This window comes from Tachypleus tridentatus, chromosome 12 (assembly GCF_004210375.1).
Source record: "Tachypleus tridentatus isolate NWPU-2018 chromosome 12, ASM421037v1, whole genome shotgun sequence".
Lineage (NCBI taxonomy): Eukaryota > Metazoa > Arthropoda > Merostomata > Xiphosura > Limulidae > Tachypleus > Tachypleus tridentatus.
Window position 1 is genome coordinate 34,355,034 of NC_134836.1, and position 70,102 is coordinate 34,425,135.

The 70,102-nt window shown below is 33.3% G+C and overlaps 1 protein-coding gene and 3 long non-coding RNA genes across 9 annotated transcripts; 2 read left to right on the plus strand and 2 right to left on the minus strand.

Moving 5' to 3' along the window:
* Positions 1–3,377: 3,377 nt before the first annotated feature.
* Positions 3,378–16,671, plus strand: LOC143235572 (uncharacterized). Of its 3 annotated transcripts, none has more exons than XM_076473821.1 (5): positions 3,378–3,550; positions 7,808–7,866; positions 7,983–8,060; positions 9,033–9,289; positions 16,020–16,671. In XM_076473821.1, the coding sequence occupies exons 1-5, from the start codon at positions 3,389–3,391 to the stop codon at positions 16,061–16,063; spliced, it is 600 nt and encodes a 199-aa protein (XP_076329936.1). In that variant the 5' UTR covers positions 3,378–3,388; the 3' UTR covers positions 16,064–16,671. The 3 variants fall into 3 exon arrangements, with proteins under 3 accessions (XP_076329936.1, XP_076329938.1, XP_076329937.1); XM_076473823.1 differs by lacking the exon at positions 3,378–3,550 and adding an exon at positions 4,538–5,639; XM_076473822.1 differs by lacking the exon at positions 3,378–3,550 and adding an exon at positions 6,736–6,878.
* A 10,225-nt stretch (positions 16,672–26,896) lies between these two features.
* Positions 26,897–53,956, minus strand: LOC143235576 (uncharacterized). 3 transcript variants are annotated; one of them, XR_013019307.1, is made up of 4 exons: positions 53,801–53,956; positions 53,017–53,124; positions 27,113–27,205; positions 26,897–27,003 (listed from the first exon to the last, which is right to left on the minus strand). It is a non-coding gene; the product is annotated as an uncharacterized LOC143235576 (long non-coding RNA). The 3 variants fall into 3 exon arrangements; XR_013019305.1 differs by lacking the exons at positions 26,897–27,003; positions 27,113–27,205 and adding exons at positions 52,118–52,308; positions 52,420–52,530 and having other exon boundaries at positions 53,801–53,955; XR_013019306.1 differs by lacking the exons at positions 26,897–27,003; positions 27,113–27,205; positions 53,801–53,956 and adding exons at positions 52,118–52,308; positions 52,420–52,530; positions 53,615–53,645.
* On the plus strand, positions 29,221–59,524 carry LOC143235579 (uncharacterized). The gene is made up of 2 exons (XR_013019311.1): positions 29,221–29,778; positions 59,373–59,524. It is a non-coding gene; the product is annotated as an uncharacterized LOC143235579 (long non-coding RNA).
* On the minus strand, positions 35,541–37,351 carry LOC143235575 (uncharacterized). Of its 2 annotated transcripts, none has more exons than XR_013019304.1 (4): positions 37,204–37,351; positions 36,414–36,521; positions 35,834–35,941; positions 35,541–35,742 (listed from the first exon to the last, which is right to left on the minus strand). It is a non-coding gene; the product is annotated as an uncharacterized LOC143235575 (long non-coding RNA). The 2 variants fall into 2 exon arrangements; XR_013019303.1 differs by having other exon boundaries at positions 37,178–37,226.
* Positions 59,525–70,102: the final 10,578 nt, after the last annotated feature.

Consider the following 70,102-nt stretch of genomic DNA (forward strand, 5'->3'; position numbering starts at 1 on the left):
TAGAATGAATATAGTTTACTGGATCTGTATTTGATTGAACTGTTGTTTTGGTTGTGCTTTTGAGAACAATAGAGGTATTTGATAAAATTCCTGATTTAATAGATTTTGAAACTTTTTTGATCACTTTTGTTTTAATATTATTAGTAATTTGAGATTTTGTTTATGTATATTTCTATTAGTATTTCATACTTGCTTTCTTAGTTTTATGTGTGTGTACAAAGTGCATTTACAGTTTATTAATATTAACATTTTGTTCTTTTAATAGAATACAGTGGAATCATAGTCTCTTAAAAGTGGTTGAAAATAATGAAATTCTTGTTTGCATGACATGAGGCTGGTGTGAGTTACGTTTTTAGAAATTTGAACGTTAAAGTAAATTATTACTTCTAGAGCTCTTCTATTGAACGGACCCATGTAAGAACCTCAAAGTGTTAGATAAGGCTCTTTATAAACCAATGCAGCAGGAACAGATTCTCTTCCATCAGATCTATTATATTTACTTTTTGCTAACTTGGAGGAGATGCTGAGATCCATAGTCGGTTGAACGATAAATGAAGCCGGCGAGAGGAAACAGCCAGAGGTTCTGATGTTGGAGATATCATGCTGGAAATGGTAGCTTTACTGATGTAATCAAGTTGCTCTGATATCTTTTATTTATTTATTTATTTGAAGATGTCTGTTTCTAGCACAGAACATATTTATTGATTGGTTTCCAGATGATGTCAAGTTAATGTGATGTTGAACCTTCAGGTGATTGAGATTTTGTGTAGTTGTAGCACAAAACTTCCAACTTTTCTGATGCTTACAGAATTTCCAGAATACACAAGTTTCTGTCAGATAACATTTAATACAGTATGGCATTTAGAATTCACATCCACTGCCAGTGTTTGGGCATTTTTTAATTTTCAGTAGTAAATAAAATCCACAAATTGTCGTGGATCTTTAATATACAACTTTGGGTTAGATCACTTTAGATATTTCATTGTTTATTAAGATCTAGCAAAATACTCGTAATATTGGAGAAAAGATAATTTGTAAAGGGTCTGATCTTGTCCTCACATTTGTATTGATGATAGGTCTATTCCATTTAAATTTCTGCTGTTTAATTTGCCCTATTTTAAATCTGATTTTAGACCAAATTTTTTGTGTCTTTCTAAAACATGAAAATTTTTTTTTTTTTTCTAACTGGGGTATTTTAAAGTTTTTTATATAACAAAGCTCAACAAATGTATTTACTGATTTTTATCAAGATTGTGCCTAGCAAATCTAATGCTTCCAAAGACTAATAAAACACTAAAACTGTTTTACTAGTTTATTTTAACTCTGTTTAGCTTACAGGTTTTAGACATATACAGTTCATTCTTAAAATAACTTCAGTGGAAGTAAGAATATTTATGAGTGTTATTTTTTTTCAGAAATGTGTTATTTTTTCTAGTTTGATGGATTCAGGTGGTGAATAAAGAGTGCAGCAGCAAAGTTTTGTTGTAACCAGTCGATTGCTCTGGAAGCACTTAAGAAAAGCAGAAGAAGAAACAAAAGCTGGTACAGTTCTTATCTGTAAGACTGGTGTTTTATATGTTCATATTGTTCTCAACAAAAAAATTTATATAGTTTTATTTGTTTATCCTTAAACCTCATATTACTTGAACATAATCCAAACCTCTCAAAATTTTGTGTTATCTTACTGTATTAAATGTTATAATTATGGTTCAAGGTTAAGAAACATCACAATATATCTTCCAAATTGTTAAGTCAAATCAAAACTTTTGTAAATTGTAGTTTTGTGCAATTTGATGCAGAAAATGTAAGTAGAATTCTATATATGCACTCGTGGATTTGGACTTGAAAAATTTGTGATTATGCGCTATAGTAATCTGTAAATTACGTACATGACATATTTTAATACACGCATAATAAAGTCTGCAGTATTAATACAAGTAAGATTCTTGTTTGTAAATCACGTTGGAACAGTAACACTTTACTCTGTGACCTTGAAAAGTATCATGTTACTGGAGCATGTTTCAGAAAGTCAGATTTATTATTGAGCAGTACAGTTTTGTATTATGGTAATATTATTATTGTATATTTGATTTACTGTAGGATGCTGAAGCAAATCAACTCTGTAGAAGGTTACAGTTAAAAGACATTATTGCTACAGGTCAGAGACTAACGGCGTACCCTCTTCTTTAGAATATTGCAAAATATACACCACGTAAGTATGAAATATTCCATCAACTGTGCTTTGTGTGTGTGTGTGTGTGTAATTTTGCATTGAAGTACCTTAATAGTTGTCAGTTCATGTACTTTTACATCTGCCTCTTTAAACCCTGTAATATAATCTGTAGTGTATTTAAATTGTTATAATTCTCTGTGACATAATAATGTATGTAGCATTGTTTGTTTATGTACCTTAATGAGCTAATAAATACTGATTTTGAAGTTTGTACTATAATTTACATGCGCTTGAAAACAAGATTTTTTGATCTAGTGTTTCCGCACTGTTTCGACAACAAACCTTTTTAGAGCACCAAGCCAGGAACAAATAATGATTTTATTAACCCTAACTCACCATTTAGTTTAATAGTTTCAAAAAGTTTTAAACATGATGCCGTGTTACAAGTTAATTTAAACAAAACTGTGGAAAGTGATTCACTCTTATTGTCCAAACTTGTTGTGTTATATTTGAAAAATGGGTGTTGTTTTTAGTGTTCAGTTGTCAAGTTGTGCTTTAGTTAGAAAATTACTCGAACAACAAAATTTGTTTTAATGACTGAAACTCGTATTCTTTTTACACTAGTTTTATAAACCATCAGTTGTGACATCCTTAAAGCTTATATAGGTAAATGATTTTGCTTCTGCGCACTAAATCTTCTAAGTGAAAAATTGTCTAAATCCTGTGCCATGTTTAATGATGTATAAATCCTGTTTCATTGCTTTCAAACATCTTTAAATGAAATATGTACAAATTATGGAGTGTATATTTGAATTTTTTAATATTCTGTTTGTTCAAGACAGGATAGAAGTACATAAGAAACAAGTGTAATGTGATTTAATATCATATTAATATTAGAAAGACTGCTATGCAGATGCAAATGGTCATGATGATAAATATCTCTGCAATGAGGGTTTGTAAATTTTATTTAGTATTCATATAAGTGCTTGATATATATTCCATCAGAAGAGACAATATGGCAAAACACAATTTAAAAATATCCTAGTAGTGTGTTAGTCTAAATGTTAAAACTTCAGTTAGAAATACTTGAGAATAAGAAGTGTTTACAACTACTAAATTTCTTATTTTTTTAACACACACACATCGTATGTATGTATGCATGCTCCATGAATTTCTTTTACTGAATATTATTACACAGAGAATTCTGAAGAACATATGAGGTTACTGCAGGCAGTACACTGTAGCAAACAAATCCTGGCACATGTTAATCAAGCTGTGAAAGAATCAGAGAATGAACACAGACTTGGTGAACATCAAAAGAAAACGAACAGAAGTGCCTTTGAAAAAGTTAAAGCATGTATTGTTCAAGCTTATCACGTAAGTATTTGCATGATCAAAGTATGTAGTTGTATACCTTCAAGGTAGGTAAGTCATTATGCTGTTTTTTCTATGGAAGAAGGAATACCTCAACATTACAAAATGTAGTACTTTTAAACTTGATAATAGAATGTAGACCAGGGGTTCCCAACCGGTGGGCCGTGACCCCAAGGGGGTCGCGAAGCCTTGGCAGGGGAGTCGCGAAGCCTTGTTAGAAGTAGCTTGGGATAACATTAATTTTATTTCATCAATTACATTTTCATGCTCTTACATTTTTTTTTGTTTGATTGCAAAGCAAAACGTGTGCTACGTTAGTTCAATGTCATTAGGTGATATTATGGGTTGATGTATGCGTGCCTGTGTGAATGTGTCTGCAACTGTATGTACTTGTGTACTAGTGAGTAGCGAGTATGTGAGTGCACGCGCATGTATGTATGCTTGTGTGTTTGTTTAGCTGTATTACAACGCTAAAATCAGGGGTTGATTCCCCTCGGTGGGCTGAGCAGATAGCCCGATGTGGTTTTCTATAAGAAAAACACAAAACACACTATTTAGCTATGATTAAGTGTGTGTGTGCTCGCTGTCGACACGTGAGTCACATGTCCGTTGCTGATTGGTGGGTGACGATCGCATGCGACTGGTCACGCCCCTTCCCTCCCAATACTTACCCCATCATTACTCTACCTGCACCCCACAAGTAGTCAGTGTAAGATCTACAGTTGCCAAAGCGTTCATTATTCAACATTTTTATTTTATTTTAACAAGGAGATAAGTAAGCAGTAGAGGTGAGTTGTCCATGACTAAACGGCGCAGATACTCAGAATGCTACCTCAACATTGGCTTCACCACTGTGCTCGCCAACGACAGCATCGAGAAACCACAGTGTGTTTTGAAATATTCAGAACACGCAAAGAAAGGGTTTGGATTTCTTCAAACGGCATGAACGGTGTCTTAAAGCCAAAGAATCGATAGAAGTGGGTCGTTTCAGCAGCAGAGTGCAGCCGTAGTGGAAGCTTCATATGAGATTGCATTCGAAATTGCTAAACAAAGAAAGCCTCACACGATTGGAGAAACACTTCTTAAACCCTGCATGATGAAAGCAGTAAATCTTATTCTTGGAGAAGCCAGTGCAAAGAAGATGCAGCAAGTATCCCTGTCAAATAATACTATACAGAGGCTCATTTCTAAAATGTCTATGGATGCGAAGGAACAGGTTTTTTACTGAAATCAAGGGTTCCCCTTTGTTCTCCTTTCAGCTCGACGAGTCAACAGATGTAAGTTCATGTTCTCAGTTGCTTGTCTTCGTGAGATACATTAATTCAGGTGACATCAAAGACGAATTCTTATTCTGCAGTGCACTTGAAACCACAACAAAAGTTGGTGACGTCATGGAAAAAGTTTCAACTTTTTTTCAAGACGAAGATCTTTAATGGGGAAACGTATGTGGGGTTTGTACGGATGGGGCACCGGCTATGCTGGGATCGAAATCAGGATTCCAGTCGAGAGTGAAGAAGCTAGCACCTCAAGCAAAGGGCATCCACTGCATGATTCACCGATATGCTCTCGCCAGTAAGACTCTCCCTGCCTCTCTGAAGGAAGTGCTTGAATCTGTAATCAAAATTGTAAATTATGTGAAGACTCAAGCACTCAACACTCGCCTATTCAAAGAACTATGCAAAGACATGAATGCTGACCACGAAGTCCTTCTCTTCTACACAGCAGTACGTTGGTTGTCGAAAGGAAGCGTTATTAATCATGTCTTTGAAATGAAAGATGAAATAAAGCTATTTCTGGAGACTCAAGAAAGGAAAGATCTTGTTGCTCACTTCGAAGACGAAGCATGGAATAAAAGGGTTGCGTACCTAGCCGACATTTTTGACCAGCTGAACAAGCTCAATTTGAAGCTTCAAGGAAGTGAAAAACATGTTCTCCTTTTTCAAGATAGTATTCGGGCCTTTGTTTCTAAACTGCAGAACTGGCGTCAGAAAACCAATCTTGGAAACATCGCTATGTTTGAAAAACTTTGTGGATGTATTGGGCCAGTATGTGATAGATGATGTTTAGCTGTCCAAAATGTAAAGTGATGCATGTGGGTTTTCACAGTTCAAATTATTGTTACAATTTATATGGGAATAAGTTCAATACTGTGGTTGAAGAAAAAGATCTTGGTGTTGTGATATAAAAAATTGCTTAGGGCATCTAAACAAAGTATTGTAGTTATAAATGGGGCTACTGTAATTTTGAGTAGCATTTATAAACATATTGAATACAAGATAAGGGGTATTATTGTTTCACTGTATAGATCTCTTGTAAGGCCTCATTTAGAGTATTGTATATAGTTTTGAGCTCTATTCCTTAAGAAGGACATTTAATTGTTGGAGAAAGTCCTGAGAAGAGCCACTAGGATGATACCTGATATGGTGGGATGGTCATTAGAAAAGAGACTAAAATTTCTAAACTTGTTTTCTGTGGGAAAGAGAAGGATCAGGTGGGATTTGATTGAGGCGTTTAATGGTATTTGTAATATAGATCGATCAAACGTTTTGTGTTGAGCAAAGAAAACAATGGAACAAGAAGTCATGAGCTTAAATTTTGGCAGTGTAGGAGTTGTCTGCAGGTTAGACAGTATTATTTTCTAAAAAGTCTTTGGGATTTGGAATGAGCTGCCTTCAATGACAGTGGAGGCATAAAATTTAACTGAGTTCAAGAAAAGATTGAATTAATACATGAAAAGGGTGGTTTTAATTTGGAGCCAGAAGGGACATCCTTGATAGATAATAAACTCCTTTTTGGCCCTTTAGAATTTTGAATTTATGACTAGTTTAATAATATCTAATTGCTGTTAGCAGAAATGAACATTTCATAAATTTATTTGCAGGAGGTATCAATACCCTGAATGGAAGTTATGTAAATTTGTGATTAATGAAAGGTTAGCTTAGGACGTGAAAATTTATTTTCTGTATGTATAATTTAAAAAACAACATATTGTCCATAAAAAACAGCAAAACACAAAAAACATGAAACTGTAAATTTGAATGTATCTCCTCATGGACTTAACCACTTTGCTCCTATTGGTGGATCTTCAAATTTGGCATAAAGTTTAAAAAAAAAACGCATGTAAAATGGGAATTTTGTATTTGTCCATGGACCCAATGAACCTCCATATCAGTTTTGGTGAAGATCCATCCACACCCTGTGAAGTATTCACATAGACATATAACAGACAGTACTGTCATATTTATACTGATCTGCATGTGAAATATTTGAATGTATCTGCACCCTGAGAATGGAGAACAATAAAGCTGGCAATGGAAATGGAGGCAAATTGGTAAAATTGTGATTCCTATTGCAAATCTACATGCACACAGGGTAAAAACTTCACGAAGTTAGGACTTGCACATCATGTATTAAAAAAAAAGTTATTACAGTATTGTTTAACTAATAGTTCCATTGTAGTATGATTTGTAAGGTTTGTTACTAATATCTGTTTATATATTTGTTTTGTAGATTAATTTTTTGTGATGCTAGAATCATTATAATGCTGTTTCCCCTAGCTAAATGGAATTAGTGTGATAAAAAATATTTCAGCTTGGACATATGCTAAGTCTTTTAGTTATCTTAAACTTAGACTTACATGACTGTACAGTAAAAGTAACTAAATTTATCATGATGTAAATGTTAAGATTTTTATTTTCTACATCAGCTCTACAAGTGTTAGACTGAAATAGGTGTGCAGTGGTAGAAATAAACTTAAAGATAATTACATGAAAGTGTTATTTTTCTCTTGATTTTTGTTTTTATTCATATAGGCTAACATCTTTTAGGTATTACCATGTATAAATTATTAACATAATTTTTATTGTATTTTCAGCTGCAGTATGATGTTTATAATTCTATTTATCTTTATCTTGCGTAAAAGACAGATATATTTTCTAAGCATTTAACCCAACTGCTCTTAATTATTCACATAACATGAAAATTAAATAGGGTAATATTTTAGGTATACCTTGATTTAAAAAAAAAATTTCAGGTTTTGTCACTTAAGAGTAATAAATGAAAAACCTGCTGGTGTAAAAATGCATATATATTGTTATCAATCAGATTTTGTACTTTTAATTTCAAGTTTCATGCCATAATAATAATGACTTTGGACTTCATTTTTAAGATTAGAACTTTTATCCATTTATGGGCTTATCTGTTTGGTAAGTCTTACAGTATGCTGACCACACTATTATCTTTTTTATTTTTATTTTACAGAGAAAAAGTCGAGTACCTTTAAGGAAACGGAGCGATCCAAATATTCCAAGATCAAAAAGGTTTGAAATTCTTTTATTGTTCATTTGTAGAAGTTGGAACAACATATGAAAAACAAAATTGCAGATATGCAGCTTTTTTGCTATTTTAATTTTTTAAAATTGATTTTGTACCTCAGTGACGCAGAAGTTGACGAGAAGAATGTTTCAGACCTCAACAATTCAGGAAGCTCTTCTAATTCAAGCTTATCTACAAGGTAAATATTGTGATAATCACAAACTCTTTAAATATATTGGTTTTGTTTACTGTGAGATGTTTTCTCAACAATGTGGCTTTTAAAATTATATTATTGGAAATGACAATACATGCCAAAAAAAAAAAAACGACAAAATAGTTCTAATATTGCATTGTGGGCAGCAGTACAAACTTGATTCTTTGGAGGCGACAAAAGTTTATGATGATTGTTTGAATAGCTATGGTTCTTATTTTTAAGCATTTAATTTAACCATAATTTTTAGAATTCATTGAATATAAAAGTGGTGTCAGGTATAGAATGTCATGTAACTGGTGTAGTAATATGTTCGTATAAACTGAATATGCACATAAAGAAATGAGTTAATACTGCATTTTGGTTATTTTCACTAAATACTGGTTATGTTTATATTAAATGTTAATAAATTTACCAATCCTCTTCATGTCATATTGTATGATTAACTGTAATTTTAGTTATATTATCTCAGTGTTTTGCAGCCAGAGATTACCTTGCAGTAGTGTAGGATCTTTGCTTATTATAGAACTTGAATTCTTGAGCATTGTGATTTTAGCATTGTTTTTCAATATCTTAGGTTTGGTCAAATGTTAATTGGTATGAAAATTGCAATTTACAAAAGAACTAAAGAAATAGTTTAAATACAAATCCATATTTTAAAAGTGTGTGATTTTGTATAAAAACAGTGCATTTAAATTAGAGTCATTCCTATTAAGTATAATATAATGGAAACAAAATTTATTATATGAATTGAGATTTTTTTTTTTCCAAAAAATGTTAAATTATATTATTAGCACATTGATGACAAAATTGTAAAAGTTTATAATTGAATTCTATTATAGGAATAATCATAAGGTAATTGTAATGCTGTCTGAGTATCATAGTTAGTATCATGTGTTAATTGTGCTATTTTGATGTTACTCGAATTACACTAAAACTGGAGGTATTCTTTTTTGGAAGTCTTGATAGTCCAAGCAACTCTCTAGAAATGGTACACAAAACTCCAGGAGGTACACCTGCTGGCTCAGTCCCAGGATTCGTTCCTTCCACTGGACCATTGCCTTCTTCAGGGTCTTCTTTGTCTTCTCATGTTCACCAGTTTGATGATTCAGACTTGGAAGCAGAAAACAATCTTCCCAGATGGCAAGAAAATGTGAATATTAATGTTCTACATTTAATGAAGCCCGAAGAAAAGAAACGTCAAGATGTAATAAATGGTAAGATGGATAATTTTAATCACTTATGTTGCAGTATCAGTATGATAAATTAATACTACAAACTGCTTACTGTATTTAAATTTTGCATGATGAATAAATGTAAATTTAACATCAAACATTTGACACTTGAGTTGGTAACAGACATTTAATATTTGAACACTTTGAAATAAACATGTACTTCATCTTTGGCAAGATATGTTAAACAAGATAAAACATGCAAACACTTTGAAATTCAGAAAGTTCCAACATTTCAAAAAAAAAAGTGAAATAGGTAATAAATGTTAGGATGGGTATCGGTTGCAATATAAATATTACAGTAATACAGTTTCTCTATCAGAAGGGGGCTCAAATCCCTGTAACATTAAACATGCTCGCCCTTTCAGCCGTGGGGCATTATAATGTGATGGTTAGTCCCTCTATTTGTTGGCAAAAGAGTGGCCCGAGAGTTGGCAGTTGGTAGTGATGACTAGCTGCCTTCTTTCTAGTCTTACACTGCTAAATCAGGGATGGTTAGCACAGATAGTCCTTGTGTAGCTTTGTACAAAAGTCAAATCAAACCAAGCTCTATCAGATTTATACAAGTTATTTAGAACAGATGTAACTGGTGTTGTGTTACTATTTAGAGTTGGAAATTAATTTACAATAAGTTTTTCTGTAATTAAAAGGTTTATTATTGGATGATGAAGGTGAAATGATTTTGAAATTGTTAATCAGAATGATGTGGTTGCTACTTTCACTGCATGTGCAGTTGTGGTGTCTGGAAGATGTTAAAGTTGTTCTACAGTTTGATACCCCTGTATTTCCATAGGTTTGTAGTTGTAATTGTCATGCTGTTTTGCTAGTGTGAGTGGTATTGTGTATATTTAAACACAGCATAGAAACATAGAGAAGTAGATACTAAGTTAACATACTTGAAGGGTGTTTTGCTGATAATATATATGTATATATATAATATTCCTTATTTTAATTTGTGATTATTGTGTTAAAAAAACAAAAATACACAAAACCACAAAAAAACTTCGTTTCTCTTATAAAATGAATTACCAATTTTAATGTGTATTGGTGTACAGCATAATGGGGCTCATTTTTGTTAGAATAGAATAGTGTTAGAGTTTAGCTGGTGTGTATTAAAATATTCTGTGAGATTGTTATTTTGGTAGTAACAGATGCTATTTGCCTTATTGAGAAGAATGAGTAACATGTTTTGTTTAAAGGAGTGTAGAAAGAAACTGTTGAAATAAGTATGTAAACCTGTATTTGTTTTTTAATAAATGGAAGTTTAAACTGATTATCTAACGTGGTTGATTTGGATATCAAATAAAGGCAGTTTTTATTTTCCTATGTTTTACAATTAAAATTAATGTTATTAAATAACTATATATAAAGTACATTGCTGACATTTTTATTTTGTAGAAGCTGTGGTCACATTAAATAAGTCATAAATTATTTAATGTGGTTAGTTTCTACAGAATAAAAATGTCATCAAAATATCTTCCATATAAAGTCTGTATTTGGTGAGAGAGCTGTCCAGACAAGGACACTCGTAGCAATAGAGATATGTTTGTGAGTAGTAGCCCTAAAATTTATTAATTTTTCCCTGTCTTGTTGATTTTATATATGACTATTGAAGACAAAGTGAATATCGTTAAGGAGGGCAGATGTGTCTTTTTCTGAAAGTGATTGGTAAATAAAGCTGATAAACATTTTCCCGAGAAAAATTAAAAATATAAGGTTACTTGAATTTCCCTAGTGCAGTTTAAAGTTTAAATATTTAATGTCATGTCTAGAAAGTATTTGTTGATCAACATTAGTAATTTTAGAAATTTCCTTTGCAAAGGAGGAAGAAGTTTAAACTGTAATTTTTATGGAAATGACTACATTTAGAATAGGAACAAATAATTTAATCAGCTTAGGAGATCCAGTGCTGGATAATATTGGTTTTAAGGGATATTGTTTTTGTGAACTTCAGGCAAATCATAACATAAAGCATTATTGTCAGGAGTCTAAGAGGTAAATGACTTGTAAGAACACTTTGAAAAATGCAATCATGTTTGAAATTTTCTGCTCCTCTAGTGGCAAACCTTTCACACCAACCTTCTTGCCTCGTAAATAGGTTATGTAACTCTTAATTTTTATTAAATAAATATAGTGGATTGAGTCCTTCTAAACTTGAATTTTCCTAAAAAGCATCTACTTCAAAAAAATAAAAACATTATTTTTTCTGTTAACTCTAATAAACATCTTTTATTAATTTTTGATACTCAGATTTTAAATAGTTGAAATGGAAGGTAATTTTTATCTTTTAAGTATAAAAACTTTCTTAACACAGTTCTTCATTTCAAGGTCTAGAACCTCCACAATCAGTGGCTCTCAAACTTTTTATGCTCATGGCACACTAGAAAAATAATGTTAAATTTGCAACATGCTTTTCTGATCCTGCACTTGAAAAGAGGACATGTGAGTGTCACCATGCATACAGGCATTCCCCATTTACTCTACTGATTCCTTGTGTTAGGATAAGGCTTCGTTTGCCTAAATAATCTTGGTTATTTTAAAATATCATGAAAAAGCATACTTGATGCCATACATTTACAGTTTAGCAGCATATCTAGAATAGTTTTGCAAAACGCTGTCCTAAATTAATATCAAAAGTTTTTAAATAACTGTTTATTTTCATTTTTTTATCATATTACTTACTGTAACTATTATCATTTATGTACAGTACAATTAAATATTTGAAACTAAGAAACAGAAGTATGTACACATTTTTTAACTCTTTATTAAATAATCCTTAAGTTTCTTTTGGTTTTATTTGCAATTTCAGGTATTTACATTTTCACTTAGTTTATTTTTTCTGTCATTAGTTTTACCTTTTTCTTAATGCACACCAACAGGCATTACCGTACATTTTGCAGAAATACGTTTCAGCAAACTGTTTTTTATGCTTAATGTAGTAAGTTAACCATCACAAACTGAGGTGAAATTTTTAGGTTGTATTCAAAATTATCAAACCTATCAAATATGAAATTTAAAAAGAAAAATAGCTAAAACCTAGTTAACTAAATTATTAAAATAAAACTTAAACACAATTTAACTGTATTTTACAAATATGTATGCCTACAAAATACTGTAAGTGCTAGTAAGAACAAAATCTGCAAGCATTGCTTCAGCTGTTTGAAATGCACTGAAATGAATACTGTTCACCAGTTTTAAAAACTATTGGGAAATTGTAGTTTAAATTAACTCTTTCTATAAGTTATAAACATGTCAATAAAATAAACACATATTACTTGAAGTAATATGTCCAAGTGAGAAGACGATAGGCATAGCTATTGTCAAGTGATGAGCAAATTAATATTTTTTTTTCTGATCTTTTCTTGATCTGGTATAATTTGAACTCAGGACAGATAACTAGTGTTTACTGTACTAGTAAATATGTATGAGCTATTATTCAAGTAACAGAGACAAAAGGTCAAAATTGTGCTTGCTCATAATCATATGGCAATGGAACCAAAGTTTAAGTATTTGTATTTGAAGATTTTTTGAAGAAATTGAAACTTGTATAATGTAAAACTTTGAGGTATGATGATAATAAAGTTAAAGTTTGAAACTAACTCTGTACAATCTTGTGAATTATGCAGAAAGGAGTTTTAGGAGTTGTGATTGAAGTGAAAGTAAAGAGTAAACACAGAGATTTAGATTTTGTTTTGACATCGAAAATACATAATTAACGATGACAGCACTTGTACTTTTATTAAATTGGGTGACTTGGTATTCTGAGGCAGTATATTCTTCATGAGTGATGGTAAAATCAGTTGGAAAATACAGCCATAGAAGGATTTTTGAAACTGGTTTAATAGTGATAAGACAATTTGAGGATGGTATAATTGAGATTTTAGGTCTTTAGCTGATGTATTTTTACAAGGTTTCTGAGTATGTTGTTAAAGTTAAAATGGTCTTGTTAGGATCAGTGTTGTTTATATTTGTAGGAAAACTTTTATTTGTTTTAACGTTGTGAGTGTGTTGTAGAAAGGATGTAGCTCTGGTGTTAAAACTGTTAAGTAGGTGGTTGCAGGCAATCCATGATGTTATTTCTTAGCTCATTCTTTACTGATTCACATTGAATTATAGACTGTTTCTTCTGTCTGAATTTGTACCTCATTTCTTCTAAAGGTGACATTAACGTGTGAAATAAACTTTCTCTGAGAGATAAGTTATGGTTTTGAATAGAGAAATTTGCAGATAATTTGATAGATAAAATTTAGATATTGCTGAGAAATAAATGTCCAGTAATGGTATATGGAATCTTGGGTAAATGTTTTAAAAATATTGAAATAGCCAGTGTTACTATTTCATTGCCATTTGTAATGTTATACACTTAGAAATCTCTTTATTCTATATTTTTATCTTGTTTAATATAGCTTGCTCAAAATTGAATATGAACATTCCAAAATATTGAAATATTAATCGCTGTTGTCATCTAAAGTGTTAAATGTTGTTTCCATTGTTTTCATACTTTTATCATTAAACTTTGGTTTCTGTATAGATAATATGTTGTGTGTGTATAAATCAGAACATTTCAACTGACAAGGAATGATTTAAATAATAACAGTTACAATAAAATTAGTTAAAAACTAATTTCATGTAACTGTTAGTCCTCGTCAGTCCAACTAGTTTGCGAAATATGGAATAATTAATAATTGGATTAATTTAGTGCAAGGTATTGAACTGTATGGATGGATAATTTAGTTCTATTTTGCACTCATGATCATTTAACTTTGGATTCATGGGTTTAGATTAAGAGTTCATGTAATGTGTTTTGTAAATTATACAGAAGAATACTTTAGTTTTATTATTTTATCTGTCTTAAAATACAAGGGTTGGTGAAATTTGTAATTACACTTTTTTGTGGGGGTACTTAGCATTTTAATTGGTCCTCTGGGATGACTTGTAGTATCTGCAGTTAAATGTAGGTGACAGATATTAGATCATCTAAGGACTTTATGGATTTAAACACACAGTTCTCTCCCACTTTTATTGTTGTCATTAAATTTCTTGCCTTAGCATTTCACCAGCAGTTTGAAAGTTAGATGCAAAAAGTTTTGGGTGTTGATTCTGCAGTTACTTTTTTACACATTTGTGACTATTGGATACTCTATTTTTTTTTGTTTAGAATTTGTAAACATATTTTAGAATTATTTTTGTGTTGTATGGTTTGTGTTCATTTAACCATCGAGCAGAGGTACCTACACTAGATGCAGAATGTGTTTTTTTGCCTTCATGAGAGGGTGATACCTCAATAGCTTGGGGAAGGAAGGGGGTAAATTGAAGTTTTGAAATTTACAAAATAGAAAATGAATGAAATGAAAGACTTAAATAAATGCCTGAAATTAGACTCTGCTACAGTTTAAATTTTTCTTTCAAGAACTGCTTGTTTTCAGGGACTTGGATGCTTTTGAGAAGGCATCTGATGTGATAACACTAGTGATTAGAAGTTACCAGTAAGCACTTCTTAATTTCCAAGGACCCCTGAAAGTTTCACAGAGATAATGTCAGAAAATTGGAAATATGTCTTTACAAATAGACATAGAGACATAATCTGCTTTATGGCTTAGATTACATTAGATTAATTTCATCACTGATTAGTGATGTTCATATATTTATAATTTGTATTTACTTGTGTTACACACACAACTATATTTGCCAATTTGTCAAGTGACATCTGGTGGGTGTAGTTATAAATGTTTTTTTTTTTTTTTTAAGTCTGATTTTACAGCATGTAACCCATTTGTTTTTAAGAGTTTTTATAATATTTCTGTGTATCTTAAGGACTAGAATAAAAAGTGGTTTGTTGTGAAGCAGATAGATGTAGAAGTGTATGTAAAAACCTTAGAAGAATATAGTTAACATTTATTATAGTATTTGATTGATGTGGTTTTGTTGTAATTTGACAACAATAGAGGTATTTTGATAAAATTCTTGGATTTAATAGATTTTTGAAACTTGTTTGATCACTTTTGTTTAATATTTGTAATTTGAGATTTTGTTTATGTATATTTCTATTAGTATTTCATAGTTTCTGTTTTCTTAGTTTTATGTGTGTACAAAGTGCATACAGTTTATTAATATTAACATTTTGTTCTTTAATAGAATAAGAAAATCATAGCTCTTAAAGTGGTTGAAAACATGAAATTCTTGTTTGCATGACATGATGGTGGAGTTACGTTTTTAGAAATTTGAAAGTTTAAGTAAATTATTACTTCTTCAGAGCTCTTCCATACAGAACGCACCCATGTCCAGAACCTGAAAGTGTTAGATAGGCTGTTTTATAAACCAATGCAGCAGGAACAGCTTCTTCCATCAGACCAATTATATCTTCTTTTTTCCTAACTTGGAGGAGATGCTGGATATACATTCACAAATATACATTCACCAGTTAGCTAGGCCAAGGTGTTTTGTTTAATTTAGCATGAGGGTTGGGAAAAAGAAACCTGGGGTAGCTAATTAATGAATGAGTATTTACTGGAAAATTCTTATCAATGTTATCAGTGCAGTTCCCATTTGATTGTAAATTTTATTCTTTTGAGATAAACTAAAATACTTGGTTTTTATTTTAGGTTTATTATAAAACCTGGGAGTGAACAAAAATTATTTTTCTTCACCCTCCTTTCTGTTTCTTGTAATTTTGATGAATTAATTGTTTTTTGTGCATGTTTTTTTGTGGTTCAAGCAAGAGGAAGAAGTCCTGGAAGATGGTTGCTTTCATGTTGCTGATTTGACAAGGAGGTGTTTTGAAGCTTCTAGCATGATGATTGAAATTCTAATTACGAGTAGCAGATCTAGAGAGCTGCCCCATGAAACAGAGAAAAAGGCAAGACCAGAATTAGAAATTTTTGCATCATGAAGAACACTTATAATTACAATTTCACATACAGTTATATGCATGGTAGTTAATTTTAGACATACAGAACTTACAATGTACGTTGTCTATACTGTTTGTTTATATAACATATGAACTAATTACTAACATTGAACATTAAAATGGTAAAACAAAGACATTATAAAAAACTGTTGACGACTTTAACATATATAAAATGTATCACCAACCATTATTTTACTGTGCAGTTTGCCTCCAAATATTTGTGTACTTCAGTAATATTGTACCGATTAACTAGTTCTATTCTATAAAATTATTTTGGAATTGAGGAATTCAAAAAGTTTAATAATAAAATATGTACACTTCATATATTAAGTATAATGTTTTGTAATTCAAGGTCATGAATACTTTTCCAGCTTTTGGAATTTTTGTATTTAACTCTTACAAATATGCTATTTTACAGCGTGAAATGTAAAAATAATAAAATTGTTAATGTTTTATCGGCTCTGTTGTTCACGTGATTGTTTAATATTGGAACCATTCAGTGTCTTTGTTCTATAATACTTATGTGATGGTCAAAGGACCTCAGAAACTGCCAATTCATATTTAGAGCTTAACACCCATCTATAATGTAAGAAATACGTTTATGCTTATTTTTTAACATAACAAGAGTGACAAATAATGATATACTTTTTAATTAATTTTAGATTGGTTATGAAGTTGGAATTAATATTCTGTTCTTTATCTATAATAAAAATAATGTGTGTGTATGTGACTGCTGTAACTCCAAGATGAAGAAGTCTAGAAATCTAAAATATAGTATCCATACTGAGTGGACCTTGAGGATGTGCACTGGGTTATTATTATTTATTAATTCATGTGTATGTACAGATACATATTTTTGTGTGGTAAGTTAATAAAAAACAAAAGAAATAATGTGACCATCACAGCTTTAACAAAAAAGAACTTTCAAATCTCAAATTTTTCCCTCTTACTAGATGAGGCCCGGCATGGCCTAGCGCGTAAGGCGGGCGACTCGAATCCGAGGGTCGCGGGTTCGCGCCCCCGTCGCGCTAAACATGCTCGCCCTCCCAACCGTGGGGGTGTATAATGTGACGGTCAATCCCACTATTCGTTGGTAAAAGAGTAGCCCAAGAGTTGGCGGTGGGTGGTGATGACTAGCTGCCTTCCCTCTAGTCTTACACTGCTAAATTAGGGACGGCTAGCACAGATAGCCCTCGAGTAGCTTTGTGCGAAATTCCAAAACAAACAAACAAACTTACTAGATGAACCCTGAGGGTGTGCAATTTTGTGTTATTTATTCATGTTTGCATCATGTTCATTTTATAATGATGCAGTCTAGCTAAAAATCATGCAAAATAGTTGTTCATTACCTAACAACATTTAATTTGTAGAACAATTAGTGCCATTGATGATAATGATAACATAACAGTAAAAGTATGTTAATTCAGAAATGGTTTAAGTTTAAAATTGCACAGGGACAGTCATTCAATGTTGTTTGTTTAAAACAGCAAAGTGCATGATTTTCTAATGGCCAGCATTATGTTGAGGGTTCCAGAGTTGGTGTTAGTAAGAACCTTTTACGACTTGGCAACAAATGGAAAAATGACAGCTATATCAACCTAATGACCCAAAAGAAGCCGAGTACTTTCGCTGGTAATTATGTATAATATTTCAAAAGAGTTTTAAATCCGACGACATATTCCCAGTTATTCTCAGTGCATAAGTCATGACAATAATGAAAATTGTTTTAGTGTTCTTCGACAATATAAGCAAATAGACTGAGGTTCTCTGGATCTTGAGAGGACAAAATAAATGTTTTGAATTTCATGTTCACAAATGTTTTGCTGAGGAAAGATATCTTAAGTATTTGACATAAATAAGTATAAAATATGTGTACAAAACCTACGAAGCACATGAAAGAAAGAATGCAGTTTACATTGTAGATTTTTAATGAAAAAAACAGTAAAAATGAATTAGAGAAAAACAATAACTTTTTCACGTCTTTTAAAAAATTTACTGACAGATTTTTCAAAGTAAATATATTTCGCTTATAGTAATCAACAGTTCATTTGAACATACTCATTAATTTAATCCACAAGGAAGTGACTTTTCAACTAATTTCTTCAATATTTTGATTATTAATTAAAACAAACTGTAAATGTGATAACAAGATTGACTTAAAATTCTGAATGTCAAAGTGAAGAACTTCAACCAATCGCGGGTAACCGGCAGGAGTAAGTATGACTCTGGCCAACCTATATCAGAGCAGGTCATTTAAAAAAAAAAAATATGGAAAGTCGTTTAATTGATAAAATCTATGATTTGGCGTCTGTAGGGTGCCAGAGCGGCGGTAAAACCCGCACTACTTGGCATCAACCCTGGAAAGGATAGCCTGACATCTGGAATAGAAGCATTGATAGATACCTATTCCAACACATGTTCACGTACCCAAAGTGAAACCGGTGCAACTGACATTTCTACCAGTGGAAGTAGTAGCCGAACCACACAGATGGACGGCTTAAGTTATAGAATCTCGCACAACGAGAAAAAAGACTGCCATATTATTACGATTGATGGCAATTATAAATTAAGAGAAGGACCAGATATTTCGATAGAACAGACAGGCACAACAATGTTTGTGCATCTAGCAAACAAACAAACACAATTCGTTGGCACAAGCACGATTTAAATTCTAGGGAAAAGATGACAGTAACTTTGACGCAATCGCTTGTCGTCTTCCAAAATGTCGTTATCCGCGAACTTCCATGTTTGCAGCAGATTCATAAAGCTTTGGTTGCGAGATCTGCGACATGAAATTTAAGACTAGGTCGAGCTTATCTCAACATAAGAGACATCGTCATCCTACAATCAGAAACGCCTAAGGTATACTATCACAAGGAGTCAGAATGCCACAGGGTAGTATGGTTCGAGGAAGAAATACGAACCCTCCGGGATGCGGAAGCAGTATGCACGGGCCGCAAAAACGTAAGTGTTCTTTGTGCAGGATATTTATCTTGAAAAACTCCTAAGCAAGTCTCAGATAACTCAATAAGGTACAACCGGCCGTCCACGTTGATTCAAATAAGTCCATGAGTCTTGGAGATCCTCTTGATATTGTACAGTTTGGAGCACTAAATTGAGAAGGAATACTTCTCCCTGAATAAAGTTATAAATTCTGTTCGTACCTCAATCAACTGAGAGATCAGAGGGGACTTGATGAAGTAACATGGCAGGAGGTTGAAATTGTGAATAAACAATGGGTTGACGAGCTTTCCCATTCATAAGCATCTTGAAACATTGAAAGAACTTTAAAGCAGGCGATTAGAAACCCAAAAACTACCTGAAAGCCATACAAGAGGCGTCTCCTCTGAGTGGAACATTTTAAAAGTACCAGACAATGTTCGATTTTGAACTCAAACGCCTAGCTGAGGAGATAATGGATGGCCGGAATGCTTTCTGATATAGCCTTGGTAAAGATCAGGTGAAAGACCACTACAATCATGTCTATGATGTTGCTAATGGTAACATCAATTTTGACGGATGCCCACTACCATCTATAGCAAAATAGATTCGTATTCTGGAATCCATGACATCAGAGGAAGTGAAGGTGGCCCTGGGAGGCGTTATAAAGAAACGATCAATCCGACTATTGGTTGGTAAAATAGTAGCTTAAGGTTTCGCGTTAGGTGGTGATGATTAGTACCTTCTCTCTAGTGTTACACTGCTAAATTAGGGACGATGTATGTGTCTGTGTGTGTGTGTTTCTTATAGAAAAGCCACAGAGGGCTATCTGCTCAGCCCACCGAGGGGAATCGAACCTCTCATTTTAGCGTTGTAAATCTGGAGACATACCGCTGTACTATCGGGGGGCTAATAGAAAAGGAATAAACGTATACTGGACCATGTTGTAGATACAGTAAGGTTAAACTGCAATATTTGTTGTTTATCTATAATTAGCTGGTAATTCTTGTTTCAAAGGAACACCAAATTTCTGTAGTAAAACTAATTGCAAGGGAAAATGGTAACTTTGTTTTATACTAGAATATTTTTTAAAAATTACCACTAATTACTAATAAGTATTATAAAACAGGATACACCGTTTGAAATTACATCATCTCGTGAAATTGGTTGATACCTACGTTTTGGTTTTTCAGTTACCGTGTGGTAAAGAACAAGAAATGATTACGATATTTAAAGACATTACCAAAACGTGACTCAGTCATTACATAGATATTGTTATAAAAGGAAACTGTGCATAATATTGTAAAATTATAGTGAGGAGATATTTAAAATAGCTTTTCATTGAACTGTCGTCCCCACCGGTATGTCTGCAGACTGTTAGTAACCGAGTTTCGATACTCGTGGTGATCAGAGCATAGACAGCCTTTGGGGTAGCTTCCTGCTCAATAATAAAGAAACATTCTGCAAAGGCAGTGCTACAGCTTCCTTGATATTGCAATAAAACGTTTGATAGAACTGTTGGTAGTTCGTGAAAGATATACGATGGGTGGGAAGCAAATGTTAGTATGATTTTATAGGTTAGAATCTGTAACAAAATAACATTGAAGGCTACAAAATTATACTTCCTATATTATAATTATAATGATTAATTATGAAAGAAAATTAAAATTACTTTAATTGTTGTTTCCATTATTTTGGTTCTTTGCTATCCATTAGTTTTAGTTACTAAACATTGCCCGTTTGTATTTTAACAACATAACGAGACAACCTAATTTCTTGGAAAAGGTTTTTACCGAGTTTACAAAATATACTTCTCTTGTTCTCAGCTTTATATTGTTTTAAGCAAACCTGATCTTGGTCTGAAAAGTGTCAAATTATAAAATTAGTTCATTTAGTGAAGTGTTTAATCCACAGTTAAAGGGTAAAAATGAATTTATTCATTAAAATGTTTAATTGCGGAAATTTTCAAAAGCTGACAATGAATTAAAAGATATTACTTGTAAGTTTTCATATAAATAAATTTTATTATTAGTTTCCAAGTATCAAATTGATATCACGGACAACTTTAAAAAGGAGAAAATCGTTGTTTTATTAATAAAGCAGGTAGACTGGTGAATATAATTAAACAGATACTGGTAGATTCTATTCGTTTAGAAAAGATTCAGCCCTACAGCCTTCCTTCTCTTGAGATTGTTTGTTTGTTTGTTTTGAATTTCGCACAAAGCTGTTCGAGGGCTATCTGTGCTAGTCGTTCCTAATTTAGCAGTGTAAGACTGAAATTTATCACTTAAACTCATGTTTTTTGTTACTTTTGACCTATGTTCCCTAACAGCACTGGTCCGCTGTTACTTCTAGTAAGTATCATAATCCGCTATAAAAGGATGTATTCTAGTGTCAATCTGTCTAACCTGAATACACTCAATGTTACTGGACTATGCTTACAGACACAAATGTCGTCTACTATGTAGCATAAATAAATAAAGAATGTAGAACAAAGTAACGCTTAAGACATGCTGAACACCATGATTTCACCATAACAGTGTAACAGATATAAATAAAGAAAATAGAAATTCCATGACATACGCTTGAAAGTTTAAAACAACAATACAATGTACGAAAGAAATATAACACCTTCTAGCTTATTAGTCACTTATTACGTTATCTTCACATCTACTGGTAGTGTCAATGGTGGTACTGACGCAACACCAGGACTTAGTTGTTCCGGCGTTTATGGCACTGATACTAACAATCAAAGTCGCAGAAGGCCCTGGGGTTCTTAGAGGCATGTGGGACTAAGTATCTGCGACATCTTTATTTCCCTTCAGTAGAGAAAGCCACAATATCCTCAAGTAACTGAGGCTCTGTGTTGCCGGGACCCTCAGGTTACGAGTCCAGTGTGAGAAATTTAAAAAACAAACATTTCTTCCGCAGCGGTTTTGCAGCTTTTCCCGATTCTCATTCTTATTCTTTATAAAAATATTATTTTCCAATCTCAAACAATCCTGTAGACTCCAAAATCATGCTCCCTACAATCCCCAATAATAATTGGGTTGAAGAGAAGCGTTTCTGACCGTCCACGGTTATTTTTCATTTCCCAAAGCTACCGTGCATTATTTTTGTTCTTGTCTCCAGATGTTTAAATTATTCATTTTTAAAACAAACAATAAACGATGTTACCCATAATTTCAAACACTTCCATTAAAATATTTCCTTTGGAATGTTTCAGTCCAACAAGAATACAGGAACAATTGTTTTATACTACACGTACGCCACTAACAATATTCTAGTTATTAAAAGTACACGTTAAATATACAATACAATAAAAACAGTTGATAAAGCTACAAACAATACATTTTTCTTGGTTTTTTATAGTTATGTATTTTTTTAAAATTATTTCAAGCATAATTTTACCTTGCTACGAGAAGAACTTACATGTCTTTACATTTGACACCTGGGATCTTACAACGCAGTAAACTTGCATCCATCTTAATTGTTACACTTACATTCTTTACTACAAGTGTACAGAAAATATTTAAGACGGCAAAATATACGTTATATTTTATCATGTGTAATTTGTAGATCTGATTGATATTGTTTGGCAGTACTGTACTTTCTTTAGTAAATATTAAAAAAACGTTATGCATTTGATGAATACGGTGATCACATATCCCAGTAAAACTGTCACAGCCTTACGTTGTACCTTCGTTTCTTTTTTAAAGATTATAAAGAAGATCAAACTTTCCAAAATTATGTGCACCTTACAAGTTCTAAATGTATACAAGTGAATAACCGTCCAAGGTTCAACCGTAATTCTTGGATTATATCCTGTTAAAAACAATACATCACACGGTACACTGTTACAACATTTCTTACTTTGTTTTCTGGGCCAAATCTGTCATTAAGGAGTTTTGGATTTCAAAAACCTGACCAGCACCAAAAAGAAAACCTCATAGCAGTTATTGATTAGGTTCAGCTAACATTTATTAAAATTGAAAAGTATAATTACTAATTGATAGATATTACTCGGGTAAAATAAGCCTAGGCTTTTAATTTAATTGTTTATATAGACAAGACAATCAGACTCACTTTTTACACCGAATTGTCAATAGTTAGGATGATTTAGATTATTTACAAACAGAAGACAGAAACCTTATGTTTTGATCTATCAAATGATATTGTTTCCTACGTTATCCTCCACTTAAAAATTGTATGGCAAGGATGGAGTTTAATTTAAAATGTAGAAACTGCCAATTCGGACCGCGAAATAAGTAATAATTTTTGGTAAGGTATATTTATAATTCTGATGACAAGAAACCCACGTGGAATAAAATGCATCTCAGAACAGCTGGTGTGGGTATTAAACGCTTATAGATAAGTAATAAACAACAAATAAAACTCATCAATTAAAGGGTTAATATATTTCAGCTCTTCTAAGATACATTCACAATGTTGGTAAAGAGAGCACATCTAATGTGTTTTGGAATCACTTGTGTCTCAATACTTAAAAGATATACTTCAACTGGTAAAAGTAGAAACATGAAACCTTATCATTGAAAGAAATCTATATATTACAATCATAGGAGAGTCCAGGTCAGGTGACAAAGGAAAAATTTATTTTTCCCAGCTTCTCCAAACAGCGACAACTATAGAGCATATTAAGTTATTCGATGTTCTCAACAAATGTTTAAATAAAGTAGTTTGTAATATTACCCAGTGTTATTTTGAAGTTTTTCCGCATTTCATCCTAATTAAGTTTCAAAGAACGACGCTGTAAATGTTCCGATATTTTTGACAGTTTCTTATTATTCGCACCGTTAAGAGTTAATTGCGATGTACCGCCCTTCCTCTACATGTTAGTTAATAACACCATATTAATTTTATAAATAGTGCGTTTGTTAATAAGATTCTTCCAGCAAACATTAAAACAGCAAAAGAAACTAAATTGACAAAACTTCTGTAAAACTTAGAAAAAAATCAAGAATAATCCAAAAGAATTTTGGAAAACTTTCAGAGTATTTCTTCAGACAAAACACAAATCACATGCTACAACATATCGCACACAACAATAAAATCGCAAAGACGGACGTAGAGAAAGCTGATCTATTAGTTGACTACTACGAATCTATTTTAGCGACCTAAATTCAGTCGACTGACACACAACACCAACATCATGTCAACAACTTCATAAATACAAACCAAGCTTCATTCTCACCACGGTTCCCTGGCGAGACGCTAGAAGCACAATCAAGTTCAATTAATAGAAAATTAACCATAACTGAACTAAAAATTAAATATGAAACACTTGAAAGATACTTCCCTCGGATATGACCAAATTCCAAACATTGTTCTGAAAAATACCTCTACTCTCCTATTACAACACCTCGCAAACATCATGAACATTTCACTAGCAACTGGATATTACCCTGACACTTGGAAAAAAGCCATCATAACCACGATCCCAAAGAAACAAACCAACAGAACCAATCTGGATAATTTTCGTCCCATCAGTCTGTTAAACTGCCTTGGCAAACTGTTGGAGAGAGAGAGTTATCTCCAACAGTCTTCTCCATTTTTGTGAATCAAATAACATCCTTCTAGAATCTCAAAATGCCTCCAGGAAAAACAGATCACCTCACACGACTCACCGAATCAGTCTATAAAACTTTTAACAACAACCAAGTAACCATTGGGGTATTCCTAGATGTCAAAAAAGCATTCGACAGCGTATGGCACAATGCCATCAAATACAAACTAAATCACCTGAAAATAAATCTCACTATAGTTAATGGATATCAAATTTCTTAACAGATAGAACAGCACAAGTAAAAGTCAATAAAAAAACTATCTAAATCATTTAATATAACCGCAGGAGTGCTCCAAGGATCAGTCCTCTCTCCACTTCTATATATTATTTTCGTCAGTGATACACCTTTCCCAAATCTAACATACACGCATAATTCACAATACGCAGACGACATCGCTATCTGAAGCACCTCCAGAAACCTAGTGATGGCCATGTCTCGCGTACAAGAATCACTAAACAACGTCTCAACATGGAGTAACAAGTGGAGAGAAGTGTTAAATCCAACCAAAACACAAGCAATCACTTACTACAAGAAATAAAAAAAAAACAAAGGACAAATCTAGAAAAATAAAATCACTCGAAAATACGACCATTAACATGAGCAAAAACATTACATTCCTTGGCATCACTTTCGACACAAAACTAACATAGGAAAATAAACAAAAAACGTATTAACAATATACACTCAATTAGAAAACGGATTTCACACCTAATGACTAACCAGTAGACAATCGAAATGTTCACCAAAACCATTATCCAAATATACCAGGCTTACATCCGTCCACTAATAGAGTATGGATGTCAAATAACACTCCAGAAAATCCAAGTCCAACAGAAGAGAATACTAAGATTTGCATTCAGTCTACAGTCATTCACGCCAGTAAATTATATACATCAAATCAGCAACTTACCAACACTAAGAAATAAACTAACGGAAATATCACAAATATTATCTAAAAGCAGAAAAGAGAAACAAACTGACGGCATCACTACACAAATTAACTAGTGCACCAACAAAATACATTTCACCTTACAATATATTTCTAGAAACACAAATTACACAACAAAGTATCTAAAGAACTAAACTCACGTCAAAAATATGCATTCTCTTTTTCAGATATCGGGCACAGGACAGGCAAAACTTTCGGCGCCTGGCCTGTGAAAGTGAGTTTTCTCGGGGCACTCCCGTTCCCCAGCAAAAATTTAGGCATTAGATTTTTAGATCCCAGCCCAGGCAATTTTATTGCCAGACCCTGATTCGGGTCGTTTGAGTTCGTGTTCATATTTACTTTGACTTCTGCCTTTTGCGACGGGACCTGGCCGTTCTCTCGGGTGCCGCCTTTGCCTCGGTCTTGGATAACATTAAGAGTTTCCTCCTTCACCCCAACAACAACAACAAAAAAAAAGTCAGTTTGCGTTTGTAAGATTCTTCCCATTGAAAATGTACTTCCAGCAGTTACCACCTTGTTGAAAGCGAGTGGTAGAAAAGGTATCGCATTCTGACAGACATTCGCATGAGATGTCTTTTAGTATTTAAGTTACAGTTTCTGGAATGATTAATGGATCAACAGATGAAACCTATTACTTACCGAACAGGTAATAGTCGTTACGTAGTATTATGTGAATTATACGTTTAAAATTATCCCGTCCATCAAGCAGGTCGTCTTATGCATTATTTTACAGAAAGTGCAATTTACATCCATTTGATATTCTTCACGGCTCCATGCGTATTTAATTGTAATTTATTTAAAAAGCTGTACTAGTATCAACAGAGTAACTTACGAAAGCGCTTCGAAAGTATTAACGTGTTATTGAACGTTTGCGATATAAACCATGAAAGCACAAGTTCTATAAAAAGAGCAAGTCTACACCTGTTATATTCTATAAATTTGGAGATAAGCAGTTACGTCATATCTAAACATTATTGCAAATATCATAAATTCTTATTTCACCTTAAAAACAGTTATTTAAAGAGTTTGCAATATCGTTACAACGTAAGAGGGTTCGTTCAAATATAAAGTAACATTCACGCTTCACTAGCAGTCGAATTTTCTGGACTTCCGAAAAGAGAACGAATTGTTTGTAAAAATAGTTTATTTGAAAACGTTAAACAATGTTAAAATAAACAAATTAATATTAGAAACACTTTAAAACCAAAATAAACGAATAATCTAGTAAAGGAATTAAACAGGAACCAGCCCAATGGATAGAAGAAACTTCATTCTTTCTTACTGCACGTGCAGGACGTACAACTGCAGGGTTCTCCTTCTGCAAAGGAAACAAGAAGAGATGTTATTTTAAAAGTATTATTTACATAAATATATCATAAGTCACTCTTATATAGTTTTTCAATACTAACTAGTAAGAGTTTACATACCTGTACACTTGCATGGACTTCCCTCAGTGTCTTCTTTTCTCATGCATGAAGTACACTGACATCCGTCTTTCTGGACGCACGTGCATTTGTGATCTGAAGAGATCAGTATGGGATACAGTTAGTTGTATTTTAAGTTTTGGTTAAATGCATACAAAGCTGGTAATGTGAATAAATTAAGAGAGCAAAGTAGTTATTGCATATTTGATTTCATAAATTAAGCATACTTATTGCTTATAGTAACAGAGTCCAGGAGATTTAGTAGTTTGTTATTACATATTGTTAGGGACACAGAAGACAACGCCATATGCATACAATTATTGTAGCAGTTATCATTGATAGCAATAGTTTTCATAAGCCTGATTATTGGTTATGTATTTGTCGTTTAGTTTAACTAAGATAGTGAAGTTACCTTTTCTATAGAACAGTGTTATAACGATATAACCTATTTCACCACCGCCGCGAGAATTACCAAGCTAAGCAGCGACGAAAACAGCATGTCGTTAATTTATAACATGCTCCAGTTAATATTTTAAAGGAGTGTCTTTGGCTATTAAGGAAATCTTACATACCTTTACACTGACAACTCCAATCAGTTTCATCTTTCTTTGTTGCACGTGATGCACTTACATCCTCCTTCTTTTTCCATACGTGCACTCCTGAGCGCAGGTGCACAGCGAATCTTTAAAGAACAGAAAAAATACAAGTGTTTATAGCTATTACGTTCATTTGTAATAATACGTGTACAACTAATAATGCAACAAACTGCTCAGTTAACATGTAGGAAAGGTGAACAATGAAGAAATGAACAACAGTTCGTAATACAATCAATTACATGAAGGTTTCTCAGTAATACAAACTCAAGGAGTTCAACGAATTAACGTTTATTAATAATAAAAAATCACTTTTCGATTCAAGACAAGTACATCATTGGAAGAGAACACATGTACCATAAAATATAGTGTACAGTTCCACATTTAACATAGATTATGAGTCACGTTTAAAGTAAAACATTAAGCGTTAGCAGCTTTATACAACATAGAAACTATTTCGTCGTTAGGGAAAGTTATGCGAATAATAAGATTTAATTGTTATATTTAAGACTAAACAAGATATAGATCACGAAGTATTAAATGAACAAAGGCCCACACTACTACTTCAGCAACCATGGGAAGTCAACATTCAAAGAAAGAAGATATGTAGCAGTGTTTGTTACTATTAAACAGCCACAAATGCATATTTATCTCGGGTAAAAACACAATTCCGCCAAAATCTTTTATCCTTTATCATATAATATTATCTTCTAACACAAACTGTGTTAGTTTATCATGTAATACAAACCCCACAACATACCTCCGCATTTACACACTGATTCGGACACTTTGAATTTGAAATTAATTAATTAATTGTTTTGAACGTGACCAAAACAGGTGTTCACTTTGCTGTCTACTATTTGTAATTAAAACACGCGTAACTTCAGATCTTAGGTGTGTCAGATTATAATGTTTTTCCAGCTTCCATTGTCAAACGTAACAAAGTATAGTAATATCTCCTGTCCACCCCATCATTGGCATGTTTGTCGGCTTAAAAGGCTGAAAGTCGAATTTCAATATAAACAAACCAAAACAACAATATAATAAATAAAGCATAGATAACTAATACACAAAATTAAAAAGGTGAAACTTACTATGTAAGTGTGAAGTGACATTAGCAAAGTGTTAAGAATTATAACTCACGTCAGATTTACAAGTTAGTTAAATAAGAATAATTCAATTACTAAGGGCTCAATGAATTGCTTATATAAGGATAATCTCTAGTGATACACTAGCTTCATTGTTAATAATATAAATAATTGATACAGAATGCTGGTTTATATTAAATGGTAAATAGTTTATTAAAATCATTATTTAAGTTTTTTCTCTCCGACAAGATAATTATTGTAAATTTGAAATGCCTACGCTATCAGCTGTATTAAATACTGATAAACTTATTATTGCAAATTTTTAATATCACAACGTCTCCTCAGCTCGACCACTCTCGCCTACTTACCAGTTTATCACCAAAAAGTGTGAGATATTTTAAAACTCTTTTCAGTTATGTTTATAAAAGAGCGCTACCATGTTCTCTTTTCTTTTCGTTGGAATATCTGGTGTAGGTGTTTTTTCTTTACTCTGCCATTTCTATAAAACAATTGCTTATGTTATGTTTGATTTTTGCAGTTCGAACAAGAGAAATAAAAAGTGTTTGTGTCTATGTATGGACATAGATACACCAGACCACCTGATCTTGTTCATTTGGCCACAGATGTGAAAACTGATGCAGTGAGGGAGAAATTTAGACCTTTTACGTTTGTTGGTTCTGTGCCTTTGACAAATGTTACTGCTAAACCTATGACCATGCGTACTTTACGTGGTAAAGAGACAGCTAAACCATTGTTGTTAGAAGGTATACTGCCTTTAAATTCGAGTTCTTCTCAGAGCAGTAAAAATAGATATGTTAATTTTCCGGAACAGTTGTGGTTGGAGTAGGACCTTCTCTGCCAACATAGGGTATATCATTACTGTTGGAAAACGATGGGGCTGGGGAGAATTTGTTGATAAACCCAAGATTGTTAGCAAGGTGACCTCTCTTTGGACTATGAATGATGTTATTGACGAAGAGAATCCAAAGTAATTACTTTTCTCGTGTACAAGAAAGCTAATCTAAATAGCAGAGTATAATTATGTCGAGCTGGACACCAACTTCGAAGTGTCACACTAATCCATCACTTCAGTAGCTCTTTTGCTTTAACGTTGTACCTCGTGGTTAAAGAATTTAGATGTAGGATACTATAAGTTATCTAAACTGTAATTGTCTAAGTTATTTCACCTTAGAATATTAAATATTTAACAAGGGAAAGTTAACTGGGAGAGTTGTGTGTATATTTAGCTGGGTAAAACATTTGTCTGTACGTGTCCTTCATTTAAGACTTCTAAATGTAAACCACAAAGTAACGTTTCTGACTAAATCAGATATTAATGTACAACTTAACATAAATATCAAATTTTACTTAATTTATGCCACATTTCTTCTTAAAGATCCTATGTGCACGTGGTGAAAAATGCACGAGTGGCCAAGAAGACGGATGTAAGTGCACTTTGTGCAACGAAAAGGATGAAAATGAAAAAAGTTTATGTAAGTGTACAAGTATGTAGATTCTTTCTTGTTATTATAAAAATTAATTGAAAGAAGTGACTTTGTACAGTTGTATCCTCTTTCTGTTACATATTCAATCCTTCTACAAACATCTTTTAGGTGAATATCTGTAAAAGTACGGTACAATATCTACACTATCTTCTGAAGAAGTGATAATTGCTGGAAGCACGATGTTAATGGAAGAATCCAGTTAACAAAAGTAATATTCACGAAATAATATGGTGTTATTATATAAATTGTAGGGAGGACATCAACTCGCACTTGTCAGTTAATATTAATAAGAGTGCACGTAATAACCAACAGGAGAAAGGGGAAATCATTCCAAAGGGCGTATAGCAGTAGTGGCCGAACTTGCTTTCTGTAAGAGCCACATTCGATAATCTTCTGATGTATGGGAGTCCAAAGACATAACAAATATTACACACACGCTTTTATTGTTACATGTACATTTTACTACCTAAATATTACATAAATATTAAAAAATACATGTGCGTAATAATATTTATTCATGTTTGTGGTTTGTTTATACATATATAGTCCAAATGTTTTCAAAGTCCTGGCTCATTGTTTTAAATATGTTAAGCGTATTTAATACGGTAATGAACTACGAAAACATCTAAGAAAAATATGCAAATTTACATTTCATTCACATTAAATGAGACCGCCAAAATAAAAATAAAATGGGTTAAAACAAGATATTTGTAATAATATTTATTTGTCTTAGTAAATTTCTGATCAAAACATGAAGGAAAATATCTAAAACATTAATAAATATTTTAATAAAAAAACTTTAGTCGTATAATAGTTTCTTTTTTAACACAAACCCACATTGATACAATTATCAGACTATTTACTGCTGGTAGAGGTCTTGTGAGTTTCCATCTTGATTGTGGGTCGTTGAAATTCTAGCTGATATGTTGTCAAAGCTATACGAATTTGCTCCGTCATATGTTGATTTGTAAGAACTGCACGATGCTTCGACTTCTCAAACTTCATTACAAATACAGTGATTCACAGCAGTATGTCGTACACTGGTTTTCTTCAGTTCAGTCCATTGTCTTTCTGGAACTTTCTTGAAGAAAGTAGAATTCATTTGTAGAATGGAATTTATGGATCAACATTAGACCAAGGTCCTGCTGTAGTTCTGTTAGTTCCATTTTCACAGCAGATGACTGTAACCATAGGTTTGAGATTTGGACAATCATCACTGGTTACATCAGCCATGAATGGATTTACAAGAAAGGCGAAGCAGGGCTTCAGTTTCTTCTCCTCTTCAAAGCTTTCTAGTAAATGATGAAGCAGCCCTTGTAATTTATTTTTGTATTATTCCAGTTTATTCTCTTTCATTTCAACATCAGAGAACGTATTTACTGTCTTTCTCAGATTAGGAAAGTAACTGAAGTTTGTCATCACCACCTAACGCCAACTTTTGAACTACTCTTTTACCAACGATCAGGGCGCTCATGTTTGGTGCGACCGGGATTCAACACGCGACCATAAGATTACGAGTTGAACGCATTATCCCACCTGGGCATGCCGGGCTTAATTGCATAGAAATTAGGGAGTAAAGTGACTTACTATTCATGCTTTTATTCAAAAATATTCAGACTATGTCACATAAAAGCATTGATTTTAGTATTGTTTTTAAAGCACCGTTTCAATAGTGAGAGAATAAATGTATAATGAACCAAGTTCTAAATACATTTAGGTTAAACTGTAATATTTGTTATTTATCTATTATTGGCTGATAATTCATGCTTCTTCTTGTATTTAAGTTGTTTTTTTAAAGGAAAACTAAATTTCTGCAGTAAAACTAATTGCAAGAAAGAATGGTAACTTTGTTTTATAGTAGAATTATAATTTTCAAAACATTACCGCTGACTAACAAGTATTATAAAAACGGATACACCTCACGATAATGGTTGACACCTAAGTTTTGGTTTTTGAGTTATCATGTAGTAAAGAACAAGAATTTAAGATATTTACAGACTTTACCTCACGACTCAGTCATTACATAGATATTGTTATAAAAGGAAACTGTGTATAGTGTTGTTAAGTTATAGTGAGAAGATATTTAAATAGCTTTTCATTGAACAGTCGTCTCCACAGGAATGTCAACAGACTTAAACTGTTAGAAACAGAGCTTTGATACTCGTGTTGATCAGAGCATAGATTGCCCTTTGGGTACCTTCGTGCTCAGTAGCAAACATTCTGCAAAGGCAGTACTACAGCTTGTTTGATATTATAATAGAACGTTAGGTTGACCTATTTGCAGTTTGTGGAAAGGATAATATGACAAGTGGACAGGAAATGTTATTATGATTTTATAGTTTAAGAATCAGTAACAAAATAACATTTAAGGCTACCAAATTATACTCCCTACATTATAATAATAATAATGATTAATTATGAAAGAAAATTAAAAATACTTTCATTGTTCTTTGCATTATTTTGGTTTACTTCTATCAGTTTTAGTTACTAAACATTGTCTGTATTTTAACAACATAACGAGACAACCTAAATTCTTGGGAAAAATTTTACTGGGTTTACAAAATATACCGGTCTTGGTTTCAGTTTGGTAGTATTTTCAACAAATCTGATCTTCGTCTTGAAAGTGTGAAATTAAATAAACACTTCTTTAACTAAAGTAATAGTATCTACAGTTAAAGAGTAGAAATAAACTTAGTTAAAATGTTCATAGAGGAAAATATTCAAATCCGGATGCTGATATCGAAATTACTATATTACTTCCAGGTTTTTATCCAAATAGATTTCTTTATTAAATGTTTAAGTATACAATTGAAATCATGGACTACGTTCAAAAATGGAAAAAAAAAATCATTGATTTATAAATAAAACAGGAAGACTGGTGAATATAATTAAACAGACACTGATAGTTTGTTCTTCTAGAAAGGGTTTAGCCACACAACCTTCCTTCTCTCGATATTGATTTTGAAGAAACGAATACTATTGACCTATAAACCTCGATCGTCTAGTAAAAAATTAAAGTACTGAAATTTATTATTTAAAGTCACGTTCTTAGTCCAATGTCACTTTTGACCTTTGTTCCTTGACAGCACTGGTCAAAACAACAATAAACTGTACGAACGAAAGATAAGACTTTCTAGCTTATTATTCACGTGTTGTCTCTACATCCACTGGCAGTACTAATGGTGGTACTGATACAACACCAGGACTTAGTTGTTCCAGAGTTTATGGCACTGATACTAACAATCAAAGGTTGCAGGTGGCCCTCGTGTTCTTGGAGGGATTTGGAACTAAGTCTCTGCAACATCTTTATTTCCCTTCAGTAGAAACATTCATGGGCATCCTTAATATTCTGAGGCTCCAATGTTACCGGGACTCATATTCCGTGTCTAGCGTACGAAATTCAAAAACAAATCTTTCTTCCTTTTCGTCTTTGCAGCTTCTCCCGATTTTCTTATTTTATTGATAAAGGTTTACGAAGAAAATGTTATTTTCGAATTTCAATAAATCATGTCCTACAATCCCCAATCACGCCTGGGTTGAAGAGAAACGTGTCTGACCGCCCATGGTTATTTTTAATTTCCCGAAGCTACCGTCCGTTGTTTTTGTTCTCGTCTCCATATGTTTTAAATTTTAAAACACAACAAACAATGTTACCCATAAATATTTCCATTAAAATCTTTCCTTTGGATTCTTTCATTAACGTTTCAATCCAACAACACAGGAGCATAATTGTTTTATACTACATGTGCGCCACTAACCAGTTTCTAGTTGTTAAAAAAAATACGTCTAGTACACAATACAATAAAAACACTTGATAAAGCTAAAAACAATGTTTTCTTGTAGTTGAGAGATTTCTGTTTTAATTATTCTTAGTATAATCTTAACCTGCTTTGAGAAGACCTTACATATCTCTACATTTGTAGAGACTTTTGTCATCTGGAATCTTTTGTCTGACAATCTAGTTAACTTCCATGCCTTTTAATTATCACGCTTACATTGTCTATTACAAGTGTACAGAAAATATTTAAAACGGCAAAGTAAATGTTACATTTTATCATGTGTAATTTGTACATCTGACTGATATTGTTTGGCAGTACTGTACTTTCTCAGGTATATATTATAAAACGTTATGCATTTGATGAATACGGGAATCACATATCCCAGTAAAACTGTTACAACCTCACGTTATAAAATGTGTAAGGATTACAAAGAATATCAAATATCCAAAATTATATGCACCTAACAAGTTCTAAACGTAAGAGTGACAAACCGTACAAGGCTCGTAATTTCTTGTTTACATAATTAATTACCTGTCAAAAACAAAACATCACCAAGTACACTGTTACCACTTATCTTACTTTGTGTTTGGGTTTTATCTGCCGTTGAGAAGTTGTAGATTTTAAAAACCTGACCAGCACCAAAAGGAAAACCTAATACATATTGAAAAGCTAACGATAATTAATAATTATTATTGATATTATTCGGGTAAAATAAACAGCTTTATATTTAATTGTTTATATAAACAAGATTAACTTTTCCCCTCGAACTGTCAGAGTTTCATAAACTACCAATAGTTTAGATGATTTACATTATTCACAAACAGACAGAAACCTGATGTTTTAACCTAGCAAATGATATATTGTTTTAGGTTTTCCTCCAACGAGAAATTGTATGGCAAGGATGGAGTTTAATTTATAATGTAAAAAACTACATATACGGAACGCGACAATAGTATTTTTTAGTGAAATATATTTACAATTCTATTGCCGAGAATCCTACTTTGAATAAAGATGCATCTCAGAACAGCTCGTGGTGGTATTAAACAATTAAGCAGAGAACAAGAAATAAAACTTATCAAAAGAAGTGTTACAACCTATAGCAGCCTTTAGGCTACATTCACAATGTTCCTAAAGAGAAGACGTTAAAATATATTTTAACTGGTAAAATTAAGAACATGAAGTTCCTAAACATTTAAAAGAAATTTAAATATCAAATCATGAGCGATTGTAATATCACAATAAATGAAAGCACAAGTTCTATACCTGTTATATTCAATAAAATTGATGGTAAATAGTTCCCTCAAATCTAAAAGATTAATACGAAAATCAGAAATTCTTGATTCACCTTAAAAACAAAGTTATTAACGAGTTTGCAATATCGTTACAAAGTAAGAGGGTTCGTTCAATTATAAAGTAACAATTACGCTTCTCCAGCAGTCGAAGTTTCTGGAGGTCAGAAAAGAGAATGAAGTGTTTGTAAACGTTTATTTGAAAGACGTTAAATAATGTCAAAATAGACAAACTATAATATTGGAAACAATTTAAAAAACAAAAATAAACGAATAATCTAGTAAAGGAATTAAACTGGAACCAGCCCAATTAATAGGTAGGAGAAACTTCATTCTTTCTTACTGCACGTGCAGGACGTACAACTGCAGGGTTCTCCTTCTGTAAAGGAAGATTAGACGTTATTTATTAGTATTATTTGCACAAATAAGTCACTCTTAAATTTTTTTTCAACTAGTAAGAGTTTACATACCTGTACACTTGCATGGACGTCCCTCGGTGTGCTTTTTCATGCACGAAGTACATTTACATCCGTCTTGCTGGCCGCACGTGCATTTGTCGCTACAGGTGCACGTAGGATCTGAAGATATCAGTATGGTATAGTTACTTCTATTTTAAGATTTGTTAAATATATACATAGCTGGTAATTCGAATAAATAAAAAAAAACCAAAGGCTTCAGGATGATATTGTACATTTGATTTCATAAACTAAGTATGTTTATTATTTACAGTAAGAGACTAGGGAATTTCAGGTATTTTGTTACTACATAGTGTTATTAACATTGAATAAAAGTATTTATAATGTCGTATCCAATCATGTACAGCAGTAGCAGCAGTTTTCAAAATGTCCGACTACGTGTTATGCATTATTCGTTTAGCTTAACGAAGACAGTGAAGTTATCTTTTCTGTAGAACTATGTTGTAAAATCAGTCCACTGCAACACGCCGCAAGAATTACTAAGCAAAGTAGTTACTAAAACATCTTATTTTACAACATATTCCAGTTAATGTTTTAAGCGCGTGTTGGTGTGTAGTAAGGAAACTGTTAATACCTTTACATTTGCAACTCCTATCCGTTTCGTCTTTCTTGTTGCACGTGGTGCACTTACATCCTCCTTCCTTCCCACACGTGCCTTCTTTAGTGCATGTGCACAGTGGATCTTTGAAGAACAGAAAGAGTACAAGTGTTTATAGCTATTACGTTGATTTATAATAATAATACGTGTACAAAATGGTGCAAACTGTCCAGTTAACACTTATAAAATTGAAGAAGTTTACAAATACCGTTCATATTACAATAATTTATGCATTATTATTGTAAAGATTTCTCAAATCATACAAAATTAAGTAGTTAAACGTATTAACGTTTAATAATAACAAAAAATACTCGATTCGAGGCAAAAAGTACATCAGTGGAAGAGGAAAAGCCTAAATACAAATCATTGTAAAAGTTCGATGTTTAAGGTTAATTATAGTCATGTTTAAAGTAAACTTAGCGTTTACTTTAAATAAGAGCTACATTCTACAGTTATCAGCTTCACACTGCGTAAACACTAGTTGGTGGTTAAATAATCATAAATAGCAAGATTTAACTGGGAAGTTTAAGATCTAATAAATAAACATTAAAACTCTTAAATCATGCAGTATTAAGCAAAGAAAGACCCAAACCAATGCTTCACACAAAATGTGAAGCCAACATACAAAATACGTAGTAGTAGTTTTCAGTCTATTGAACCACCACCAATGAACATTTATCTGGAATAAGTCCTCTTATCACACAATAAAATTTTCGTACACAAACATTGAGTTTGTTTACCGTGTAACATAAACCCCACAACATACCTCCACATTTACAAATTGAATCAGACATTATTCTTAATTTAAAACTTATTTACACCAAAACACAACTTCCACTCAAACTAAACACGCGCGTGAAGTTTTTATATTCACCAAGTGCAAGATTCGTGTGCAAAATGAGCAATAACGAACCATGTGTTATTTCTAGCCAATCACGATGAGTAAATATGTCCTAATTAGTATAAAGAATAATATATCCAAATATTTATCATAAGTGATTTGAATAGGGCCAGAAAAAGTGTTCGCTGTGTTGTCTACTTTTTGTGAATAAAACACACGTAACTTCAGGTATTAGGTGTATCACTTTCTAATGTTTTTCCAGCTTCTATTGTTAAACGTAACAAAATATAGTAATACCTCCTGTCCACTCCATCAGTGGCAAGTTTGTTGGTTTAAAACGCTGAAAGTTCGGGTTTCAATATAAACAAACCAAAACAACATTGTAATAAATAAAGCATAGATAACTAATACACAAAATTAAAAGGGTGAAAGTTACGATGTAAGTGTGAAGTGACATTAACAAAGTGTTAGAAATTATAACTTACGTCAGATTTACAAATTAGTCTGATAAGAATAACACAGTCACCAAGGGCTCAATGAATTGGTTATATAAGGGTAGTCTATAGTGATACACTCGCTTCATTCATAACAATATAAAGAATCAATAGAGAATGGTGGTTTATATTTATATTTTCTTTTATTGGAATCTTTGGTGTAGGTGGTTTGTTCTTTACTCTGCCATTTCTGTAAAAATTGCTTTTGTTATGTTTGATTGTTGCAGTTCGAACAAGAGAAATCATAAGAGTTTGTGTCTGTATGTGGACATAGATTCACCAGACTACCCGATGTTGTTTATTTGGCCACAGATGTAAAAATTGATGTAGTTAGGTAGAAATTTAGACTTTTTACGTTTGTTGGTGCTGTGTTATTGGCAAATGTTTTCGCTAAACCCATGACCATACGTATTTTACGCGACAATAACACAGCTAAACCAACCATGTTTGTTGGAAGGTATACTGCCTTTAAACTCCAGTTCTGCTACTGATGAGTCTGTTTTTTCTCAGGACATTAAAGGTAGATTTTTACTTTTCTTCTTTATAACATTTGTTTAACATCACACCTATTTTCGGGACCAAATGTTGTTGGAGTAAGACCTACCAATTGAATGTGTAACATGGCTGTTGGGAAACGATTTGGTTTGGGGAAAGTTGTTGATAAACACAAGATTGTTAGCAAGGTGACCTTTCTTTCGTCTAAGGATGATGTTATAGTTCAAGACAATCCAAAGTAATTACTCTTGAAAAATCAAACATAAAAATTAAACTCAAAATAACAAATCTAGTTTTGCAGGTGAATATATAGTTGATATTCCCTTGGATTTCAAACCTGCTTCACATCGACGTTCTATGTTTTCAATGAGTGATTGACTGACCGCCTTCTTTAAGTAATACAAAAAGGTAATCTTCAATGTTTGGCTTGAAATCTTTCATTAATTGGTTTAACTCAGCCCATGCATTCTCATATTTGTAAGATATGTCTTAATGACTTCAAAATTGTTTAATTATTTTGTTGGCTAATTGTAATATTATTTTGTTGGCTTATTGTAATAAGATTATCTAACAAATTGCAGCAAGTGCACAACACTTTTCATGAAAAAATGTAACTAAAATCATGAAAATTTCAGGCATTTATGAAATTTAGAGTTAAAATTCGAATCCGAAATCATATTTGAACAGATCTCGTAGAGTGCGTACGAAAAACATATAGTTTTCATATTCTTATGTTTTCTAATAGAAGATGGAACAAATTAACACCATTTTCATGGGAGGGTACAATATTTTTTGCTCATTCTCCATATGTTTAGCTATTGTTATTTTTTGATAATATTATAATATGGTAAAAGTTTATTAGATCCACAGAGTAATTTTGACGAATTTCACATCTTTGTGTAACTTATTTGAAACATTTTTTTCTATTCTGTCAAAGGCGATTAAGTTGGTTACGTACGAATTGCGTATGACGAATGAAACGTTAAACGAAATAAAACTAACCCTTTTGAAACCTACTTCAGTTTATGTTTAATAATTACATTTCTTTTTCGAATCATTTAAAGACCAACATTTGAATGTGAAATACGACTAATATCATTAAACCAAATACTTGACGTAGAGATGAATTATGATACATCCTGTTCTGAAATCTTATATAGACCAATTTGTCATTGAGCTGTTTTAGATTTGGAGACCTTCCCAAAACCACAAGATATCCAAGAAGTGATTTGTAGATGGTTTAACTAGAAAAGAACAGAAACATTTGAAATATTATGAGGTAAATTGTACATTTTGGCCAATGTACCTGTCTTATGAGGACCTGCTGATTTTGTAAAGAGTCAAGATTTCAGCAACAACTAATGACCGTGCTAATGCTACTAAGAAATCTAAAGATGTTTTCATCCTTTGATCAAAGTATTGTTGTTGCAATTATTCTTAATACAAATATTAAATAAGAGGTATTTTGTTTTAGGAATCCGTTGTATTGTTGTGTTTCAAAATGTGGTGTATGTAACTGTAATCGGCAGAGGGGATCTGTAAATACGAACCATCTGGGGATGTCTTGTAAACCATGGAGATGTTATACAACTTGTAAATGGAAGAAAGTTCCTATGAGAATGCGATAAAAGCAAGTCAAAGGATTATTCGTTAAAGGTGACTCTGCATGTCTTATCCAATACGCTGGACATTGTATAAACCAAGAAGTATTTTCCAACGCCTTCATACTAGAACTTCACATTATCTGTATGGCAACCAAATAGCAGGCTACTGACGAAGCCATTTGTCGTTTGGCATAAGGTGATTCCTTGTCTGCTATGGACTACAATGGCAGCATGTCTACAAACAGCTGGTTTAATTCAGCACAGATATGTTGAAGGGAAATCGTGAAATCCTTGAGTTTGATGTGCAAAGATTCTTTCAGAGAGAATGGGTGGGAGTAAACATTACTACCCTAAATCCACTAATTGTCCAGCAAGTGTTCAGTAACTAAGTATTTACTTCTACACATCTTGCAATCTCAGCACTTGTATCCAGATTTCTGCTATCTAAATTAACGTCTTTCGCTAGTTTTTCTGTATTTTTTTTAAAAGCAAAGGCCTCAGGCTTCAGTCATTGTTCCTTACAGATTCCTGCTACACACCTTCACGACAGAAACCAGAATGAAACACTATCGCAACATTGAAGCCTCAGATAGTTGAGGATGCCCATGATTTCTCTATTGAAGGGACATAAATTTGCCGTAGAGAATAAGTAACAGATTTGCTAGTTTTAAATAAATCGTGTGAACAGTCTAACACCGATTCTTTGTGAACCAAGCTTTCAACAATGGGAAATGAAGTTTCTCATGCCTCCAAGAACACTATGGCCATCTGCCACCTTGGACGGTCAGTATTAGTTCCATAAACTCCAGAACAACTATTTCCTGGTGTTGTGTCCGTACCATATTTGACATTGCCAGTAGATGTGAAGATCAGATAATTAATAAGCTACTGATAAGGAAAAAAATGATATCTGTCGTAGGTGCAATCCAATGTATTTCATTTTAAATTTTGAAATTACCGAGTGTGTAATTTTAAGAAAATTTTCTGGTTATTGTTGTTGTTTTGAATCAAGCACAAAAGCTATACAATGGGCTATCTGTGCTCTGCCCACCACGGGTATAGAAACCCGGTTTTTAGCGTTGTAAGTCCGCAGACACACCGCTGGGCCACTGGGTAGTGGTTATGTTAAGAAAAATTATTTGTAAGCTATTTTGTAAGAAAATTAAATGGCAGTTATTGTTTAAGAAAGTAACTAAAATATTACTTCCATAAAGTTAATTTTAAAGAGAATTATCTAGATATTAATTTTAAAGAAAACTATCTGGAGGTAATTTTTTATGAGGTAATGCTTTTTAAAAATTACCTAGAGGGTAATTTTAAAAGAAATAATTGATGTGTAATTTTAAGAAAATTACCCGAAAGTTACGTTTTAAAGATTTATCTGGAGGTTACTTTTTGAAGATGTTAATTGTGAAAAAGATTACTGTGTACTTAATGTTTAAGAAAATTATCTGGAGGTTAATTTTTTAGAGGATTTGTTTGAAAAAAATAACTTAATGGCATTAGTGAAATGAGGAACCAGTTCATGAGGAGAACCTAATTGAGAGAAGATAATCAATCTACCAGTCGATTTAGAAAGCGAGGAAAATATACAGCTAAAATCACAAGGTAGTGGCCATAAGCTCCCAAAGAAGATCTAGGATATGAAAACACAGAGGCCTGAAATAGTTACCACTGGATCTGTGATACAAGCTCTTGTAAAAGGTGATGGACATGTGACTTGCTCGTTCCAACCACGAAGATGAAGAAAAGGTAGCTAGGCCATATTGAGGTTTGAAAGAAGAACTCTTTCCAATGAACGAGGTATTGATAGGGGTAAGAACAGACTTGTAACTGTCATGCTACTCATATAGCATCTTGTTAATGCAGAGTAGTTGGAATTTTGAATGGGAGGAAGCAAGCAGGAATCGGTAATTTATAGACGGAAATGTACAAAGACTCATAGAGTCAGGCAAAAGTTTGTACCCCAGACAAAACAAAAGCTGAAGATAGTATGAAATGTAGGGTTTTAACTTGAAAACTCGACTTAAAGCAACAGATAGCTATCAATATAGTGTAAATTACTAGGAGTAAATGAGGTTTGTAATATCACAAACGTAGGAGTAGTAGCCGAGGGCAAGCTCAACCTACAAATGGGAAAGAAATTAATGCATAACAATTCAAAAGACTTTAAGTTCCAGTGATGAAAATTAAGATAATAAAGTATATAGTTAACAATGATGAAAAAAAATAATCAGATAGAAGAATGAAAGAAATATTACTAGTAGTAAAGGGATTGTGACAACAGTAAAATAGTTTTGTCTTAGAGATTGGTATTAATTGAAAAAAAGGACGATTTAGGGGTGTATCTCAAGACAGCTGCTATGGCTATTAAAACTTTTATTAAAATAAAGTAGAGGACAACGTTTCAACCTCCATATGTCATCATTAGATTAACAAGAAGATCGAAACGTTGTACTCTACTATATTCTAATAAATTTTTTAATACTTCTCTCAGCCATCTTGAGATACATTGTGACTTAAAGTGGGTTTCTCGTCATCATGAAGTTTCAGGGTTGTTCAACAGTTCTTCTGTTTCATACACTTATTTCACTTTTTCATACAAGTCCCCATTCAAAACCATCTTAGGTGTGAAGGAATGTGCAACCAGAAAATGTATTAAGTGTTCATTTTAAAGGAATAAAGTCAAAAGGGGCAACTAGATTGTTAGCTACACTTCATTCATTCACCGTTCGATTCCATCAAGGAACATAAGGCCGCAATCACTTGCGGATTCTTCAACAAGGTTTTCAAGTGAGTAGGTTGTTAGCCCACTGCACCGATCCGTCCGTAATTTAGCAGGGTGAGACTAGAGGGATGGCAGCTAGTCATCACTACCCACCGCCAACTCTTGAGCTACTCTTTTACCAACGAATAGTCGGATTAACTGTCACATTATAACGCCCCCACGGCTAGGAGGGCGAGCATGTTTGGCGCGACGCGGGCGCGAACCCGCGACCCTCGGATTACGAATCTTAAGCCTTAACGCGCTTGGCCATGCCGGGCCAGATTAGCTACACTTATGGCACTGATAAAAACATTACAGCATATATACATTCACCAGTTAGCTCGGCCAAGGTATTTTGTTTAATTTGGAGCACGATGGTTGGGAAAAAAAACTGGCGTAGCTAATTAATGAATGAGTATTTACTGGAAAATTCTTATGAATGTCATCAGTGCAGTTCCCATTTGAAGTAAATTCCAATTTTATTCTTTTGAGATAAACTAAAATACTTGGTTTCTATTTTAGGTTTATTTTAAAACCTGGGAGTGAACAAAAATTATTTCTCTTCATCCTCTTTTCTGTTATTTGTAATTTTGATGGACAGTTTTTTTGTGTGTTTTTTGTGGTTCAAGCATGAGGAAGAAGTTCTGGAAGATGGTTGCTTTCATGATGGTGATTTGACAAGGAGGTGTTTTAAAGCTTCTAGTATGATGATTGAAAATCTAATTACGAGTAGCAGATCTAGACAGTAGATGGCTGCCCCATGTCTCAGAGAAAAAGGCATAACCAGAATTAGAAATTTTTGCATCATAAAAACATTTATAATTACAATTTCACATACAGTTATATGCATGGTAATTAATTTTAGACATACAAAACTTAAAATGTACTTTGTCTTTACTGTTTGTTGACATAACATATGAACTATATATACTAGCATTGAACATTGAAATGGTGAAATAGAAAGACATTATAAAGAACTTATCAGAATTGAGGATGACATTAGCATATATAAAATGTCTCATCTATCATTTTATTTCACTGTGCAATTTGTCCCAAAACTTGTGCGTACTTCAGTACCGTTAATTAGTTCCATTCTATAAAAGTTATCATTGAGAAATTTAAAAAGTTCAAAAATAAAATATGTACATTTCAAATATTAAGCTTCAGATTTAAAGTCATGAATACTTTCCAGCTCTTGGAAGTTTCTTATTTAACTCTTATAAATATGCTGTTTTGCAGCGTGAAATGTAAAAATAATAAAATTGTTAATGTTTAATCGGCTCTGTTGTTCACGTGATTGTTTAATATTGGAACCATTCAGTGTCTTTGTTCTATAATACTTATTTGATGGTCAAAGAACCTCAGAAACTGCCAATTCATTTTTAGAGCTTAACACCCATCTATAATGTAAGAAATATTTTTATGCTTATTTTAGAACATAAAAAGAGTGACAAATAATGATATACTTTTTAATTAATTTTAGGTTGGTTATGAAGTTGGAATTAATATTCTGTTCTTTATCTATAATAAAAATAATGTGTGTGTATGTGACTGCTGTAACTCCAAGATGAAGAAGTCTAGAGATCTAAAATATAGTATCCATACTGAGTGGGCCTTGAGGATGTGCACTGGGTTATTATTATTTATTAATTCATGTGTATGTACAGATACATATTTTTGTGCGGTAAGTTAATAAAAAACAAAAGAAATAATGTGACCATCACAGCTTTAACAAAAAAGAACTTTCAAATCTCAAATTTTTCCCTCTTACTAGATGAACCCTGAGGGTGTACAGTTTTGTCTTATTTATTCATGTTTGCATGCATGTTCATTTTATAATGAAGCAATCTAGCTAAAAATTACGCAAAAAAGAAGTTGTTCATTACCTAACAACATTTAATGTGTTGAACAATAAGTGTCATTGATAATAATGATAACATAACAGAAAAATATGTTAATTCAGAAATGGTTTATGTTTAAAATTGCACAGGGACAGTCATTCAATGTTGTTGGTTTCAAACTGCAAAGTGCTTGCTTTTCTAATGGCCAGCATTATGTTGGGTGTTCCAGAGTTGGTATTAGTAAGAACCTTTACAACTTGGCAACAAGTGGAAAAATGACAGCTATATCAACCTAATGACCCAAATGAAGCCAAGTACTTTCGCTGGTAATTACGTATAATATTTCAAAAGAGTTTTAAATCCGACGACATATTCCCAGTTATTCTCAATACATAAAACATGTCAATAATGAAAGTTTTTTTGGCGTTCTTTGACAATATAAGCAAATAGACTGAGGTCCTCTGGATCTTGAGAGGACAATATAAATGTTTTGAATTTCATGTTCACAAATGTTTTGCTGAGGAAAGATATCTTAAGTATTTGACATAAATAAGTATAAAATATGTGTAAACAAATCTACGAAGAACATGAAAGAAAGGATGCAGTTTACATTGCAGATTTTTAATGAAAAACAGTGAAAATGAATAAGAAAAAATCAATAACTTTTTCATGTCTTTTAAAAATTTAATGACAGATTTTTCAAAGTAAATATATTTCGCTTATAGTAATCAACAGTTCATTTGAACATACTCTTTAACTTAATCCACAAGGAAATGACTTTTCAACTAATTTCTTCAATATTTTGCTTATTAATTAAACAAACTGTAAATGTGATAACAAGATAGATTTAAAATTCTGAATGTCAAGTGAAGAACTTCAACCAATCGCAGGTAACCGGCAGGAGTAAGTATGACTCTCTGGCCGACCCTATATCGGAGCAGGTCATTTTAAAAAAATATGGAAAGTCGTTTAATTGACAAAATCTATTCTATGGTTTGGCGTTTGTAGGGTGCTAGGGTGAACTACTTGTCACCAACCAGGGTTGGTAGCTTCCAAGCAATTCCCTGGCTTTGAAGGAAATGATAGCCTGACATCTGCAATAGAGGCATTCATAGATACCTATTCCAACACTAGTTCACGTACTCAAAGTAAAACCGGTGCAACTTACATTTCTACCAGTGGAAGTAGAAGCCGAACCACACAGGTGGACGGCTTAAGTTATAGAATCTCGCGTAACGAGAAAAACGTCAGCCATATCATTACGATGGATGGCAATTATGAAATAAGAGAATGACCAGATATTTCCATAGAACAGACAAGCACAACAATGTTTCTGAACCTAGTCGTATGAAAAATGGCATGTGACTTGTGTCCACACGAGTTTATGGCTTTTCCAAAGTTTGTAGCACATCTAGCAAACAAACACAACTCGTTGGCACAAGCACGATGTAAATTCTGTGGAAAAGATGACAGCAACCATGACGCCATCGCTTGTCATCTTCCAAAATCTCTTTACCGGCGAACTTCCATGTTTGCATCAGATTCATAAAGCTTTGATTGCGAGATCTGCGAAATGAAATTTAAAACTACGTCGAGCTTATCTCAACATAAGAGACATCGTCATCCTACAATCAGAAACGCCTGAGATATACCATTACAAGGAGTCAAGATGCCGCCAGGTAGTATGGCCCGAGGAAGAAATACGAACCCTCCGTGATGCGGAAGCAGTATCCACGGGCCGCAACAACATAAATTTCTTTGTGCAGGATATCTATCTTTAAAAACTCCTAAGCAATTCTCAGATAACGCAATAAAGTACAACCACCCGTCCACGATGATTCAAATAACACCATGAGTCGTGGAGATCCTCTTGATATCGTACAGTTTGAAGCACTAAATTGGGAAGAAATACTTCTCCCTGAATAAAGTTATAAATTCTCAATCAACTGAAAGATCAGAAGGGACTCGATGAAGCAACATTGCCGGAGGTTGAAATTGTGAATAAACAATGGGTTGACGAGCTTTCCCATTCATAAGCATCTTGAAACAATGAAAGAACTTCAAAGCAGGCGATTAGAAACCCAAAAACTACCTGAAGGCCTTACAAGAGACGTCTCCTCCGAGTGGAACATTTTAAAAAGTACCAGAAAATGTTCGATTTTTAACTCAAACGCCTAGCTGAGGAGATAATGGATGGCCGGAATGCTGTCTGATATAGCCTTGGTAAAGATCAGGTGAAAGACCACTACAATCATGTCTATGATGTTGCTAATGGTAACATCAATTTTGACGGATGCGCACTACCACCTATGGCAAACAAGAATCATATTCTGGGATCCATAACATCAAAGGAAGAGAAGGTGGCCCTGGGAGGCGTTATAAAGAAACGATCAATCCTACTATTGGTTGGTAAAAGAGTAGCTTAAGGTTTGACGTTAGGTGGTGATGACTAGTACCTTCTCTCTGGTGTTACACTGCTAAATTAGGGACGGTGTGTCTGTGTGTGTGTTTCTTGTAGCAAAGCTACATAGGGCTATCTGCTGAGCCCACCGAGGGAATTCGAACCTTCGATTACAATTTTAACATTGTAAATCCGTAGACCTCCCGCTTTACTAGCGGAGGGAATTAGAGACGGCTTGCGCAGATAGCCCTTGTGTATCTATGCGCGTAATTCAATACAAACTTACTGTTATTGTTTTTATTAAAAAATAACCAGGCTATGTCGAATAAAATTATTGATTTTTGTATTGTTTTTAAAGCACTGTTTCAATAGACAAGAAATAGACGTATATTGGACCATGTTGTGGATACAGTAAAGTTAAACTGTAATATTTGTTGTTTATCTATAATTAGCTGGTAATTCTTGCTGCAAAGGAACACCAAAATTCTGTAGTAAAACTAATTGCAAGGGGTAATGGTAACTTTGTTTTATACTAGAATTATAATTTTAAAAAAATTCCCGCTAATTACTAATAAGTATTATAAAACAGGATACACCGTTTGAAACTACATCACCTCGTGAAATTGGTTGACACCTTAGTTTTGGTTTTCAGTTATCGTGTAGTGAAGAACAAGATATACAAGAAATGATCACGATATTTCCAGACATTACCAAAAGGTGGCTCAATCATTACACAGATATTGTTATAAAAGGAAACTATGTATAGTGTTGTAAAATGATAGTGAGGAGATATTTAAATAGCTTTTCATTGAACAGTCGTCCCCACAGCTATGTCTGCATAGCTGTTAAACTGTTAGAAACCGAGTTTCGATACTCGTGGTGGTTAGAGCATAGACAGCACTTTGGGTAGCTTCGTGCTCAAAAATAAAGAAACATTCTCCAAAGACAGTGCTACAGCTTCCTTGATATTGTAATAAAACGTCAGATAGAATTGGTAGCAGTTTGTGAAAGACATAAGATAGGTGGGAAGGAAATGTTAGTATGAGTTTATAGTTTAAAAATCAGTAACAAAATAACATTGAAGCCTACAAAATTATACTTCCTACATTATAATAATAATGATTAATCATGAAAGAAAATTAAAAATACTTTTATTGTTGTTTCCATTCTTTTGGTTTTTTCCTATCTATCAGTTTTATTGACTAAACAATGTATGTTTGTATTTTAACAACATAATGAGACAACCTAATTTCTTGGGCAAGGTTTTTACAGAGTTTACAAAATATACCGGTCTTGGTCTCAGCTGTCTAGTGTTGTTTTGAACAAACCTGATCTTGGTCTGAAAAGTGTCAAATTATATAAACACGTCATTAACTGAACTAATTTTATGTACAATTAAAAGGTAAAAATGAATTTTTTAATTAAAATGTTTAATTGCGGACATTTTCAAAAACACAGCTATTACTTGTAAGTTTTTATCTAAATAGATTCTATTATTTGTTTTTAAGTATCAAATTGAAATTATGGACAACTTTAAAAAGGGGAAAATCGTTGTTTTATAAATAATACAGGAACACTGGTGGATATAATTAAACAGATACTGGTAGTCTCTGTTCTTTTAGAAAGGGTTTGCCCCACAGCATTCCTTCTCTTGAGATTGTTTGTTTGTTTTGAATTTCGCACAACGCTATTCGAGGGCTATCTGTGCTAGTCGTTTCTAATTTAGCAGTGTAAGACCCACCGCCAACTCTTGGCAAACTCTTATACCACCGAATAGTGGGATTGACCGTCACATTATAACGCCCCTACGGCTGAAAGGGCAGCATGTTTGGCGCGACGGGGATGCGAACCCGTGACCCTCACATTACGAGTCGTACGCCTTAACACGCTTGGCCATGCCGGGCCTTCTCTTGAGATTGATTTTCAAGGAACGAAACCATAAACCTATAAAACTCAATAGTCTAGAAGAAAATTAAAGTAAGAGAAACGTACTGAAATATATCACTTAAACTCGTGTTCTTTGTTATGTGTTACTTTTGACCTATGTTCCCTAACAGCACTGGTCCGCTGTTCCTTCCAGTAAGTATCATAATCGGCTATAAAAGGATGTATTCTAGTGTCAGTCTGTCTAACCTGAATACACTCTACGTCACTGGACTATGCTTACATACACAATTGTCGTCTACTATGTAGTACAAAGAAACAAAGAATCTAGAACACAGTAACGCTTAACACATGCTGGACACCATGATTTCACCATAACAGTGTAATAGATAAAAATAAAGAAAGTAGAAATTCCATGACATACGCTTGAAAGTTTAAAACAGCAATACAATGTACGAAAGAAATATAACATCTTCTAACTTATTAGTCACTTATTACGTTATCTTCACATCCACTGGTAGTGTCACTGGTGGTACTGACGCAACACCAGGACTTAGTTGTGCCGAAGTTTATGGCACTGATACTAACAATGAAAGTCGCAGAAGGCCCTGGGGTTCTTAGAGGCATCTGGGACTAAGTATCTGCGACATCTTTATTTCCCTTCAGTAGAGAAAGCCATAGGTATCCTCAAGTATCTGAGGCTCTGTGTTGCCGGGACCCTCAGGTTACGAGTCCAGTGTGCGAAATTTAAAAACAAACATTTCTTTCTTAGCGTTTTCACAGCTTCTCCCGATTCTCATTTTTATTCTTTATAAAATTATTATTTTCGAATCTCAAACCATCCTTCAAACTCCAAAATCATGCGCCCTACAATCCGTAATCATGATTGGGTTGAAGAGAAACGTTTCTGACCGCCCATAGTTATTTTTCATTTCCCAAAGCTACCGTGCGTTGTTTTTGTTCTTGTCTCCATATGTTTAAATTATTTGTTTTCAAAACACGCAATAGACAATGTTACCCATAACTTCAAACAACATTTGAATTAACATCTTTCCTTTGGAATGTTTCATTCACGTTTCAGTCCAACAAGAATACAGGAACAATTGTTTTATACTACACGTACGCCATTAACAATATTCTAGTTATTAAAAGTATACGTCAAGTGTACATAACAATAAAAAACAGTTGATAAAGCTACAAACAATAAACTTTCCTTTATAGTTATGTAATTTTTTAAAATTATTTTAAGCATAATTTTACTTTGCTATGAGAAGAGCTTGCATGTCTTTACATTTGTAGACATTTGACACCTGGGGCTTTTTTGTCTTACAATGTAGTAAACTTGCATCCATCTTAATTGTTAAACTTACATTCTTTTCTACAAGTGTACAGAAAATATTTAAAACAGCAAAATATACGTTATATTTTATCATGTGTAATTTGTAGATCTGACTGATATTGTTTGGCAGTACTGTACTTTCTTAGGTAAATGTTAAAAAACATTATGCATTTGATGAATACGGTGATCACATATCCCAGTAAAACTGTCACAGCCTTACGATGTAGCTTCGTTTCTTTTTTAAGGATTATAAAGAAAATCAAACTTTCCAAAATTTTGTGCACCTTACAAGTTCTAAATGTATACAAGTGAGTCACCGATCAAGGCTCGTCCGTCATTCTTGGATAATCACCTGTCAAAAACAATACATCACACAATACACTGTTACAACTTTTCTTACTTTTTCTTCTGGGATTAGTCTGTCATTGAGGAGTTTTGGATTTCAAAAACCTGACCAGCACCAAAAATAAAACCTGATAGTAGTTGATCAGGTTCAGCCAACATGTATTGAAATTGAAAAGTATAATTACTAATTGATAGATATTACTCGGGTAAAATAAACCTAGCATTTTAATTTAATTGTTTATATATACAAGACAATCAGAATCACTTGCTACACCGAACTGCCAACAGTTAGAATGATTTATATTATTTACAAACAGCAGACAGAAACCTTATGTTTTGATCTATCAAATGATATAGTTTCCTACGTTATCCTCCAATTAAAAATTGTAAGGCAAGGATGGAGTTTAATTTAAGATCTAGAAACTCCCAATGCGGAATGCGACATAAGTAGTAATCTTTGGTAAGGTATATTTATAATTCTGATGACGAGAAACCAACTTTGATTAAAAATGCATCTCAGAACAACTGGTGTGGGTATTAAACGCTTATAGATAAGTAATAAACAACAAATAAAACTCATCAATTAAAGGGTTACTATATTTCAGATCTTCTAAGCTACATTAAGGTATACTTCACCTGGTAAAAGTAGGAACATAAAACAGTTGATCATTTAAAGAAGTCTATATATTACAATAACAGGAAAGTCCAGGCGACAAAGGAGAAAATTTACTTTTCCCAGCTTCTCCAAACAGCGAGAACTATAGAGCACATTAAGTTATTCGATGTTCTCAAAAGTGATTAAGTTAAGTAGTGTCTAGTATTACCCAGTGTTATTTTGAAGTTCTTTTTCCCCATTTTAAGCCTGATTAAGTCTTAAAGAACGACTGTAAATGTTCTGAAAAAGGCAGTTTCTTATTATTCGCACCGTTAAGAGTTAATTGCGACGTACCGACCTTCCTCTACATGTTATTTCGTAACATATTTTATAAATAGTGCGTTTCTTCGTAAGATTCTTTCATTGACAATGTGCAGCTAGCAGTTACCACCTTGTTGAAAGCGGGTGGTAGGAAAGGTATCGCATTCTGACAGACATTCGCATGAGATGAGTTTAGCATTTAACTAAACTAGTACTTGTAGAAGGATTAATGGATCAACAGATGAAACCTATTACTTACTGAACAAGTAATAGTCGTTACGTAGCATTGTCAATTATGTTTAAAATTATCCCGTCCATCAAGCAGGTCGTCTTATGCATTATTTTACAGAAAGTGTAATTTACATCCATTTGAAATTCTTCACGGCTCTATGTATATTTAATAGTAATTATTTTAAAGGGTTGTACTGGTATCAACCGAGTAACTTACGAATGCGCTTCGAAAATTAAGAAAATTATCGGAAGGATGATATTTAATTTTATTAATAAAATTCACAATAAATAAAAGCATAAGTAAAATAACAAGGTGAAGTCTGTTTAATAGAATTGATGGTAAACATTTACGTGAAACGTAAACGTATTATCGTGCGATTTAGAAACTCTCGATTTCACCGATAAAATAAGACTTAATGAGATTGAAATATAGTTACAACGCACGTGTGTTCGCTCAAATATAAAGTAACAATTACGTTACACGAGCAAAGAGTTATCTGGACTTCAGAAAGGAGAACGAAGTGTTTGTAAAAATAGTTTATTTGAAAAACGTTAAACAATGTCAAAATAAAAACTAATACTGGAAACAATTTAAGAAACAAATAAACGTGTAATCTAGTAAAAGGAATTAAACTGGAACCAGGTTACTGGAGAGAAAAAACTTCATTCTTTCTTACTGCACGTGCAGGACGTACAACTGCAGGGCTCTCCTTCTGTAAAGGAGAAAAGATTAGACGTTATTTTAAAAGTATTATTTACACAAGTAATTCATAAGTTTCTCTTATACAAAATTTTTTAATAGTAACTAGTAAGAGCTTACATACCTGTACACTTGCATGGACTTCCCTCAGTGTCGTCTTTTCTCATGCACGAAGTACATTTACATCCGTCTTTCTGGCCGCACGTACATTTGTCGCTACAGGTGCAGGTAGGATCTTAAAAGATCAGTATGGTGTAGAGTTATTTGTATTTTAAGTTATCGTTAAATATGTACAAAGCTAGTAATGTGAATAAATTAAAAGAGCAAAGAAGTTATTGCATATTTGATTTCATAAATTAAGCATACTAATTGCTTACAGTAACAGAGTCCAGGAGTTTTCGGATAGTTTGTTATTACATACTGTTAGGGACATAGAAGACTTATTTACAGCGCCATATGCATACAATTATTGTAGCAGTTACCATTGATAGCAATAGTTTTCATAAGCCTGATTATTGGTTATGTATTTGTAGTTTAGTTTAACTAAGATAGTGAAGTTACCTTTTCTATAGAACAGTGTTATAACAATATAACCTATTTCACCACCGCCGTGAGAATTACTAAGCTAAGTAGCGACGAAAACAGCATGTCGTTAATTTATAACATGCTCCAGTTAATATTTTAAAGGAGTGTCTTTGGCTATTAAGGAAATCTTACATACCTTTACACTTACAACTCCAATCAGTTTCGTCTTTTTTGTTGCACGTGGTGCACTTACATCCTCTTTCCTTTCCACACGTGCACTCCTGAGCGCAGGTGCACAGTGAATCTTTGAACAACAGAAAGAGTACAAGTGTTTACCGCTATTATGTTGATTTATAATAATACGTGTACAACTAATAACGCAACAAACTGGTCAGTTGACATGTAGGAAGGGTCAACAGCGAAAGAAATTAACAATATTTTGTAATACAATCAATTACATGAAGGTTTCTCAGTAATACAAACTCAAGGAGTTCAACGAATTAATGTTTATTAATAATAAAAAATCACTTAGATTCGAGACAGTTACATCATTGGAAGAGAACACCTGTACTATCAATTATAGTGTACAGTTCCACATTTAAGATGGATTATGGTCACGTTTAAAAGTAACATTAAGAGTTATCAGCTTTACACAACATAGAAACTATTTCGTCGTTAGGGAAAGTTATGTGAATAATAAGATTTAATTGTTATATTTAAGACTAAACAAGATATAGATAATCTGAATCACGAAGTATTAAATTAACAAAGGCCCACACTACTACTTCACGAACCATGGGAAGTCAACATACAAAGAAGAAAGATATATAGTAGTGTTAGTTACTATTAAACAGCCACAAATATATGTTTATCTCGGGTAAAAACACAATTCCGCCAATATCTTTTCTCCTTTATCATATAATATTATCGTCTAACACAAACTGTGTTAGTTTATCATGTAATACAACCCCACAACATACCTCCGCATTTACATACTGATTCGGACATTTTGAATTTGAAATTTATTTATTATCATCCAAACACTGCTTCCACTAAAACTCACCTAGCGCATGAACGTTTTATATTGACCAAGAGCAAGAGTCGTTTGCAAAATAACCAACAACGAACTATGTGTTATATCTAGCCAATCATAATAAGTAATCATGTCCTAATTAGTATAAAGAATAATATAACAAAATATTTATCATAATTGTTTTGAACGTGACCAAAACAGGTGTTCACTTTGCTGTCTACTATTTGTAATTAAAACACGCGTAACTTCAGATCTTAGGTGTGTCAGTTTCTAATATTTTTCCAGCTTTTATTGTTAAACGTAACAAAATATAGTAATACCTCCTGTCCACCCCATCATTGGCATGTTTGTCGGCTTAAAAGGCTGAAAGTCGAATTTCAATATAAACAACCCAAAACAACAATGTAATAAATAAAGCATAGATAACTAATACACAAAAGTAAAATGGTGAAAGTTACTACGTAAGTTTCAAGTGACATTAACACAGTGTTATAAATTATAACTCACATCAGATTTATAAATTAGTTTAATAAGAATAATCCAGTTACTAAGGGTTCAATGAATTGCTTATATAAGGATAATCTCTAGTGATACACTAGCTTCATTGTTAATAATATAAATAATTGATACAGAATGCTGATTTATATTTAATGGCAAATAGTTTATTAAAATCATTATTTAAGTTTTTTTCTCCGACCAGATAATTATTATAAATTCAAAATGTTGACACTATCAGCTGTTTTAAATACTGATAAACTTGTCATTGCAAACTTTTAATATCAAAACGTCTTCTAAGCTCGACCACTCTTGCCTACTTATCAGTTTATCACCAAAAAGTGTAAAATATTTTAAAACTCTTTTCAGTTATGTTTATAAAAGAGCGCTACCATTTTCTCTTTTCTTTTTGTTGGAATATTTGGTGTAGGTGTTTCTTTCTTTACTCTGCCATTTCTATAAAACAATTGCTTATATTATGGTTGATTTTTGCAGTTCGAACAAGAGAAATAAAAAAGTGTTTGTTCGAGTTCTTCTCAGACCAGTAAAAGTAGATATGTTAATTTTCCTCTTTATAACATTTGTTTAACATCAGGCTACTTTTCCGGACCAGAGAAATTCAAAATAACACCAACCAGTTACGCAGATGATTATTTAGTTGACATTATCTCGGATTTCAAAACTGCTTCACATCGACGCTGTATGTTTTCAATGAGTGATTGACTGACATCTTTGTATGAGTAATACAAAAATATAATCTTCCATGTTTGACTCGAGATCTTTCATTGATCGATTTAACTCAGCCCATTAATTCTCATATTTTTAAGATATCTTTTACTGACTCTACAATTGCAGGGAAACTGGTTTGATCATTTTCTAGGCTAACTGTAATAATATAATCTAAAACACTGCATCAAGTGCACAATGTTTTGTGAAAAAATGCAACTGAAATCGTGAAAAGTTCAGACATTCACGGAAGTCAGCGTTACAATTAAGATTCGAAATCATATTTGAACAGATCTCGTAGAGTGCGTTCGAAAAACATATATTTTTACATATTTTTATGTTATCTAATAGATGTAACAAATTAGCATTTTCATAGGAGGGGACAATATTCGTTTGCTCACTACCTGTATATTCAGCTATTGTTTTCTTTTGTTTGAAACATTTTTTTTTTATTCTGTTAACAATGATTTCGTTGGTTATGTACTAATTGCCTATGATTGGGATGAAACGTTAAACGAAATAAAACTAAACTTTTTGAAACCTACTTCAGTTTATGTTTAATAATTACATTTCATTTTTTTATCCTTTAAATCTTTCGTAGACCAAAATTTAAATGTGTAATATGTCTAAAATCATTAAACTAAAGACTTGACGTAGATATCAATTATGATACATCCCGTTCTGAAACTAACATTAATAAACTTAGTGATTCTTCAAAGAATACATAGTTTGAGGGTGGTAATGGAACTTAAACCTTTAGATTTCAAAAATCTAAATCTTTGGATCATTTGTATTGAGAAAAATAATTTGTAACAGTTTCTAATATTCATAATAAGAAGGTACTTTGCTACAAAATTACCATAGAAACGACACTTATTAATTGCAGTTGGTTGGATTTTTGTTTTATCTACCAATACGAAGAGATAAACTTCATGTATGAATTTCAATGTTTAGAATGACTGCAAATATTTAAGATCTCAGAGTTAACAATAGTAATAGTTTATTAATAAATGCACCAACCAGACTGTCTCCTTGTGTTTTAAGTTATTTATTTTCAAAGACAAAGTAAACAATGTTGTAACGAATATTTTGAAACCACATTTACAGTAAAATATTTTCTTTGGAATGTGTTATTGTCATTAATACAGGAACAGTATTCTTTTATACTGCACATACACCACGCACGAGAGTTTAGTCATTATAAAAATATCAGCAGTTCAGTAACAAACAACTGATAAAGCTACAGACATTAAATTCCTCACCTCATTGGTACAACGGTATTTCTTCGGACGTACACCGTCAGAAACCCGTTTCGATACTTTTAATGGGTAGAGTACGGATAGTTCACTGTGTACCTTTTGCTTATTTCCAAACAATCAATCAGACATTAAATTTCCTTGCATGTTCTTCTCATTTATTACACTTACATTCTCTAGTACAAGTGTACAGAAAATCTCTAAAACAGCAAAATAAATGTCATAATTCATGATGTGTAATTTGTCGATATGTAATACTATTCTCTTTAATTACGTTTTATAAAACGTAATGCAGTTGATGTTTTGCGTTACCAAACATCACAGAAGACTCTGACCAATATAAATTATAGTTTCTCTTTTCGTACCTTAACAAAAGTTTCAGGTATACGTGAGTTACAATCTGTGCAAAGTTTTTAAATTTTTCTTTCATAATCACCTGTCAAAAACTCAAATCACACAGAACAATGTTTTCACTTTCCCTACTATGTTTTCAAAACCCAAATTGTCATTGAGCTGTTTTAGATTTGGAGATCTTCCCAACACCATAAAATACCGAAGAAGTGATTTGGAGTAGGTTTAAAAAGACAAAAACGAAAACATTTAAGATATGATGGGAGTAAATTGCACACTTTGGCCAATGTACCTGACTTATGAGGACTTGCTGCTTTTGAGAAGAGCCTAGATTTCTCAAACCAAGATTTCAGCAACAAGAAATGAACGTGCTAATGCTGCTAAGAAGTCTGAAGATGTCCTCGTCCTTGGATCAAAGTATTATTGTTATAATTATTTTACTACAAATATTAAGTGAGTGATAGGTTGTTTTAGAAATCCGTTGTATTGTAAATGTTTTCAAAATGTGATGTATATACCTGTAATAGACAGAGGAGATCTAGGAATCTATAAACCATCTGGGGAGACCTTGTAATCCATGCCGATGTTATACAACTTGCAAATGGAAGAAAGTTCCTATGAAATCCAAGGATTAATTGTCACAAGTGACTGTGCATGTGTGATCCAAGAAATATTTTCCTCTGCCTTCCCAATGAAACTAAACACCATCTGTATGGCAACCAGATTGTAGGCTATAGACAAAGCCAGTTGATGTTTGGCGTGAGGTGTTTCCTTGTATAACCCAAGAAGTAAACTGCTCAAAAAATTAAAGGAACAAGTACGTTTTCTTATAAAATTTATCTCCGTGTTCCAAATGTAATAATATATCTATTTTTTTTAGGTAATTTGCATCATTTCACTTCCATCTGTGTCACCGAAATATCACCGAAACTGATATCCCATATGAGACAATATTTTAAACAGTTCACTTGCGTGTATTTAAGAAATGTTTTAAACATTCAATGTCTAGTGCGACTTCCAAGGGCTGAGATGCACTTCTGACATCGATTTCGCGCACTTTGAATCAATCTATTGGTGTTATCTTGAGGTATTTTAGCGTATTCGTCTACCAGGGCTTGTCGGAGTTCCTGTACATTCTGAAAAGTGTGCTGGCTTTCACTAACGCGCCATGACAACATATCCCAAAAATGTTCAATCCGATTTAAATCTGGAGATCTAGCGGGCCACTCAAAAGTCTCTATTCTTTCCTTGTCAAGGAACTCCACACATAGTCTGGCGACATGGGCTCGCGTGTTAACCTGCAAGAGAATAAACGCATCGCAAAAGACCTCACAATGGTTTCCAGAATTTCGTCTCTGTATCGTCGTGCATTCAGAGCTCCCTTGTCGAGGAGAAATATGTCCATGCAGCCACACAATCTCCTCCATAAGCGTCGACATGCACATGTTAGAGGCAAAATATCGCTCTCCTCGGCGTCTCCACATTCTCGCACGTCTATCATCACGAGACAGAGTGAACCAACTCTTATCTGTCCATAGTACAGTTGCCCATTGACGAAGTTCCCGGTCCAGGTGCTAACGAGCAAACTCCATCCTGGCTGAACAGCATCGTGCTGTCAGAATAACGCCTTTTGCAGGTCGTCTGGCCTTAAGACGTCCTTTGTGCAGACAATTGCGAACTGTTTGAGTCGACACACGGGTTCCAGTGGAATGCTGAAGATCATTTTGCATAGGTCTATCCGTAACTAACCTGTCCCGCAGAGCGGTAGTCACAATCTAGTTGTCCTCTTTGGCTGTTGTGCAGCGATGACGATCTTGACATGGTTTTCTCACATAAGAGTTCGTTTCCTGGTAAAATCGCCAAAATCGATTCATGACGAATGGTGATTACTGGAGATTCTGTAGTCCAGTTAGTCATTTATTGACACATTCTATGTAGCCAGACTTTGGTCATTACGAAGAATAATATTTATCAATATTTCCAAAAACTCGTAAAGCCTAGAAGAGAGGAAATCAAAAGTTTCGAAGTGACTGTCACTAAATGTCTAACTGGAGATTCTGTAGTCCAGACATTACGTGGATCAATGATAAAATACCTATGTTAACTTAACTTCTTCAATAAACATACTACTTGCATATCTGGATAATTTTACTACACTGAATTAGGAATATGTTTCAACAACAGTAACTCTTCATCAATTCAACCTTATTCTAACACACATGAAACTTGTCTGTGTATCCTTTATATTTCACTTTACTTAATTTGGTCTGCATTTGGATATGAACAAAGTCGTATCTCGTGTATAAGAAAGCTAATCTAAATAGCAGTGTACAATTATGTCGAGCTGGAGACCAACTTCGAAGTGTCACACAAATTCATCACTTCAGTAGCTCTTTTTCTTTAACGTTGTTTCTCATGGTTAAAGAATTTAGATGTAGGATATTGTAAGTTATCTAAACTGTAATTGTTTAAGTTATTTCACCTTAGAATTTTAAATATTAAACAAGGGAAACTTAACTGGGAGAGTTGTGTGTATATTTAGCTGGGTAAAACATTTGTCTGTACGTGTCCTTCATTTAAGACTTCTAAATGTAAACCACAAAGTAACGTTTCTGACAAAATCAGATATTAATGTATCACTTAACATAAATATCGAATTTTACTTAATTTATGCCACATTTCTTCTTAAAGATCCTATGTGCACGTGGTGAAAAGTTCACGAGTGGCCAAGAAGACGGATGTAAGTGCACTTTGTGCAACGAAAAGGATGAAAATAAAAACGTTTATATAAGTGTACAAGTATGTAGATTCTTTCTTGTTATTATAAAAATTAATTGAAAGAAGTGACTTTGTACAGTTGTATCCTCTTTCTGTTACATATTCAATCCTTCTACAAACATCTTTTAGGTGAATATCTGTAAAAGTACGGTACAATATCTACACTATCTTCTGAAGAAGTGATAATTGCTGGAAGCACGTTGTTAATGGAAGAATCCAGTTAACAAAAGTAATATTCACGAAATAATATGGTGTTATTATATAAATTGTAGGGAGGACATCAACTCGCACTTGTCAGTTAATATTAATAAGAGTGCACGTAATAACCAACAGGAGAAAGGAGAAATCATTGCAAAGTGCGTATAGCAGTAGTGGCCGAACTTGCTTACTGTAAGAGCCACATTCGATAATCTTCTGATGTATGGGAGTCCAAAGACATAACAAATATTACACACACGCTTTTATTGTTACATGTACATTTTACTACCTAAATATCACATAAATATTAAAAAATACATGTGCGTAATAATATTTATTCATGTTTGTGGTTTGTTTATACATATATAGTCCAAATGTTTTCAAAGTCCTGGCTCATTGTTTTAAATATGTTAAGCGTATTTAATACGGTAATGAACTACGAAAACATCTAAGAAAAATATGCAAATTTACATTTCATTAACATTAAATGAGACCGCCAAAATAAAAATAAAATGGGTTAAAACAAGATATTTGTAATAATATTTGTCTTATTAAATTTCTGATCAAAACATGGAGGAAAATATCTAAAACATTAAAAGATATCTTAATCAGACACCACTTTTCAAAACTTAAGTCTTATAATAGTTTTTTAACACAAACAGACATTGATACAATTATCAGACAATTTACTGCTGGTAGCGGTTTTGCGAGTTTCCATCTTTATTGTGGTTTGTTGAAATTCTAGCTGATATGTTGTCAAAGCTATACCAATTTGCTCCGTCGTATGTTGATTTGTAAGAACTGCACGATGCTTCGACTTCTCAAACTTCATTACAAATACAGTGATTCACAGCAGTATGTCGTACACTGGTTTTCTTCAGTTCAGTCCATTGTCTTTCTGGAACTTTCTTGAAGAACTCATTTGTAGAATGGAATTTATGGATCAACATTACACCAAGGTCCTGCTGTAGTTCTGTTAGTTCAATTTTCACAGCAGATGACTGGAACCAGAGGTTTGAGAATTGGACAATCATCACTGGTTACATCAGCCATGAATGGATTTACAAGAAAGGGCTTCAGCTTCTTCACCTCTTCAAAGCTTTCTAGTAAATGATGAAGCAGCCCTTGTAATTTATCTTTGTATTATTCCAGTTTATTCTCTTTCATTTCAACATCAGAGAACGTATTTACTGTCTTTCTCAGATTAGGAAAGTAACCGAAGTTTCTGAACAATATGCATCTTTGAAAAGTCTTATTTTATTCTGAAAGCTGAAAATTGTCTGAGTAAGATCAAGAAACAGAGTGCCAAGATTAGAGTTAATGAGGAGCATTAGATCTTGCATCCATTTAGCCCATTAAGTGGTTCAGCGGTATATCTGCGAAGTTACAACGCTAAACACCGGGTTTCGATACCCGTGTTGGGCAGAGCAGAGACAGCCCATTGCTTTGCTTTGTGCTTAATTCAAACACAACAGTATATAATTATCACTTCCCAGATGAGGATAGAATCTTCTCTTTTCAATAAAAGTAATAGTAGAATCTAAGAGATCCACAAACCTTTTTAAGACATTACTGATTGACAGCCACCTCATAATGCAGTAGAAAGAGACATCACTGGTTTTGTCTTCAAGCTCCAATTCTTAAATAAATATTTTTAATTGTCGGTGGGTCTTCCCATTTAAGTGTGTGAAATTTACAATTTCAAGAACAAATTTCATAAAATCTTCAAACTTGAAGTATCTGGCTATCAAGTGTATACGATGACTAATGCAATGAAGAGCGAGAAACTTTGCAAAGCTAAAATTACTTTTCATAAGTGCCTTTAATCCTGCATCCCCCCATCATTAGAAGTGCTCCATCATTTGCGACACTGAAGAGTTTATTCTGTGAAATATCAGCATTTGTTACGTCTCTATCAAGCACATATTTGATGTAAACACCACGAGTTGTTTCTTTTAGTGCCACTAAGTTATATATTTTATTTCACAATTACATGAAGTGTAGCATTAAGCTGGCGTTTGTGCTCTTGGTCGCTGAAGTTTTGCATTATTTGGATCTAATACTGCAACAACTTCAGTTATATTCTTATTAACAAATTCACAATCTGAATATGGACGCATAGCACGAGAAATATCCCATGATATAATAAAACTGGCTTTAGTCGTTGTATGAACTTCCTGACTGAATGTTGTAAACAACGTCTGCTGGCTATTTAATGATGATTTTAACAGTTAACTTGTTTTTCCGTAATTCTGATTTCGGTGGATAATCAGACAAAACGTTTTGCGATTTCTTTTACAGTGGCGTTTCAACTTACTGGCTTTGTAATGACTAGTGACACATTGCAGATAACACTTAAAAAGTTTACTTGTTTAAAGGGTGAGTGCAAAATCTTCCTCCCACCCTGGTTTAAAATTTCCGTTTTCATCTATATACTTTCACTTCTCACAATTTGATCACACCATCTTCCTTCATAAGCATTTCACAGACATTTCTAAAAAAATTAAAGTGAAAAGAAACAATAAGCTCCAACACGCCGAAACCAATGAAACTCAACAGCGCCCAGTATCACACAAACACCCCACTAATTTCAATGCCAACAACACAGCCACACACGCCACAACACGCGATCGCAAGCCACGCCCACTAAAACTAACATAGTCAGCACCAGTTTGTATGATTACTGATTCTCCAACTCAATTCATCTGTAAACCTTTAATCTCCGACTCATGAACATTAAACTTACGTTTTGATGCAGTAGATATATTTCATACCAAATAAATTATTATAAAGCTTAAAATTTTATTTACCTTTCATATGGGCACGGCATAGCCAGATAGATTAAGGCGTGCGATTCGAAATTTGAGGGTCGCGGGTTCGCATCCATGTCGCACCAAATATGCTCGCCTTTTCAGCCGCGGTGGCGTTATAAAGTTTCAATCAATCCCACTATTCGTTGGTAAAAGAGTAGCCTAAGAGTCGGTGGTGATGACTAGCTACCTTCCCTCCAGTATTACACTGCGACAATGGGGACGATTAGCGCAGATAGCCCTCGAGTACCTTAGCGCGAAATTCAAAAACAACCTTCTATATGAATTGTGATGCAAAAAGCCGCTAACCAGAGAAACATTGTGAATGTTTCCTACTGAACATTATTACTTCTCTTTTCAGGTTTAAAACAGTCAGTTTCTCTGCATTTTATATTAAACAAGCTCCTCCCTTAGCACATAATACAATTTGGAACTGAAGGTTAACACAGAAAACAATGTAATACATCATTTGTTTCACGAAAGTTTTCTCTTTATTTCTATTGATTATAAATAATACAAAATATTCAAACTATGAGCAGTTTGTTAAAAAAGAGCAGGTGAGAAGGGAGTACTATTGTCTTGTTTACATAAAGAAGAAAAATTAAATTTATGTTCTCCTGAATACTATGTATTGTAATTCGTAATTGCATAGAATTGTTTGTTTGTTTTTTGAACTTCGCACAAAGCTACTCGAGGGCTATCTGCGCTAGCCGTCCCTAAAGACTAGAGGGAAGGCAGCTTGTCATCACCACCCATCGCTACCTTTTGAACTACTCTCTTACCAAGGAACAGGGCGCACATGTTTGACGCGACCGGGATTCGAACATGCGACCCTAAGATTACGAGTCGAACGCATTATCCCACCTAGTCATGCCGGGCTCAATTGCATAGAAAGTATTGAGTAAAGTAACTTACTATTCATTCTTTTATTCAAAAATAATGAGACCATGTCACAGAAAAGCATTGATTTTAGTATTGTTTTTGAAGCACCGTTTCAATAGTGAGAAAATTAATGTATAATGAACCAAGTTCTAAATACACTTAGGTTAAACTGTAATATTTGTTGTTTATCTATTATTGGCTGATAATTCATGCTTCATCTTGTATTTAAGTTTTTTTTTAAAAGGAAGACCAAATTTCTGTAGTAAAACTAATTGCAAGAAATAATGGTAACTTTGTTTTATAGTAGAATTATAATTTTCAAAACATTACCGCTAACTAATAAGTATTATAAAAAAGGATACACCTCACGATAATGGTTGACACCTAAGTTTTGGTTTTTGAGTCATCGTGCAGTAAAGAACAAGTAATGATTAAGATATTTACAGACTTACCAGAATTTATGACTCAGTCATTACATGGATATTGTTATAAAAGGAAACTGTGCATGGTATTGTAAAGTTATAGTGAGGAGATATTTAAATAGCATTTCATTGAACAGTCGTTCCCACCGGAATGTCAACAGACTTAAACTGTTAGAAACAGAGTTTTGATACTCGTGTTGATCAGAACATAGATTGCCCTTTGGGTACCTTCGTGCTCAGTAGCAAACATTCTGCAAAGGCAGTACTACAGCTTGTTTGATATTATAATAGAACGTTAGGTTGACCTATTTGCAGTTTGTGGAAAGGATAATATGACAAGTGGACAAGAAATGTTATTATGATTTTATAGTTTAAGAATCAGTAACAAAATAACATTTAAGGCTACCAAATTATACTTCCTACATTATAATAATAATGATTAATTATGAAAGAAAATTAAAAATACTTTCATTGTTCTTTGCATTGTTTTGGTTTACTTCTATCAGTTTTAGTTACTAAACATTGTCTCTGTATTTTAACAACATAACGAGACAACCTAAATTCTTGGGAAAAATTTTACTGGGTTTACAAAATATACCGGTCTTGGTTTCAGTTTGGTAGCATTTTCAACAAATCTGATCTTCGTCTTGAAAGTGTGAAATTAAATAAACACTTCTTTAACTTTAATCTTCAAAGATTGGTGAATATAATTAAACAGACACTGATAGTCTGTTTTTCTAGAAAGGGTTTAGTCACACAGCCTTCCTTCTCTTGAGATTGATTTTGAAGAAACGAATCCTATTGACCTATAAAACTCGATCGTCTAGTAGAAAATTGAAGTACTGATATTTATTATTTAAACTCACGTTCTTAGTCCAATGTCACTTTTGACCTTTGTTCCTTGACAGCGCTGGTCAAAACAACAATACATTGTACGAACGAAAGATAAGACTTTTTAGCTCATTATTTACGTGTTGTCTATACATCCACTGGCAGTAGTAATGGTGGTACTGATACAACACCAGGACTTGGTTGTTCCAGAGTTTATGGCACTGATACTAACAATCAAAGGTTACAGATGGCCCTCGTGTTCTTGGAGGCACCTGGAACGAAGTCTCTGCGACATCTTTATTTCCCTTCTGTAGAGAAATTCATGGGCATCCTTAAGTATCTGAAGCTCCAATGTTACCGGGACTCATATTCCGTGTCTAGCGTACGAAATTCAAAAACAAATCTTTCTTCCTTGGCGTCTTCGCAGCTTCTCCCGATTCTCATATTTTATTGATAAAGGATTACGAAATAAATGTTATCTTTGAATTTCAATAAATCATGTCACACAATCCCCAGTCACGACTGGGTTGAAGAGAAACGTTTCTGACAGCCCATAGTTATTTTCATTTCCCAAAGCTACCGTGCGTTGTTTTGTTCTTGTCTCCATATGTTTTAAATTATTTAGTAACCCTAAAGTTGACGTTGGGTGCTGTAAGCGGTTGCTTCTCCGTTAGTCAACAGTTCAGAATTAGAGACTTTACTATGAACAAACTCAAATTATGAGTTACCTTTATTTAAGGTCTGACATTGCAAAAACTATGACGTGAAAAGTATTTATTACTTACGTCTCTGTAACTTGAGGTTTAGCACAGTAAGATCTACGACTTGTTTAATTTTCCTGTCACTGGCTGCAAAAGGCTTGTTACTTTTAAACTCCTTTTTTAGTAATACTCAACATAAACACCGTAGTTGGCCTAAGAACGATCACGTGATAGTTTTGTTGCTAAGCAACGGTGTAATCTAATTTCTACAAATATGCCTTCCATAACGAAGTTTATAGATTTTGTGCTGAGAAAGTTGCGTTTAGTAAGTGTTAATTAATAAATATTCTTTTGGATAATATTTTATAGTAAGAGATCGACAAAGTTAATTATTCACGCACCGTAATACCGATCATTCAGATTATTGACTACGGTATATTATATGCATATTTACTAATAATACGTTAAGGAGGTCGCTAGCATTTTCCGGTATAACAATTCAAAAAATTCTAAAATGGCAACCTTACCCTCTGCTACCTCATACCCACTTGATTATATCAGTGAGGTTAGCTCGTAGACGGCTCCTACTAATCCTAAAAGATTTCTCCAGCTTACTTGTCTGTGGATATTCACTTTTGATAATCCATTAAATATATGCAGATTTTTTTTTATATAAATTGTGTAGGTATTACTCATGTACAAACGTATCTTTTGCAACTCAATTCATTACAACAGATGGTGTTGCATATTGATAGATAGGCACGTGGCAGTTTCTACAGTTGAAGTATAAACTTCATACAGGTTAAACATAAGAAAACAAAGAGTATTGAAAAACTATTGATTTTGAAATGAATTAGGGACAAAAAGCAGTGAAACAAAAATTAACACCACTGCCACAAATTTTATAAAATATAATCTCATGTAGGCAGGTTTGGGCACTTATTTGTAGGCCAAAATAGGGTTTGCATTTTAGAAACTCAATTGTGGATTTAATTCTTGTAAAAAAAACTATAGTTATCGGAGTTGTGGTAATACTAAAAGTTTATAGATGTTGTGCTCAATACATGGATGTATGAAAACTGAACAAATAAATAGGAGAAAATAAAATATACGCGGAAAACCGGAATCGTTGGTTTTTGGTATAAGAAGTATCCAAATCAAAATGCTGCAGTGAAAAGTACACAAATAAGTGGTACTAAATTGGAAGATTTGTTTGGATACTTCTTTATATAGCAATTCAAATAACCAAAGATTTATTGTATTGCCTGTTTGTCCTTAAAGCATAAAGGAAAATAAGTGTTTGTTGCTCCCAACAATCTCTTATCCTTTTTTTACAGGCGAGAGTAAAATTTTTGTTGCACCATGTGTTACACTTCCTACTCTAGAATACAGTGGAAAAGCTCATAAATTATATTTAAGTCTCTTTCGCAGTGCACAAATACGGGCTTTTTACCAAACATTTGATGATTAAAAATTACTTCAAGACTGATAAAATAAGGTGAAATGTAGGTGTATTTTGAAGATGCAGGTAAATCCATTCCAGTTAAATTTTGTAATTTTCGTTAATCACTCAACAGTGGTTTCCCGTCATTTTTGACAGACTTTTTTATACTATCATTTCCATAATTCCGCTTGTTCTTGAATATTTTCGTTGAAAATACGTTTCTCTGCAGGCTTTAAATGCATGATTGAAACAAATTATAAAATACAAATTCAAAAATTACTCTTAACAGTACCTGCATGAATTTTAGTAAAACTTACAAATAGTCAAAAATTGTAATGGACATGGAATTGGCTTGTAGGTTTTACTTGTAAAATAGAAGCATATTTTATTGGTAAATGCTTTTTACTGTATCGTACTGCATTAAGTTTTCTTTTATAACATGTAAACTGTTTGCTTACCATAATTTGCTATGGCTATGTCTATTCCCAGGGACAATAAGGGTATACTTTGGTAAAGGTTTTTGTCAAAACCTCTTTCACCAGTGATAAGCTATTTTCATATTTCGTGACGTTATTAGACTTGGAAAAAATAATTATATAAGCAAAACATAGAGCTTGCATCACTTTTATGAAGCTGTTGATTAATTGCCTGCCATTGGTCTGTCAGTTCAAAACTTTAATTTTGAAAGAGAACTTTAAACAGTGTGCTCAAATGTTTAATAATTCCATTTGGAATGCTCATGAAATCTGCTTTGTTTTGAAGACATTTCGGACTTCTACTGAGGGACGGTTAAGCAACCGCTTGAAAAACACAAACGGTTGGTCAAGAACGTCACAAAGTGAATAAACTACCATAGTGATTTAAAGTTTATTTTCCTTAAAAGCCTAATTTCATATTATACTCGTATCTCTTTCCATATGAGAGTATTTTCTAAAGCAGCAGCATCATGAAACTCGTACTGCATCCTCTTAAATTCTGCGTTTGACATCATTTTCTAAATGAGATTATATACAACTTGCATTATCCAAGTTCACTCTGAAAGAAAGGAAAAATGAAGACAAGAATTTAATTTCTGTCTGTAATCGCATTTCATCTGGAATTAACACCAGTTACAGTACTGGTATAGCATTGTTAATGGTGTTTGTTTTGTTTTTTAATATTGCGTAAAGCAACACAAAGGGTATTTGAGCCGTCCCTCGTTTCGACTGTGAGACTAGAGGGAAGGCAGTTAGTTTTCACTACCCACAGAGAACTCTTGAGCTACACTCTTGCCAACGAATATTGGGACTGCCAGGCGTCACAAATAACGCCTCCACAGCTGAAAGGGCCAGCATGTTTGGTGTGGCGGTAACGAACTCGCAACCCTGAAATTACGAGTCAAGCGCCCTTGACATCGGGCTACTCTCGTATGGAAAAGTGGTAAGAAAATAAGTAAAAAATGCTTTCCAGCTACCTAGAGAAAATTATCCAAATTATTCGTTCGTATATGAATAGTCAGCTAGCCTTGTAAAGTTTCTATTGCAGTTAGTACGGGAAAGTTTAATTTTTACAGGAAACTTGAAAAAACAAATTGTCCTACAGCTAACCAGGATTCGAACCCGCGATCCTCAGATTACGTGTTAAGCACCATAACCATCTGATTATGCCAGAGTGATTGTTAATGGCGAAAGTCGCGCGTAAACAGAAGTTCACTAAAATACGCAGCCTGCTGTTTTATCACTGTAGAACTGGCTTGTGGGGTGTAAGGAATTAGCTATACTGTCAAAGCAGAATAGGGGCCCGGCATGGCCTAGCGCGTTAAGGCGTGCGCTTCGTAATCTGAGGGTCGCGGGTTCGCGCCCGAGTCGCGCCACACATGCTCGCCCTCCCAGCCGTGGGGCGTTATAACGTGACAGTCAATCCCACTATTCGTTGGTAAAAGAGTAGCCCAAGAGTTGGCGGTGGGTGGTGATGACTAGCTGCCTTTCCTCTAGTCTTACACTGCTAAATTAGGGACGGCTAGCTCAGATCGCCCTCGAGTAGCTTTGTGCGAAATTCCAAACAACAACAAAGCAGAATATGGTGCAGTACGAGGAAATTTTGACTTCAGACATTGCTGTAAGCTGTCAAAGTGAATGATGTATATTACGACGCAAAATAAAACTTTTCAATTATTTTTTTTGTATTAAATCCCCAGCTCTCAGTAGCCCTCGTCATTTGTTTATTCTTAATGGTCTAGGAGGAGTCTGCTTGGGTGTCAGATCTTGTTCAGAAGGGTCTGATTTGATTGTGTGGAAGATATTACATCCCTCTAAAATGTTAGTGTTTCTTGAACACAAATCTTGATTGAAGTTTCTTAGCTGCGGCATAACGGTTCTTTGTTTGTTTTTTTCAAGCACAACATTTTATCTTGTAGCTTTGTTATCTCTTGACTGATTTGAGATCTAATTAGAATTTTGAGCTCGGGAGGTCAAACGTTTTTATTGTTGTATGTGACCGCACCCAATGTATCGTTAATTTACTCTAATCCTGCCTAAAATAATTTCAGTTTGAGGGTAGGTTGTTGTAAAGACGTTGATTAATAATAAAATCGAATCGGGTACACGTGCACCCACGCTAGCGCACAAAAAAATATAGCTAATAAAAAAAGAAGTCATGATTTAATATGCTCTAATATTTCCACAAATAATTTCAAGTTCCCACAACTATTGAGGATCTTCTCTTGTTTTCTGTGAATAGTACAACTCTCAAAAAAACTTCATGATTTATGTCGCGTAAGAGTAGTTTCAATCAGCTATGTAACACACAATTCTGTTTTAATCCTATAACATCTGCAGAGCTTTTACATTCTGGAAACTTGATTAGATCTTGTAAACATGTACATTGATTAATTATTGTAAAATGTAGACTGCCAGATGACCAAATCAAACATTAAATACGTTGTAATATAAATTTCAACATAGCTATTTTCTTAGAAATGTAAATTTTGCCTATATTTTATCATGAAATATTAACTTTAATTCAATACAAATTGTTTAAGATAGTTTGTAGTACTTATTTACTGTAATCGTTCAGTATAAAACGTTTGTGAAAGGCTATTGTACTCGTATTTATACTGTGATCGTTCAGTATAAAATGCTTGCAAAAGGCTGTTGTACTTGAAGTAAGAGAGTCCACGCAATGACGAAGTATACAGAAAGTGTGTATATGTATTACGTAAGGTTGGTCACACGCTGTAATTAAGGAACCTGTGCATGTTGGTTAAATTCAAGTGAAACATGGTCTGACACATGTGCATCATGTTACCAATAACATATGACTCTTATAACTGTGATACACAATTCACAGCAACATGTACTGATATATAAAAATCCAG

Bases quoted from the DNA above. Each gene is read 5' to 3' on its own strand.
- LOC143235572 (XM_076473821.1), top strand. From the start codon at position 3,389: ATGAGGTTACTGCAGGCAGTACACTGTAGCAAACAAATCCTGGCACAT. The intron at 7,867-7,982 runs GTTTGAAATTCT...TTTGTACCTCAG, and splicing joins AATATTCCAAGATCAAAAAG to TGACGCAGAAGTTGACGAGA. The intron at 9,290-16,019 runs GTAAGATGGATA...TTGTGGTTCAAG, and splicing joins ACGTCAAGATGTAATAAATG to CAAGAGGAAGAAGTCCTGGA.